This window comes from Ornithorhynchus anatinus, chromosome 2 (genome assembly GCF_004115215.2).
Source record: "Ornithorhynchus anatinus isolate Pmale09 chromosome 2, mOrnAna1.pri.v4, whole genome shotgun sequence".
Classification (NCBI taxonomy): domain Eukaryota; kingdom Metazoa; phylum Chordata; class Mammalia; order Monotremata; family Ornithorhynchidae; genus Ornithorhynchus; species Ornithorhynchus anatinus.
The window spans coordinates 69,964,283-70,025,230 of record NC_041729.1 but is presented as its reverse complement, the minus strand read 5'-3'; the positions used below and the strand labels follow the sequence as shown (position 1 = coordinate 70,025,230).

Below are 60,948 nucleotides of genomic sequence, written 5' to 3'. Positions count from 1 at the left end.
CCAAATGATACCTTTTTTCTAACTGTGAGAGGAAAACCCCCCAAAACATGTTGAAATGCACTTGTTATTAAGATAAATTGCTTTTTTGTACAGAACATTATAAAGCCACAAAGATCCAGAAATTATTCTTAGAGTCTGTATGGACTACATTTTTTTTTTAAATCTCCAAATCCCCAAACACCAATTATGATTTTGTCCCTTCCCTGAAGAAGGTGCTTAATATCTCAGAGGTAGCTTAGTTTTATGGGTTACTGTGGTGAGTAATAACTGATGATTTATTTTCACTGAGGTGTTCACAAATACTCTTTTGAAAACTACTTACTGTCTGTTATAGGTTGGTACAGAAATTAAAGTCACCCTAAGAGATGGCCTTAACTCATGTACTCAGACTTTAGGGCCTCTTTTGGGCCTAAGTGGTATATTCTTCAGGAATAGAATATATTCTATTACATAATTGCAAGGCCTACCACTCCCATCTACTGCTTGCCTTAGCATAAATGTCCCTCAAATATGCAATAGAGAGTTGCCATAGAGGAAAATCATTTTGATGGCTCAGAAAAACAGGCACTTTCCTTGGAAACAATGGTCTCCTACACAATCTCACAGCAAACTGCCCAGAAATTTGTGGTGCTTGTTTCTCACTGCTCTAGGGCTCTACAGCAGTAGACCCTATCACGGTAGTGGTGCAGTTTCAGCTTCCAGATGTTCTAGCTGAAAGGAAAGAAATTGTAAATACCATGAGCAGTTCACTGGTTTGTCTTGCCACCCCACTACACTTTATAGAACAAAGGATAGGCAGTGAAAAGCTAGGACTCGGTTTGAAAATCAAGATGTAGAAAGAAATTGATTTTTTGTACAGAACATTATAAAGTCACAAAGATCCAGAAATTGTTCTTAGAGTTTATATGGACTACATTTTTTTTAAACAATACCAATTATGATTGATCAAGTTTTCAAAACTGAAACCTGCTTCATTTGTTCTTTCCACGTCCAGAATGTGTCATTTCTCATTATATTCCCCCTATATCTAAAGCTTATTAGAATCCAGGATTTAGTCCTAGGCATTTCAATTCTGAATCAGAAAAGTTGGCTGCTATGTCTCTGGCTCTTGTCTCAGTTAATAGCATTCATTGTGCATTTTTGTGCAGAGAACTGTACTAAGCACATGGAAGAGTACTGTAGAGTTTTAGACATGATTCCTGCTTCTACAAGCTCCTGGGGATTTGTAAGGATTTGCAAAGGATTTGCCCAGTGTTTACAGCAGTGTTTGGCACATAATAAGTGCTTTACAAATACTATAATTATTATTATTATGTACATGGCCTAGTGAATAGAGCACAGGCCTGGGAGTCAGAAGGACCTGGGTTCTAATCCCAGATTTGTCATTTGTCTGCTGAGTGACCTTGAACAAGGCACTTCACTTCTCTGGGCCTCAGTTACCTCATTTGTAAAATGAGGATTAAGGCTGTAAACCCCATTTGTGAAGGCCTATGTCCAACTTGATTACCTTGTACCTATCCCAGTGTTAATATAGTGACTGGAACACCGTAAGCACTTAACAAATACTACAGTTATTATTATACAGTGTGGTCTAGTGGAAAGAGCACAGGTCTGGAAGTCAGAGGACCTAGGTTCCAATTCCACTGCTGCCATATGCTTGCTTTGGGAAAGTCATTTAATTGCTCTGTGCCTCAGTTTCCTCATTTGCAAAATGGAGATTCAATACCTGTTCTCTCCCCCTACTTAATCTGTGAGCTATATGTGGGATCTGATTATATTGTATATGTCCCAGGACTTAGCGTGGTGCTTGACACCCCCTCCCTCAAGCACTTAACAAATACCACAATTATTATACAATCTAAACCTACTTTTTCTGGGTTAATTTGCAGCAGAAAGTACTAGCTGCCCATTAAGGACTAATCTAACTTTAGGTCCAGAAAGAAATGTGAATTCTAAAATGTTTTTCTAACTGAGCTTGTTTTGATTCACATAGACTCAACCACTTTGTCCTTGGGTGCAAGTACGCAACTGCCTCTGGAGCATATTTTGGTCAAAAAACCCCCCCAACATCATATTAGAACAGTGATGGGAATTTCAGTTAAACCTATTGGAAGTGCAGGATTTATCTGCTTGAGGGCTCAGTTCCAAAGATTCAGTACCAAACCTGGGCATTTGGCTAACAGCAGATAGAGGAGGGAATTTTCTTTTTTTAATGGTATTTATTAAGTGCTTACTATGTGCCAAGCAGTGTTCTCTTACTCTTTTACAACATGCCTGCTAGCTGAAGATGGACGACCCAGAAGAAGCTAAAAAGAAAAGTGTGTTGCTTGTAAAGGGAAAGAGAGAGGTGAAGAGGCTGAAGAAAGGGTCATTTCTGTGGTGTCTTCGAACTAGGACCATCTAATTTCTGTTAATTTTGAGTGTATTTTTTCTTCCAACCTCTCAAGTTGGTGATTATATTTTTCATTTCTTGTTGATGGTACCTGTGAGATCCTGAACACTGGAAATAAACAGATTTTTTTTTTCAGCTAGCACCATTCAAGTTTCATTCTTCTTGAAATGAGGTTTTTTCCCCACTTGCTCATCAACTTTTTAAGTGCTATTTGAGAATAAGAGTATTTTAAAAGCCTCACTTGTACAGTGAGCACTGAACAAATTCAGACACTGATGAATCCAACCCTAGTAATTTAATGTTGATGGTGGTTTTAAAAATTGAATTATCAACAGCCAGTTGATGATATATCTCCATTTAAATGGAAATATATTGCATTGGATAAACTTAGCTAATGGCTGGCAGCATTTCTGAAGCACCAAAGAGATGGCTTAATCACTTTTAGTAGCATATGCTACTAACAGAAAATTTGCATCAGTGTGGCTATAAATATCATGGACAAAAATGGCAAGTTTCCAGCCTCACTTCTCTCCCATCCCCTATTCAAAATCCCAATAGTACCTGGGAAACCTAAAATTCAATCATACAGTGAGGTTGCTGACCATAATGATAATGCAAAGAGCCAAGTAACCAGTAGATAAGGAAGAGGAAGAGTGATGTAATCTTGTTAAGTGTGTAATTGAATGACAGGAAAATAGTTTATGCCACTTAAACATGTACAGTTATGACACACGATACAAAATCCACTGTTTTCATTTGACATCATGGTTGTGTTCTTCACTAAGTTCCATTCCTTCCTGAATTTGGTCTTCAATATCCTCTTCTTCAACCTCAAGTGGCTTCAAACAGCTTTCCTAAGTATTTCAAAATAATTTACCAAATGTTTGATTAAGTCCCATTATCAATGTCTTAGTAAAAACTTCTGAAGTAATAAAGATACTACATAGATGCCATTCTTTTGGTGGATTTAAAATACCTCTTCTTTTTTCTTATCATTTCTTTCCTATTAAAACAACACATGATTCCCAAACTTCTTACACAGGCTACTGCATAATTGGTTATCTTATAAATTGCCTACCACATGATATAGCAGAAAAAAAAAGGAACTAAGGTATTCAAAGATAAAACTGTTCAAAATGAAAATACCTATTGTAAAAGTGTAAATTAATTCCAGAACATTAATATAAAAACATAAGGAAAGCCTATCCATAAGCCTGGAAATAAATGTTTACCTTAAATAAAAAATAAATATTAATTCGTGTGTCATAGAATCTACAAAATTTGCATTCTTCTTATTTTTCAAGCTTGTTAAAGTCCTGGTTGTTAGAATGAGCCCAACTGGAAAATATTTTGAGATAAGGCTTTTGAACTTTGGTTGAGGATGATTTTGGCCTAATGGATAGAGCACAGACCTGGAAGTCAGAAGGACCTGGATTCTAATCCCGACTCTGCCACTTGTCTGCTCTATCTTGGGCAAGTCACTTCACTTTTCTGTGCCTCAGTTACTTCATCTGTAAAATGTGGATTAAGACTGTACACCCCACATGGGACAGAAATTTTGTCCAGTCTGATTAGTTTTTATCTACCCCAGCTCTTACAACAGTGCTTGACACATAATAATCACTTAAAGTATTGTTATTGTTATTATTATTATTAGCTATTTGTTTTTACATAGGAAAACTTATAAACTAATCTTTTTATACTGCAAATGGTGAATTTCTTAAATACTCTAGCCTGTGTTCAGACCTTTTCTTTTTTTTTTCCAGTCTTTTGGAAATGAAGTAAGATAATTGTATTGAACTGTGGACAGTGGAAGTCAATTAGCATTATCCTCATTTATCTTTTCAAAGGGAAAAGCTCCCCCTGATGTTGCAGTCAGTGGAAAGATTACAGATGAAAGGAATACCAGAAGGTGAAGTGGGAGTGAGCCTCATGAGGGACAGAGATGGTGTTTAATTCCCATTTGCACAGCACTTGAGACATTATTCTGCACATAGTAAGTGCTTAATACATACTATTACCACTAACTGAGCTTTGGGGGTGCAGGCAGAAGAAGAGTTCCAGAGGACACTCTTCACACATTTCCAGGTGAAGGGGAGAATGCTTTCAAATCAAGCTGGGTGTGCTACCTCTCTTGATGAAAGGACCAGTGTGCTAAGGGTATAGCTAAGAAATGTGACCTAGTGGATAGACTACAGGCCTGGGAGTCAGAAGAACCTGGATTATAATTATGTGTCTGCTGTGTGACCTTCAGCCAATCACTTCACTTCTCTGGGCCTCTATTATCTCAGCTGTAAAATGGGGAATAAGATGGTGCATCCCATGTGGGACAGGGACTGTGTCCAACCTGACAAACTTCTATCCATCCTAGCACTCAGTACAAGGTCTGGCATGTAGTACCTGCTTAACAAATATCGTTTACCAAAAAAAAAACACCCAAAACAAACGAAACAAAGCAAAAAAAACAAAAAACCAAAACTGTGTAGACATGGCCTTGCACAGGGGAAGCTGGGAAAGGGGCAAAGGTGGTTGTTTTTCCCTCAAGAATTTCTAAGGCTACATTGAAGAGCCCTTATGTCCCATAATGGAGAATAGGGCTCCAAATTAATCAAACTACTGCAGACTGGGAAGCCTGTGAATACAGGGAAGATTTGGGGAAAAAAAGTTGAAACTTTACTTCTTCCTGGAGGAAATGCCTTTCAATCATTACCTGAGTAACCAGACTAAAAATGAAGGCTAATCCTATTTATAATCTATAATTGGCTTCAGAGCCGGCAATACAATAATAGAACTGACAAGTTCTTAGCAGTGAGAAAGCTGGTGAGGAGCGAATACAAATGTAAAATGTAGTATTTCATATTAATTTGCATTTTATTTGAAAAGACAAAACAATTTATTAAAATAGCCAGCTGCCTTAAAAATTCCATCTGTGATACTGTTCTCAACAGGGATAGCATGAAACTTCCATTTGTGCTTAAAGTTTCTAATCTCTGAAAACATCAGAATTGTATGAAGCCTGCCAGTACTGGAATGTTCATTTAAATGTTAATTTTTCACAAATGATAAAATTAATTTTATTTTAAATTAGTTCCCCAAGAAGTGAGTCATTTATATTTTTATGACTGTATTTTCCAGAACTATAAAGTGAGAGCAAGAGCAACTCCTAATTCTAAAGTAGCATATATTATGCAATCCTAACCATATATTCTGATTGCAGCTCATTGAAAGAAACATCAATTAAAAGATAATATAGTGTCTAATGTGAAGCAGTAATGTGGAGTGAAAAGTTCCCTACTAGTGTGCACTAAACAATGCTACTGTCCAAAACTAAGACCATCACTATGGACAATTTATCCTGAATGCATAAACTCTCAACATAAAATCAACTCAAAATCCACATTTATCCAGATTCTAAATAAAATTAATTTAAAATTTTATCAGGTTTATCATGTTTTAATTAACTCAGTTCAAGAGAGAGACCACATATTTGGCACTCAATGAAGAAATTCTATTTAGTACCAAGTATTACAGTCATGAAAGAGTCCAAGAAAGCGTATGGTTATATGTTCATTGTTGAACTTCTAGGTATCGAATTATAAAAAGTTTGTTCTTGTTCACCAAATAGGCATAATTTCATTCTTCTGAAATGAGGGAGTCCTGATTTTATCACAGAATCTAAATACCTGTGTTCCCCACTTAGCCCTTGGCCAATTTCTGGAATAGCCCCAGATCCATTTTAGGTGAACACTGAAAATCTGGAATTCAGCAACCTTTTTTCTCCCAACTGCAAGTGAATGTTAAAGCAAAATATCAAAAGAGTTGCATTTTCAAAAAGGTAAGAGTTTAGAGTTTACTTTAACTTCAAGGGTCTTGCTATTCGGATGGAAATCACAGGACAGTCCATTTTCCTAAAAAATTTGTATTTTATAGAATGTTGGACTTGATAAAACCCATAAAATCTTTTTTTGCTTTTACAAAACTTTGTTCCCTCCCCCAAAAGTTGATAAAGTCAAGATAATATTCATAATTTCATATTGCCTTTTAATTTTCCAAAATGCTTTCAGATCAACTGCTAGAAAATGCAAATGACAGGAGAATGACATTCTCATAATTCTTATCATTGATTCACTGACAACCTAACAAATGCCTCTCTGTTGCCTGGTGTTTAACATTTTCATCAGTGACATATGTGGTGGAATGCAAAGCATTTAGTCTGCAAAGAACACATCTTTTCTGGGGAGGGGAATAGCTGGTCTTTTAGAGAATCGGATAAGAATTCCAGTGGTCCATTGGAGGTATGTTCAGAAACCAAAGAATAAATCAAAAAAGGGCAAAGGGATTAAAAGATAAATTAAGTGCAAAAGTATAAAATGCTGAAAATATAAAAATAAGACTGAAAAAATACATAAGAGGCTTCATGGACAAATAGGGGAATGTGAGTTAGCAATGAAACATTACTATTAAAAAGCAAGGATAATCCTAGGTTGCAGGATTAGAGATGGAAGAGATGAGATTCTTGAGATGATCATCGCAATGCTTGTAAAACAGCCCATATTGGAGCATAGGGTCCAGTTTCTGGTTCTTTCTGAGACATTAAGAACTTGAAGAGAGGGTCAGAGGAGATCAGCAAAGATAATTCAAAAGGTAAGCATACAAAACCCATAAGGAAAGGCTAAGAAATCAGAATGCTTTACCCCAAGGTTTGCCAATAAAGATCTCATGTATACGAAGGTACTAACCTAAAAAAAAAGTCCTGGATGCCTCCCTTCTATGCCTCCTTGCACTTGGATTTGAATTCTTTATTCACCCCTTCCTCAGCCCCACAGCAGTTATGTACATATTGATAATTTATTCATATTAATGTCCATCTCACCCTCTAGACTGTAAATTTGTTGTGGGCAGGGAACATGTCTACCAACTCTGCCACACTGTATTCTCCCAAGTGCTTAGTACAGTGCTCTTCACACAGTAAGCGCTTAATAGATACCATTGATTTATTAAATATGATTCATCGCCTCCTCTCAAGGTTACAATCATGAGGGGAGCACAACCTACCACTTGCTGCACAGTGCTCCACTTTTGTTACCACAATGGTAAAAGCCTAAGGAAGCATTTTCAGTTTGATGAGGATTCAAGAGCCTTCCCTAAACCTCAGAAAAGTCACGTTGGTTGTTTCAGGTATGGGAAACAAAGTTATTTGCCTGTATACCTCAAGTTTTTTCTCTTCCACAATTAATTATAAAATTATCTCGATTATAGATAATCAGTTACACACTAGAGAATTCATACACTTCAGGAGTGTGAAGTCTAATTAATGATGTAAAAAATTGATATTTTTAAAGTTCAAAGGCAATTGAGATGCATTTCTTTGAAAATCTATTCTTTGAAATTAAGCATTCTTTTGACATTGCTCAAATTAACATTAACCCTGGAAACAACTGTTACAGGTGCCTGTGATTTTCCTACTTGAGACTTTGTATTAATGATATGTCCATGGAAGTTGTTAAAGAAAACTTTTATTTATTTAAATTATCTCTCCCTCTAACCCCTCTTCCCCATGACTCTCCATTTCCTGCGTGGTTTTTTCCAGCTAGGCAGTTTGGGAAAGCAGTCAAATTTTGGGGAATATATTTTTATTGCCATCTAACAGTGACACAGCTCCACAGAGGCAGTAGTGAAGATAAGCTCCAATTGGTTAGTTTTTAAAGCAAACCTTTAGAACAGAACTTCTCCAATCAAGCTTATTTTCCCTCTCCTATCTGTTCAGTGCATAAGCCTAACAGGATTAAATTGCTTGATTTAGAGAAGAGCCAGAGGCAGCATCAGTGCAGCTGAAAGACATTAACACTGGAATCCTAGATAATTAGACTTTTGCAGGAAGGCTTCTTGCTCCAAAGTATAAATTGAGGCTAGTGAGTGTGTGAGTGGAAGAAGATGCTGGGAGGATCAGAGGTATGACTACCTTGAAAAGAGACCTTAATAATTAATCCATGTAACAAAGTCCTACTTGGTAGGGGCAACTGGTGTTGGGAGAAGTAGGGATAGGAAAAATTACTAAAGGATAAAATGATTATTTAACAAAGTTATTTCTTGAAAATAGTTTATAAGAAGTAGCATTGTCTAGTGAAAAGAGAATGGGCCTGGGTTCTAATTCTTATTCAGTCTCTGGCCTGCTGTGTGACCTAGGGCAAGTCATTTAACTTTCTGCACCTCAGTTTCTTGATCTGTAAAATGGGAATTTAAAAACCTCTACTAGTTAGGCTTTGAGCCCTCTGTGGAACAGAGCCTGTGTCCAATCTGATTATTCTGCATCTACCCCAGAGCATATAACTACCATAACTATTATTATTATTGTCATCATCAGCATCACTATTGTGGCCTAAATTACATTCTTTCCTTTTCTGACAGCACTTAGCCACTCTAAAGACGTGAAGCTGAAAGAGAAGAGTATGCAGGCTAAGGTTCAGAGGTGAGAAGGCAGGGGTTAAAATGACTGAAAAGGGACTGGTTGTAAAGTATTTTTTCTGGCAATTAGTTCTGAAATTCGAAGAAATAAATAGCAAGAAAAATCAAGCCTTTTTCTCTTCAATCAATCAATTATATTGAGCACAGAGCACTGTACTAACCACTTGGAGAGTACAATATAACAGAGTTGTTTGTTGAAACTTCTGTTTTATCTGTTGTCAATCAATAGTATTTTGCCTATTTCAGGATATTCCAGAATATTACATTAGGTAGAGAGGAATGAAGAAAGTTCTGGCAGTCTTTCCTTTGGCTAGGTTAATGTGAAAGGGAACTTCCAATCTTTTATTAGACAAGCAATACTAGTTGAATGTATGGTGTAGAATTGAAACTTTGGCTGGGAATTTATCAGGGCTCTCTGTTCGTCTCACATAGAAATGTTTCTATGAAACTATGATAATCAAACTTGCTTATCCAGGCAACCAGCTATCCAAGCTAGAGATAATTGGAAAACTGAAAGAAATAACTAATCAAGACCGGCTATCTCAGATACCTATTTTGGCTGTTTTGTTTTTTTAATCAGAAATTTCTATTTCCCAGAATATTTGAGAAAATTGGGCTTTGCTACTTCCTTCGTCTCAGCCTCTAAAAACTTAAGTTTGAGGATGAGATTTTTATGGTAAGTATGGTTAAAAAACCTGTTCTCCAGCAGGTTTCTGTCTTGTCTGAGGATCATCCCTGGGCTCAGGGCAGCACTGCCTCTCCTGCTCCAAGTCCAGGTCAGCCCAGGTCTCTGTTTTGGCCCAGATCCAGTTTCCCCCACTGCTGACTGGTTCACCCAGAGCAGTGTTGCCAGTCTGCAGTGACTTCCAGAGGGCAGGATCACTGGCCCTATTTGAGGTCACACTACCCTGCATCCCAGTCCCACGGTTCTGTTGGGACTCGAACAGTCTCTTTCTCCTCATAACATGGGACTTTGACTTCTTCCCCATAGAGCCATATTATTAAATTATATGAATATGGATGTGTTCTTGCCCCATTTGACGCTCACATTTCTCCATGTGGAGTTCATAAAGAAAGAAAAAGAGACAAACAGAACATTTAATCTCCAGGGAGTGATCTGACTTTCTATTGCCAAGCAGTGGTTGCAAGGGACACCACCACTGTGAATGAAATAGGGCTTTTAACTTCAATTTTTTTTTAGATTTGTTGAATGCTCTTATTCTTACATGAGTAGACGCAGGTTTGGATCTGGAATGACACTTTGGGAGCCTCTGGCTTGGTCTGGAGGAGTGCCAGCTGGACACTTTCTGCCTGAGGTTGGGAACATCAAGGGGGCAGCAGCAAAACAGCAAGCTCCTCCTAGAACACACTAGACCCACAAACAGCACTTTGGTGAGAGTGTTCGGTTTGCCTCCTGATGATGAAAGGCAGTATATGTCTTTTAGCAGAATCCTCTGAAAGAATTCACCTAGCCAATGTAGGCTTGGCCAATATTGGTGAAACCTCACAGTGAGGGTAAAAAGAGTAAAAATTATCTCTATTTTTTTAAAGGGCTCATTATTTTGGACTGAGAGTCGACTTCCTTGCTATAGTTCATCGAACATTGAAATTTCCCAAATTGAAAGTGTATTTTTTGGCAGGGGAAATTTAGAACAAATCAGGACTCAGTTGAAATCCCAAAATAAGACCAGTTAAAAGCCCTGGGAGAATCTGCTACAAGATGCTTTGTGGCAATCGAATATTGAAGACGGTATTTGACCAATACTTCCTGGGAATAAATTAACCTATGTCTGCAAGGCTGGGAGAATATCACAATTTATTGAACTGGTAATTTTCTCCTCCTCTCCTCTCCCATCTCCTAAACCCCCACTCCTTACTGCTAAAGTTTCTGGAGTGGTAGATCTTGGTTTCATTCTCAGGAGTTGATTTCATTTGGCCTGAGCAATATAGTTTGGAGATGAGATGAACGCTTGAAACTACCTTGGCTTGAAAAATCAGTGTTGAGTCAGGTGATCCTGTTGTGGTAAAACTAGTCAGAAGTTTCCCTTCAAAAATTTACATATCAAAAACACAAACCTAGGAAATATTTGAAATTTTAATTTATTCATTAGAAGGTATTTGAGCCAGAGATGTATACTTTATTTTGATTTTGTCTTTAGAGTTAAATACTACTACCCCATTTTATCAAATAGTTTAATAAAATTTAAAGAAAATCCTTGAAGTCCAGAGTAATCCCTGATGGATAGCAAAAATTTTATCTATAGCTAATGTAAGACGAATCCTTTTTTATTGCATTTTTTAGCCTGTTTTCTTTGGGGACTTTTTATCTTTTTAAAAGCAATATCAACCATGCTGATTATTTCAAGCAGTTAGAATTAATTCATTTTATGATAAGCCATTTTTATTACATTTAAATAACTTACGTTACAATATCTTCTGAAGATAGGCACATTAAGGGATTTAAGATTTAATCCAAGTTCAAATGCTAGTTTTAAACATCTGGAAGATGTTGCTATTAATCATAACCCAAAGATGTAAGCAGTAGTTATCAAATATATATGGTCCCTAAGTAATTTCACATCTACGTTTTGTCAATATTCTTATAAACATGAATACTCATGTCAAGAGACGACAGGCATTTTACTATTGATTAAACTGATGCTATTACAACTATTAGTCAAAAAATGTTTTGTTTAAACTGCACTAATAGAGACATGGCTAAAAATATTTGCTCTATTGAACTGCTTCAACTGGTACTGCAGGAAGTTAATCTTTAGGATCCACGAGAATTAGGCGAGACAGTGTTGGTGCCGGCTGCAGTGCTGGATGGAACACCAGTAATAGCGTGGATTGGGTTCTTGCCTTTGTGTTGGATCAAGGCTAAACAGTTAATGCTATCTAGGCTGTGTTTCAGACTGGATAAAACACTACCTAAAAGCCAAGCCCCAGAGTTCATGTTTTGATGAGTGTAAATGGATCAATGATACAGAATGGAAGTCAAGTAACTTCATCACTCTTCTTTCCTCCCTTCTCTTTTTTCCCATTTCTGTTTTGCTGACATCACCCTTAAACTGGTAAAAGAGGATTCTACGATCCCAGAGAAGGTTTCTGTGCAAGGCAGGTTTCTTCTCTTTGAATCGAGGAGACACTGCCAGGCCCCAACCGGGCCAAGAAGAGTCAGGCTTTTGATCAAATTAATCATGAGCAAAGAGATGTTGGAAACGGTTATTCATGGAAAAAATCCTGACACTGAAATCAGAGATGAGGACTTTTAGAGTAGCCTGAAACCCACTTTTTCAATACCTTAGGGGCATCGGGAATGTACTTATTTTTCTTAGAAGTCCCAGCATTTGCTAGACACTCTTTCTTTCACTGGGACATATATGCTCATATGCAGATGCATGTGGACACATATATTGTGTGAGGAATAGAAATATAAATGAAGAGATTAAAACTATCCCAAACCTTATGACACCTAGAGATCAGAGCCCCATAGTAAAGAGTGTAACTTCCGAATTCATGTCATCTCCAGGGGAAACACCTGAATCCAGAGATGACATCTCCACTGCTAGTCATACCTGATGATTAGTCCGATCCACAGTGTTGGCAGTGGAGGCGTGGTCACGTGTGTTTTGGCGGATTCGGGTGGAGTTTTGCTGCTCGATGGTTGAGGAAGTGGGGATGCAGAACTCTCTGAAGCATCTTTTGAAGTTTTCATCCAGAAACGCGTAAAGAACTGGATTAAGGCAGCTATTCGTGTACCCTAAAGCGATGCAGAAGTGCCAGGAAACTGTCTGGAAAGTGGTCTCGGGGATATTGATCAAGGCTTTAATGATGACATAAATGTGAATGGGAGTCCAGCAAACTATGAACACGGCCACCACTACAAGGACCATTCTGGTGATTCTTCTCAGGTTTCTGTCCTTCTCTTTGGAGCCGGACAGCATGCGGACACTCTTGAGGCGTAAGATCATCAGGCCGTAACACACCGTAATGATGAGGACTGGCATGATGAAGGCAAATATGAAAACACAAATTTTCAGCAGGTTTTCCCAGTACCAAGATGGATGGGAAAATGTGAGCGTGCAGTCAATGGAACCTAGAACACAAGAGTATGGAGAAGAATGAGCAATGAACAGCATTTAATTTGGATCTATGCAATTCTCAGTCTATTTCATCATTTATTTTTTGCTACATTTGTTTGAGGAGAACTTTAAATGTGAAATCTTTTTAAGTGAGTTCAGTTGCTATTAGATAAATAGAAATCCCGTAGAAATAATTAGCTCTTTATTCACAAACATGTTAGTTGTTAGGTGTCACCTCAAAATGAGTTTTGCTACAGTGAAAGAAACATTTCAGAATGCCAACAAGTTAAAATTGGGTCTTTAAAAATTAAGATTGTTTGTAGCATAATTCACTGTTCATGAATATTTTAAGGTGCAGTCTGGGAACTGACGTGATGATCTGGTAAGTTCTTATGAATCTTGCCATCTGACAAGTTCTGTTTCCACTTAAAAAATTTTAGAGTGGAAGGAACAGTTGTTTCTAAGGTAATATGGAAAAAGTTTCTCAAGTATCATTGATACTGTTTTGTTTTTTTTAAATGTGTAGTGTTACTGAAAAGGTGCTTTACTTCTCCATTTTTCTGTCAAATAACATCATAATTATGGATTGGGAAAAACCAATTCAAAAATATTTTTTATTCAAGAGTAGTGTCTCTCGAATATTCCAGTGAAATACTCCGTTCATAACCTCAAGTCTTTCTGCTAATGGTCAAAACCAACTATCCAGTTAAAGAAAAGATGATTTTCATAAAATTGTTCATTTCACTTAGCATGGGCCTGGAAGTCAAAGGATCTGGGTTCTAATGCCAGTTCTGCCCCAAGTCTGCTGTGTGACCTTGGGCAAGTCACTTCATTTCCCTGGGCCTCAGTTATCTCATCTCTAAAATGTAGGTTAAGACTGTGAGCTCCATGAGGGACATGGTCTGTGTTCAACCTGATAGCTCATATCTACCCCAGTGCTTAGTACAGTGCTAAGTGCTTAAAAAATACCAATTTAAAAACCCCAACAACTCAAAGTAAATTCAGTTCTGCTAGAACACAGGTTTTTCACTATGTGTTTTAGTTAGCACATGATGGCAGAATTAGGGAACATTTATCTGACAGTGAAAGCTTGTTTGGATACAGCTCTCAATACAGTGGTAGAACAGAAATGAGCATGTGGGCCTCTGGGATCGGACACAGTCAGTGTCCCAAAGTGAGCTTTTCCAAATGTGGAATACTCTAAGAATGGAAACCCCCATGTTATAAGAAAATGAGGTGTACAGTCAAACCGATTTTGCCAATGCAATTATCTCTTGAAATTGTAATAAGCCAACCTCAAGTCTTTCTGTTAAAAACAGTCAAAACCAACTATCTAGTTAAAAGATGATTTTCATAAATTGTTCTATCCATTCCTAAGCAATATTTTGACGAGGTAGGGATAGATAACTCAGAAGCAAATTGAAATTTACAAATGACGGTGAAACATAATACCACATAGATATCAGGGATTTCCCTAAAACAAAAAAAGTAAAATCATCTCAGCTATATTATTGAGTTGAAAACCCTATTTGACTCTTGACCCTATTACCAGCCTGTACTCACCATTCCTGTATTTAGTTGTTCCCATGAACATAACGGGAAGTCCAATGGTTGAAGAGAGGATCCAGTTGCAGACATTGACAATTTTGGCGTTCCTGGGAGTACGGAAATCAAGGGCCTTGACAGGATGACAAACAGCAATGTAGCGATCTATGCTCATGGTGGCAAAGAGTAAAGATGCTCGTGAACATGTTATAATAGTCGATGGAGATAGCGATCTTACAAAGGATGGTACCAAACGGCCATGTTCCCATCAAATAGTTGACACTTTGGAATGGCAGAGTACTTGTTGCCAGGGCATCTGCCAGGGCAAGGTTAAAAATATAGAATATTGGTGGCAGTCTTCATTTTGGTGTACCTAAAAGACAAAGAAAGACTCCAATTGTAGAATTAGCAGAATGATCATATCAGACAGGAAAATTGCTAATTCCTTGTAAAATTGAATGAAGCCCGTTAAGACTGCTTTTTCAATTCTTCCTTCCCAACTATTTTAATCCTGGTCTATCAATTGGTTTTCTCTTAGGGTCTGTGAAATCATTTAACTTCTGTACACTAATTTCTAGCACCCATTCTTTTTTTTCTCACCTCTTAGGGAGTCATTCTGCTTGAATGATTTCTTTTCCCTTAATTTTCATTTGAAAAGTTAGTTTCCCTTTCCATTCAGTTTTTTTTTCCTTTTTTGAGTTCCAGAACAATCCGTATAACTCAGCAATAGAGTGATGGGGTGTTTTTGCTTGTAGGTCTGTTAGGGACATTTAGGAGCCTGGGCTTTGGAGTCAGAGGTCATGGGTTCGACTCCAGGCTCTGCCACTTGTCAGCTGTGTGACTGTGGGCAAGTCACAACTTCTCTGTGCCTCAGTTACCTCATCTGTAAAATGGGGATTAACTTTGAGCCTCACGTGGGACAACCTGAATGCCCTGTATATACCCCAGTTCTTAGAACAGTGTTCTGCACATAGTAAGCACTTAACAAGCAAATACCAACATTATTATTAGAGTAGTAGCTATTTGACTGACTGCACTTAAACTCAAACAGTGTTGGCAACTATATGGTTCCCTGTGTTTTGGGATGCCATTATGGATCCCACCTCTGCCCCTCCTGTTTGCTGGAGGAGCAAAATAGACTTGAAACCTGAGGACATGAATGGATATCTTAGTTTCTTTTCTTTCTTTTTTTTAATGGTGTTTAAGTTACTATTTGCCAGGCACTGCTCTAAGTACTAGTATTAGAGAAGCAGCGTGGCTTAGTGGAAAGAGCACCGTCTTGGGAGTTCGAGGCCGTGGGTTCTAATCCCAGCTCCGCCACTTGTCTGCTGTGTGACCATGGGCAAGTCTCTTAACTTCTCTGTGCCTCAGTTACCTCATTTGTAAAAATGGGGATTTAAAAATGTGTGCCCCACGTGGGACAATCTGATTACCCTGTATCTACCCCAGCGCTTAGAACAGTGCTCTGCACATAGTAAGTGCTTAACAAATACCATAATTATTAATTATAAGTACTGGTAGTCAGGTTGGACACAGTTCATTTCCCACATGGGGCTCATAGTCTTAATCCCCATTTATCAAATGAGGTAACTGAGGGACAGAGAATGAAATAACAATTGTTGTATTTGTTAAGCATTTATTATGTGCCGATCACTGTACTAAGTGCTGCGGTGATCTCCCTTTTTCCTCCCTCGCCCCGCTCCTGTCTATTCTTCACTCCGCTGCCCAGCTCATCTTCCTGCAGAAACGCTCTGGGCATGTCACTCCCCTTTCTTAAACACCTCCAGTAGTTGCCTATCAACCTCCGCTCCAAACAAAAACTCCTCACTCTAGGCTTCAAGGCTCTCCATCACCTTGCCCTTTCCTACCTCTCCTCCCTTCTCTCTTTCTACCGACCCCCGCACGCTCCGCTCCTCTGCGCCCACTCCTCACGTCTCTCGTCTCGCCTATCCGCGCCGCCTGGGTCACATCTTCCCGGCGGTCCTGGAATGCCCTCCCTCCTCACCTCCGCCAGGCTAATTCTCTTCCCCTCTTCAAACCCTACTTAAAACTCACCCTCCTGCAAGAGGCCTTCCAGACTGAGCTCCCCTTCTCCCCCTACTCTCTCTACCGCCCCCCTTCACCTCTTCACAGCTTAACCCTCTTCTCCCCCCATCTCCTCTGCTCCTTCCCTCTCCCATCCCATCCCTCAGCACTGTACTCATCTGCTCAGCTGTATATATTTTCATTACCCTATTTATTTTGTTAATGAAATGTACATCGCCTTGATTCTATTTAAGTTGCCATTGTTTTTACGAGATGTTCTTCCCCTTGACTCTATTTATTGCCATTGTTCTTGTCTGTCTGTCTCCCCTGATTAGACTGTAAGCCCGTCAAAACGGCAGGATGTCTCTATCTGTTGCGGCTTGTTCATCTCCAAGCGCTTAGTACAGTGCTCTGCAAATAGTAAGCGCTCAATAAATACTATTGAATGAATGAATGAATAAGCAAATAAGGTTGGTCACAGTCACGGTCCCACATGGGGCTCACAATCAATCCCCATTTTTACAGATGAGGTACTGAGACACAGAGAAGTGAAGTGACTTGCACAGGTCACACAGCAGACAAGTGGCAGACCATGACTGGAACCCAGGCCTTGCTGACTCTCAGTCCATGCTCTATCCCCACTAGACTACACTCCTTCATCTTACTGACCTGAGTATTCCAATTAAAGTAAGCTGGTGACTCAGCAAGACATTACCCTTGAGGCTGAGAAACCAGTTTCTGAGATTTAAAAGACTATCTTACCTATTTGGCCTCTTTCTTTTTATTTTTAATGGTATTTGTTAAGCATTTACCCTGTGCCAGGTACTGTACTAAGTAATAGTAAACACTAGCTACATCAGGTTTGACACAGTCCATGTCCCACATGGGGCTCACAAGTCTTTAATCCCATTTTAACCGATTAGGTAACTGAAACACAGAGAAGTTAAGTGACTTGTACAAGATCACACAGGAAATGTGGTGGAGCCGGGCTTAGAACCTAGATCCTCTGACATTCCACTGGTGCCTGTGCGCTTCCTGCTAGGCATGCTGCTTCCCATTTGACTTGCTGCTTCCTTTCAAACTAAAGAGAAGCAGTATGGCAGAGTGGATAGAGCAATTGGCCTAGGAGTCAGATGGTCATTGGTTCTGACCTTGGCTCTGCCATTTGTCTGCGGTATGACCTTGAGCAAAGTCACTTCATTTCCCTGTGTCTCAGTTATCTCATCTGTAAAATGGGGATTGAGGCTGTGGGCAACATGGGATAAGGGAATGTGTCTACCTGATTTGTTTGTATCCACCACCAGTGTTTAGTACAGTGCCTGGCACATAGTAAGTGCTTAACGAATACCATCATTATTATTAACAATAATAAAAAAAGATCTCTGTAAGTTCTTTCGTCAACATCCTCGGTGCACTATAATGGGGATTTTATTAAATATCCATGAGGCCCAAGAAACCAAACTTGTCCAACTAATCCTAACTCCAGCCCTTGTCTGTTGTGTGACCTTGTGCAAATCATTTAATTTCTCTGTGCTTCAGTTACCTCATCTGTAAAATAGGGATTAAGACTGTGAGCCCCATTTGGGACATAGACTATGTCTGACCTGATTAGCTTGTATCCAACCCAGCTCTTAGTACAGTGCCTGCAAAATAGTAAGAATTTAACAAATACCATAAAAAAAATCATCAATCTATCAGTGGTATTTATTGAGGCATTTCTGAAGTGGCAGTTCCTGTGCAGTAGAGATAGAAGACACAAACCCTGCATTCAAGTAGTTTACAACCTAGTTGGGGGAGACTGACACTGAAATGAAATACAAATAGGGGAAGAGCAGTAGAGAATAAGGGTATACTCCTAGGTATTTCAGGGGTGGGGTTGGAGTTAGTATCAAAGTGTTTAGGGGTACAGACATGGCCTAGCAGATTAGAGTACGGGCCTGGAAATCAGAAAGTTCTAATCCTGGCTCTGCTAGTTGTTTGCTCTGTGATTTTGGGCAAATCACTGTACTTCTCTCTGTCTCTGTTGCTTCAGCAGTAAAATGGGAATTAAGACTGTGAGTCCTGTGTGGGACAGGGACTAGGATCAACTCAGTTATCTTCTATCTACCCCAGCGTTTAGTTCAGTGCCTGGCATATAGTAAGTGCTTAACAAATACCATTATTATTGTTATTATTATTACCTAAGCGTCTAGGTGACAGAGGAAGAGAAAATAAGGTAGGAAGAGGAGGGATATTAGTTAGGGAAGACTTCTTGGAGGAAATAAGAATTTAGTATGAATTTGAAGATTGGGCTAATGATGGTTGTCGGATAGAAATGGGGAAGGTGAACAGGAAGGGGTCTCTAGATTGTAAAGGTTGTTGTGGGCAGGGAATGTGTCTGTTTATTGTTATATTGAACTCTCCCAAGCACTTAGTACATTTCTTTGCGCACAGTAAGTACTTAATAAATACGATTGAATAAATGGTGAGAGAGTAAAGATTGAGGCAAAGTAAATAGGTTGGGTTAGTGCTAGAGGAGTGGCTGGGTTGTAATGTGAAAATAGGTAGGAGGGAGAGAGCTGATTGCCTTAGAGCAGGTGCAAAGCGTTTCTTTTAGGTGTGGAGATGAATGGGCAACCATTGGATGTTTACTGAGGAGTGAAAAGATTTGCACTGAACAAAAGTGAGGTAACTGAGGTACAGAGAAGTTAAATGACTTGCTCCAGGTCTCACAGCATACAAATGTCAGGGCCACTTTATCATTCTTCTTCTCTGCCACCTTGGAAAATTGTCCCCTCCCCATGCAAGAGACCTGAGAGTCCAACTGAAGCACAACTCCTCCCAACAACTCATCACCAAGCCTTGGGGATATGCGGACAGGGATACCTTATTGATTGATTGATTGATTGATTGATCATGGGGGATGGTCCTGCTTGCAGTACTTGAGGAATCTGAAGCCCATTTCCCCAAACGGTAAATGAACTTCCATTTTTTATCCCTGCTCTTTTGCATTGTTCAATCTAGGCTATCATTAGTTTCACTGATTTTTCCTTTATCTTCCCTCCTTAAATTTTGACCCCTTTGATAGACAGATCCCCATCTTAACCTAATTCTCTCCTGAGCAGTGTGGTCTAGTAGAAGAGCATAGACCTGGGAGTTAGATTGAGTTCTAATCTGCTCTGTCAATTGTTTGGTGTGTGATTTGGGCAAGTCACTTAATTTATCTGTGCCTCAGTTTCCTCAAAATTGTAAAATAGGGATTCAGTGCTCCTCTTTCCTACTTAGACTGTGATCTCCATGTGGGACAGGGACAGTGTCTGACCTGATAAACTTGTATCTACTCCAGGTCTTAGAACAGTGCTTGACATAAACTAAGTTGCTTAGCAGTTACCATAAAAAGAGCTTACTAGTTCCTTCATCTAAGACTGTGTTTAACAAATGTGTGCAATGGGTATCTTATTATGGCAAAAGTTAGAGTCTTACATAATAACAACAGGGACCAAATTCTCATGCCAAATTATGAATCATTTCAAGACTCCTAAGTAGTTTCTTATCCAAAACTCAATAGGATGGACCACATTGTACTCAACAGAAAAATACTTTATTACAGGAATTATTTGGTTATTAATCTGAATCACATGAATATATCCCACCTTCTTATAATTTTCTTTCTTCCTTTTCAGCCTTCATTTTTCCTATTTCCCTTGCTGACCTTTTTATACCCTTATGTAAAACTGTCACAGGAATAATAAACATTCTGAAAATAAATAGACATAGAAACAAAGGAAACCTTTCACTTATTCTTAATCCTAAACCCCTTTTTCTTATGCTTTCTTAATATATATCACATTTTCAGACTAGAAGCAAATTATAGTTATCAGTCATAAAATCTGTCCATATTTGCACCAATATTTCAAGCACAGCAGATATATTAAAGAGCAATGAATACTTTAAGTGAGGATATTTGACAGTTCTTTCAGATGGTTTGTAATTTGATAGATTTCAGAGGATGTATAAAAATTAAATGAAAGTGGCTAATCTCCCAATCTAAAAGTTATTGATGTCTTGATATCACCTGTTACCCCAAGTAGGTTTAATTGATAGAGTGGCATTATGAAACTTCATGAGTTTCCATGGGTTTTAAGACAGAAAGATATTTATATTAAAATTTTTTAAGGTATTTGTTAAGTACTTACTATGTGCCAGACACTGTTCTAAGCACTGGGGTAGATACAAGGTAATCAGGTTAGCAATTCCTGTCCCATTTGAGGCTCACAGTCAATCTCCATTTTATAGATTAGATAACTGAGGCAAAGATAAGTGAAGTGACTTGCCCAAGATCACCCAGGCCATGCTCTATTCATTAGGTCATGCTGCTTCTTCTTCCCTATTTAATAATTGTGGTATTTGTTAAGCACTTACTATGTTCCAGGCACCGTACTAAGCACTGGAGTGGATACAACCAAATTGGGTTGGAGGCAACATGATCCAATGGAGCAGGAACAGGACTAAGAGACAGGAGACCTGGGTTCTAATCTTGCCCCTGCCACTGGTCTGCTGTGTAACCTTAGCTTCTCTGACCTATTTCCTCACCTGGAAAATGGGCTCATAACACCTGCCTCTCCTTGTCTCATTGGAATGTTATGAGAATAAAATGAAATAATTGGGACAAAGGTGTTTTGGAAATATTTTCAAAGTGCTGTACAAAAATGAATAAGATGGGCATTCTTGAATATAGAATATTTATATGGGAAATGGAATTCTACAGAATTATAGAATAAGGTGAAAGGAACAAGGGATAGTCAAATGGAATCTGTTGCAAATGCACAGGAGAGTCTGATTAGTTTCATTAACTCTGGCGCTCAAACACTTCCCTTAGGGAATGCAGCATGGTTGTTTGAGTTGGTATTTTAATCTTCCGAGTTCAGAAAAGTTGGGTTATTTGCTGTAGCTTTGTAGGATAGTCGAAACTTTAGATAACTACCTAGGAGGGTGTTTTGGCTTGTTTTTCTAGTTCAACTTCAAGTGCTAGAAAGGAAAAAAAACCCTTAAAAGTACTTTTGTTTTGAACCCATAATTCCTTTTGATTTTACTGACCCTTCATCCCTGTATCCCATTTTTCTTTTAAAGAGATTCCAGGTAAAAGTTGCTATGATTCTTCATACTGGTAAACTTATGGCAATTCCAACCTTGATGGTAAGAATCTTCTGGTAGAGTTTCTAAACAATTACTAGCTCTCCCGTAAAGCAATGCCAATGTTAGAAAAACCACAAAGAAAAGAACCTGAGCCTATTCTTTAAATGTATTCTCTACTGAGTCACCCCTCTCCCAAGCCTACTTTACACTTCACTTCTCATCTTCATCGTTAACACAGTGTGTTTTAAAAATCTGTTTTATTTCCATCTTGGTGACTCATCCTGGGAATTGTCCTTTAGTCTGTCTCACCTAAACATGTAGTTTTTCATTTTCATTAATTCCTTCTCCATGACTGATTTGTACATTAACAAAATTAAGCTTTCTGAGGCATCATCAGTCCCCCCCAAACCCTGTTAATGATATGAGAAAACTTCCTTTTGAATTCTGACTTGGAATATACAATGAACTTTTGAGAAGTAGCATGGTCCAGTGGATAGAGCAAAGGCCTGGGTTCTTAACCCAGCTCTGCCAATTGTCTGCTGGGTGACCTTGGGCAAGTCACTTCACTTTTCTGGGCCACAATTACCTCACTTGTAAAATGGGGATTGAGACTATGAGCCTCATGTGGAACAGGGATTGAGTTCAACCTGGTGTATCTTGTATCTAGCCTAGCACTTAGTATAGTGCCTGGCATACAATAAGGACTTAACAAATAGCATTTTAAAAAAATCCAGAACTAAAAAATGCCTTATGAGCAAGAAAAGGAGCTGATTCAGGAAATGAGGAGGCAGGGCAGACAGCAGTGATCTTCAAACCCAGCTGGGCAGTCAAATAGAAGACATGCTCTCATGAGCTAAATTACCTTTGTTAAAAGTTCTTTGTCAAATTGCCTCCACTGCAAAGAAGTAATTGAGAAAAGTACTGGATTTCCTTCTCTCCTAAAGCAGTAGCTTGCAATCCAAGGCTATTTTTAGTGTAGTTTGTATCTAGCACTGTTTCCCTAAAATACATTTTTGCTTTCTTTCAATCTTGTGGGAGGGGGAAAAAGCCACTGCAGATCTCTAGGTTTCTCATGAATGAGTAGTAAATGAAACCAATTCCACAAATGAAGGATAACGTTAAAAAACAAAGCTTTCTAGAGAGTCACTTGAGTAGCCATCTGATTGCTTGGGTGATTCCAATTGGTAAAAGTGGAGGCACTTCCTCCTCCTCAATTCTAGAAAATTGTAGAGAAGAAAATAGCCAATTGTGTAGTTTGGAGGTGAATCTTCCTATGGTTAGCAAGTCTGATCATGGAGGAGGAGGGAGAAGAAGTTTGCAGATCTGTTGAGAATGGTGTTTGTCACAAACAGCCAACATCTGTGACTTCTGGAACAGTATGGGTGAGTGTTATCTGATATTTTGGTTCAGATGAAAATTCCCTATCAGCAAAGACTGTATCTAAAAATAATTGGATCATTTTTGAAATCAGGTGAATGCATCCTTAATATTTGAAAATCTAACATTTTAAGTTATGCTGTGAGAAAAAACATGAGATAAATGGTGCAAAACGCTTTGGAAATTTTTTTAGAAGCTCTAAACAAAAAAATTAAAATAAGATGGGTATTCTAGATTATAGAATACTTGTAGTGGAAATACTAAATCAAAACTGAATTCTTTGCATGGATAAAAAAAAATCAGCACCTACCCTTGATTACTGTCCCTAAGTATCACATTTGGTGTTCAGATAAGTTCTACTGTATTACAGAAAAAGAACACATTATGATACTAAGAACATTGATAAATATAGTCAATTCTCCAATGACTTGGATCATTTGTTCTTGAGCTTTATGTTTTTAGACAATAAATGGATTACTCATATAATTAGTTTAAATGACTTTTTAAATCCATGTAAAATACCAATTTCTGAAGATATAGATGTTAAAGCCTTTGATCACAGATAATATGCTTGCCATTACTATGATGATCTGTTCATCAGAGTATCCAGTTGTCTGCTCTACCATTTGCATCTAGGTGTATATATGGGAAGCAAAAAAAACTCAATTAGATATGTGCACATGGCAAAATAAGCCCTGAATCTTTCAGTTCAGGGCTAGAAAGGAAGATTTATATTTAAATGAAATTCAACAGGTTCTTAGGTAGGAGAGTAGATATTTCCAAAATCTTAAGAATGGTAGTAACTGCCACTGTAAATCAATTAATGGTATTTATTGAGTGCTGGGTGCATAGCACTGTACTAAGCACTTGGAAAGTACAATACAATGGGGTTGGTAGGCATGAACCCTGCCCACAAGGATCTTAGAATTTACAGGGTACAGCTGAATTCCTGTTTCTTTATATTGATTACATTTACAAACCCAAATTCATCCCAGTACAATGGGTGTGGCAGGAAAAAGGAAGGGTGAGAGGAAGGTAGGAGGACATGACATCAGAAGAAGCAAGAAGGAAGGAGCTAGGAAGAGAAAGAAGACGAGAAGGGGAAAGAAAAGAATGAATAAGGTTAATAGGGGGAAAATGCCTCCAAAATTTACACTTCCCAAAAGCTTTCCATTCTGAATTTCTGTGTTCCTAGAATGATTTGAGCTCGTTGTGGGCAGGAATGTGTCTGTTATATTGCACTCTCCCAAGTGCTTAGTACAGTGCTTTGCAGACAGTAAGTCCTCAATAAATATGATTGAATGAATGAGTTATTTCACTGTAATTAACAGAATACATTAGTCATGTAAAAATCAGCATTTGCTTTGTACAAGTAAACCCTCTTATGAAATTCTGGCTTTAAAAGCTTCCCATTAAGATACATTTTTTTTTTAACCTTTTTTTTGTTTTTGTTTTCCATTTCCACAATCCCTTGAGAAACATCTGAAGTGATTTTAATTATGTTTTCCTATCTCTACAATGAGCTGTAGCTAGATAAGCAAAGATGAGAACAATCATTAACATTTTCTTGAAAAAGAAGCATCTGTTTTCATTTTTAAATTGTCAATGTAGTGTAAGAATATCAGGCTCTTCATACAAATAAGTTTCTGACATTTCCTTTGATTTTCTATGGTATTTTCATGAGGTATATTGTAGTTCAGGCCAAAATTCATGAGAATTATATTCTCAAGTAAATGAACTTTGAAACTAAAAATTAAACATCAAAACCAAATTAATAATAATAATAATGTTGGTATTTGTTAAGCGCTTACTATGTGCCAAGCACTGTTCTAAGCGCTGGGGTAGATACAGGGTAATCAGTTTTGTCCCACATCAGGCTCACAGTTAATCCCCATTTTACAGATGGGTGAACTGAGGCACAGAGAAGTTAAGTGACTTGCCCACAGTCACACAGCTGACAAGTGGCAGAGCTGGGATTAGAACCCATGACCTCTGACTCTAAAGACCAGGCTCTTTCCACTGAGCCACGCTGCTTCCCCAATTCTACTTTCTCAGGAGGAGAGAAGGTTTGACAGATGACCTCCCTGTTTCCATCAAGGAATAACTCTAGATTATGGATGACAAGATGAGGACACTGAGCAGTTGGGATAAATGGGGACTGCTCCTCCTCAAAGAGGATGTTACACCCTTAATTTCACAAATTCCAGATTTATTTGCAGACAAAAAGGAAGTATTTCCCTTCTTTCAGTTTGGGTCATTTGGGTCACAGTAAGTTTGAATAATAATTTTCAATTTAGAGTACTGCTCTACCCAAACTCAATATCTGTTTACTGTTAAGGTGAGTCAGTGCCTTCTGGAAAACTGTCTGGCCTTTAAAGGAAGCTTCTATTGCAGTGGCTGTTGCTCACTCTTAGAGCGGCTGGATACAAAATGAAGGGAAGGATTGTGAATTAGTAGAGAGGTAAGTTCACTTGGACTCTTTGGATACTCAAATTTAATCATTTAAGGAAAAAATCTTTTCATCACAATCACTCTTGGATCTGCCCAGATCAAGTGTAGAAAATGATGTAGTAATTGCTGTTTGAATTGCTCCACAGTGACAGATGTGGATCTAGGCTAATAAACATCAATTTATGGACATAAATGTTTTTATTGGACCATTTGTATGGATTAGTTCTGCTGGATAAATGTTCAATCTTCCACTTCACTTGATCTCTGCAGACATACCAGCATTATGATATTTTCTATCTGTCAACAGTTGCTTTGTTTCTTCTGCTGCAGTTTTCCCATATTAGTGGATGTTCTAAGATGTTGGCAGACTCTGCTTAGGCCAAATAATGTACTTTTGTGGGAAAAAATCCGAAGCTACATGCTTTTAATGGTGGAAACATTTTCAGTCTCATTAAAAAACAGGGAATGGGCAATTTACTGTGATAATTTTATCAGAGCTCTATAGGGTCTCTAATGTCTAGTTTTATGTTCATATACTGCTTTTCCATTTTGAAAGTAAGTTCCTTGGCATCAAGAGCAAAGACCAGTAGAGTGCTAATCACCATAGCCACCATCTGAGAAGAAGTGTGGCCTAGTGGAAGGAGCATGGACCTGGGAGTCAGAGGAACTGGATTCTAATCCATTCTCTGCCACTTGCTTGCTGTGTGACTTTAGGCAAGTCACTTAATTTCTCTGGGCCTCAGTTTTCTCTACTATAAAAGGGGGATTAAATCCTACTTCCTCCTACTTAGCCTGTGAGCCCCATGTGGGATAGGCACTGTGTCTAACCTGATAAACTTGTATCTATTGCAGCTATCTATTGCAGTTGGAACAGTACCATAAATATCATAAAAAATTAAATAAATATTTCGATAATAATTTTGTTTTTGTTATACCTATTCAGTCTAATTCAGTTCTGAAATGCTAACATTGCATTTCTTAAAACTGCTTTCAAGTCACTTGAAATTCTCATCATAATATACTTACTGTTCCAGGATCTTAGTTGCTTTTTTAAAAAAAGTCACCTTCCCTTATTTAATAAGTAGGAAGAGTTAATTAAGATCCATAAGAACTTAAAGGATGTCAGACTTGTTGATAAGTATAAGGTAAAAAATAATAATGGTAACAATAATAATAATGGTACTTGTGTCCAACCTGATTATCTCTCTGGCATCTATCCAAGTGTTTAGTACAGTACGTGACACATTACTTAGCACTTACTATTATTACTCCTCTAGACAGTAACATAGTTGTGGGCAGGGAATGTTTCCACCAACTCTCTTGCATTGTACTCTCCCAAGCACTTAGTACAATGATCTGCACACAGAAAGCACTCCATAAATACTGACGAATTTGTTAAGCATTTACTAGATGCCAAGCACTTTACTATGCCTGGGATAGATACTAGCTAATCTATTTTTATATAGCAGTCCCTGTCCCAGTGGAGGCTCAGAGACTAAGAATTAGGGGGAACAGGTACTTAATCCCCATTTTACAGATGAGGAAAATGAAGAAACAGAGTAGTTATATGATTTGCCCAAGATCATTCAGCAGGCACGTGGTGGACCTGGATTAGAACCCAGATCCCCTGACTAGAAGACCTGTGCTCTTTCCATTAGGCATATCCTTTGGTGATCAGAAGCTGCTCATATCCATTTATTTTACTGTTTAATTTATTCATGATCATTCCTGTCCAAAATTTTTGACAGCAACTTGAAGTAAAAATGAAAGGCAGATTTTGGCTCCCCTGCAGCCTAACATTTGTAAATATGATTTTTCATCCACAAATTAGGCTCTTCTTTACATTCTGCCATACTGGTATAATAATAATAATGTTGTATTTGTTAAGTGCTTACTATGTGCCGAGCACTGTTCTAAGCGCAGGGGTAGATACAGGGTAATCAGGTTGTCCCACGTGAGGCTCACAGTCTTAATCCCCATTTTACAGAAGAGGAAACTGAGACACTGAGAAGTGAAGTGACTTGCCCAAAGTCACAGAGCTGACAGGTGGCAGGGCTGGGATTAGAACCCATGACCTCTGACTCCTAGGCCTGTGCTCTTTCCACTGAGCCATGCTGTGTGAGAAGGGGGTTTCTAGGAAATGAAAAGTAATTATTTAGTTTCTTCTCAGAATTTCCAGAAAGTTATTTTAGGAGAAAGGTATTTTCCTTCCCCTGTGGAGAACTCAATAGCACTTATAGGGAGAAAACATGTCATATAAATAAACCAGTCATTTTGTGGAGGAAATAACCTTCATTAATCTTTAAAGCCCATATTTTCAATTATATGATGAAAGAACTTACATTAAAGAAATACAAATAATGCCTTCTGATCTTGGGACAGGCTAATCTAATCTAGAAAAATATGTTTTCATTCAAAGAATGATTTATGACTATTATCTTCTGCAATTACTAGTGAAAATAACCAGACTCCTAAATTTACCACCACAGATATTTGGAAGTAGTGCTTACATAATATTTTGGTCTCAAGAAATAACTAATTTTCCTGAAATGATTTAAAATGATTCTGGCTCCTTAATCCAAATTTCACCTAAAATTTGTCCTTGGTCTAGGTATTGCATTTCTTCTCTCCATGACAGTATCCTTCCTTCACATTTTCCCACAGGATACGCATGACTAGGAAACACAATACGTTTGCACCCATATTTAACTTTCCAGAGAAATCAATGTTTTCATTGACCATTTTGATGATTATTGCTGTCAGGTTGTCCTTTGCTTCAGAGCTGAGGTTGTTGACTATGATACTTTTTCCATGAATGTGGGTGACATTAAGAGACAATCTCCTATATGCTTACTTGGTCATTTATGCCCATGGAAGTATAGTAGTGCACCTTTTCTTGTCATTGCTCATGTTCCAGTGGTTGAGCGAAGGAATATGGTTCACCAACAGCCAGACTTGAGTTTCAATTGTTTGTACTATAGTGATGTTGGTTTACACTTGGGCCATCCACACTCTCTTGCTTAGCTCTCCTGTGCTCAGTGGTAAACATTATGAGTGTGATGTCTGGGAGGGAGAATTGGTGCAGTCATTGCTCCTATAAATAGTAAACTCATCCTTTAGACAATAAGTTCATTGTGGTTGGGAAACATAATAATGGTATTAAGTGCTTATTTGTTCTAATCACTGGGGTAGATACAAGGTAATCACGTTGTCCCACGTGATGCTCACAGCCTTAATCCCTGTTTTCCAGATGAGGTAACTGAGGCACAGAGAAGTTAAATGACTTGCACAAGGTCACACAGCAGACAAGTGGCAGAGCCAGAACTAGAACCCACATCTTCTGACTCCCAAGCCCGTGCTCTTTCCACTAAGCCATGCTGCTTCTCATGTCTACCAACTCTGTTGTACTGTACTCTCCCAACCTCTTAATACAGTGCTCTGCACACAGTAAGCACTCAATAAATTTGATTGATATCTCAGGATTTTGGAGCCAGGCACCATTGCACACTTGTCCATCTTGTGAGCTCTCTTTGAGTAGGAGGCTTTGACAGGGTCTGGAGAGTCTTTTTCGCAGTGTGGAAAAGGGAAACAGAACAGAAACAAGAGCAAAATGAGTGCTTATATAGATGACGTAGTCCTTTATATAACTAGACAGAACAGAGCCAGAAATATGAGAAACACCAGAACAGGGTACAAGAGCAGTAGTTCTGAAAGTAACTTGTCTTATTAGACCTTCACTTGTACCTCTAGGCAGATTTCCCAAGAATCCCAAGTTCAGGGAGGAAAGATGACTCCCAAACAAGGTGCATCCAGCACACACCTCTGTGAGCCACCCTTTGTCATTCAGGACAGTCTCAACCTATGATGCTGTGATATTGACTCCCCATTTGGCCAGGCAATGGGCTACAAGTGACATCATCCTTTTGGGAGAGCAACATTTTTCTCATCATCACTCAGTATCCTGAACAGGAATGTGATATGGAAGTGGCACTTGTGGATTGTGCAGGAGTGAGAAAGAAATAGTTAAAACTCTCTGCACCACATCAGGTAGGAAGCTCAAGAGAAGGGAAACTCTGCTTCCACAGAAACCCCCTTTTTTGGCTCAGGAGAGTACAAGAACATATAAAAGAGAAATGTCTTTCCTCCTTAAAGTATCCTGTTGTCTGGAAGCATGTACACTAGATGAGAGACTATGTGATTTCCAGTATGCAATTAGCAGTTCAGTAATGGTAATGCTTAGTTGTATACAGTGAACAAGTGGTAAGGAACAGAATTGTATTACTCCATTATCCATGAAGCTTGGGGTAGGTAAACCATAGTTTCTCAACAGTCCCCTTTCCTGCATCAAGCCAGTGGAAAAACATGGAAGCCAGTGGGAAGCAAAATGAACTAGTAGAAACAGCATGAGCCTGGGAATCAGAGGACTTGGGTTCTAATCCCTTCTCTGATACTTACCTGCTTTATCATCTTGGCCAAGTCATTTAACTTGTCTGTGCTTCAATTTTCTCATTTGTGAAATGAGGCCTCAATATCTGTTCCCCTTCCTACTTTAGGCTATTCCTGTCCATGTGGGACAGAGACTCTGTCTGATCTGATTAATTGATGCTTACCCCAGCACTTAACACAATGCTTAGCACATAGTAAATGCTTAATAAATATCTCCACTCCCTCCCCATTTATATCTACTAGATGATCCCTATTCCCACTTTCAAAGCCTTATTAAAATCACATCTCCTCACATCTTAGAGGACAACTAAGACCTCATTTCCTCTTCTTCCCCCTCCTTCTGTGTCACCTTGCACTTGGATTTGCATTCTTTATTCACCCCACCCTGAGCCCTGCAGTACTGAAGTACATATCTGTAATTTATCTAAATGTCTATCTCCCCCTCTAGACTGTAAGTTCCTTGTAGGCAGGGAACATGTCTACCAACTCTATTATATTGTACTCTCCCAAACATTTGAAAAGCAGCAAGGCCTAGTGGAAAGAGCATGGGCCTGGAAGTCAGAGAACCTGGGTTCTAATCCAGCTCTGCCACGTACCTGCTGTGGGAACTTTGACAATTCACTTCTCTGTGCTTTAGTTAACTCATCCATATTATGGGGATTCATTCAATCATATTTATTGAGCGTTTACTGTGTACACAGCACTGTACTAAGTGCTTATTGTGAGCCTCATATGAGTCATGCACTGTGTCCAAACTGATTAACTTGTATCTATCCCAGTGCCGTACCTGGCACGTAGTAAGTGCTTAACAAAAGTCATAAGAAAGTGCTCAGTACAGTGCTCTGCACACAGTAAGCACTTGATAAATGTGACTGACTGAGGGCATTCCAAATCAGAGGCAGGATATGGGTAAGCCAACGGTGGCAAAAGAGGCAATATCGAGGTACAGTTGTCATTTGAGGAGTAAAGTATGTGTGTTGTAGTGGAAAATCAGCGAGATAAGAGGGGCCAAGGTGGTTGAGTGCTTTAAAGCCAATAGTGAGGAGTTTCTGTTTGAAGTGAAGGTGGATGGACAACCACTGGAGGTTCTTGAGGAGTGGGGAAACATGACTGAATGGTTTAAGAGAAAAATTAACCAGGCAGCACAGTGAGGTATAGACTGAAGGGAGAGACAGGAGGCGGGGAGTTCAGCAAGTGGCCGATTAGGTAGTCAAGGTGGGGCAGGACTTCAGTGTTTGGATTAGCATGGTAGCAGTTTGGAGAAGAAAGGGCAGACTTTAGCAATGTTATGAAGGGAGAACTGACAGGATTTGGTGGCAGAGTGTCTATGTGGGGTGAAAGAGAAAGATAAAATTGAGGATAATCAAGGATACAGCCTTGTGAGATAGGAAGGTGGTGTTGCTGTTTACTTGGAAAAGTCAGAGGGAGGACAGGGTTTATGTGGAATATGAGTTCTGTTTTGGACATGTTAATCAATCATATTTATTGGGTGCTTACTTTGAGCAGAGCACTGTATGAAGCATTTGGAAGGGTACAATTTAACAAAGTTAATATAGACATTCCCTGCCCATGGTGAGCTTACAGTCTAGAGGGGAAGGCCGACAATATAAATTAATTATGGATATGTACATAAGTGCTGTTGGGCTGAGGGAAGGAGTTAATAAGGGGGACAAATGCAAGGGAAGGACAACATAGAGAGTGGGAGAAGAGGAAATATGGGATTAGTTGGGGAAGACCTCTTAGAGGAGAGGTGCTTTTAGTAAGGCCTTGAAGCTGGGAAGAGCAGTCATCTGTTGGATTTGAAGAGGAAGGGTGTTTCAGGCCAGAGGCAGGATGTGGGTGAGATGTCAGTGGCAAATAGAGATGTTCTGAAGTCAGGAGGAAATAAAAGACTGCAGAGAAGGAGAAAGATCAGGGCTGGAGATGTAGATTTGGGAATCATCTGCATAGAAATGATATTGAAGCCATGGAAGCAAATGGGTTCTCCTAGGGAGTGGATGTAGATGGAGACTAGAAGGGGATCCAGAACAGAGCCTTGAGAGATGTCCACAGTTAGGAATTAAAGTCAATCAATATATATGTAAGTGGTAAATTGCTAGGGGTGGTAGATATGTGTTGGGACAGTGCCTCTTGGTTGAAATAATACAATGAAACAATGCATTACAACGTTCAGTGGGTAGTGGAAGATATCAGCAAAGATATTTAAGATTCTTCTTGGGCAAGTGGAAATAAATAGCATTCATGAAATAGAATGAACTGAATCTATATGAACCTTCTTGCATGAACCTCTTTGGTTACTAAAGCATTAGGCTGAATTGCTGTGTGCCCATGAGAAATAACTTTACCCTTCTGTGCTCTGCTAAATTCCATATTCTTTGGAATCATTACTTCATTTATCCTCATAACTGCTCTCATTTTAAGAAGGAAGTACCATTATTCATACTTTCTAAGCAGACCATAAAATACAAATCTGCTTGTCCATTTATGATGATTCTATTTTAAAAATTATTTCTTTGATTAAATCCAAGGAAAAGGCAATTCGGTTTTCTTATTCCCAGATCAATGCTCACTCTTCCAATGGTTTGTTATTAAAAAAATCCACTGAACCATTTCAACACCCTTAGGTACCTGCAATCCCTCATGGCACCTAGGTACACATCTGTAATTATATTAAATTCACCCAAGTGTCTAGTATAGTGCTCTGCACCTAGTAGATGCTCAATAAATACTATAGATAATTGATTAACAACATAGAGGTTTGGGAGATTAGTTTGTTTCTTTAGAATTTTGTTTATGCCTGATATCCTACTGCTGGGGGCAATTGAGAATTAATTGTTTTAATAATGATGGTATTTCTTAAGCGTTTCCAACGTGATAAGCACTGAGGTAGATAAAATCAGATCCGATCCAGTTCCTACCAGTAAATCAGTCAGTGATGTTTATTATGTGCAGAGCACTGTAGTAAGTGCTTGGGAGAATAGAGTACAATAGAGTTGATAGGTACATATGTTGCCCACAAGAAGCATATGGCTATGTACATAAGTTCTGAGAAATTGCAGGTGGGGTGCACATCAGATGTTTAAAGTTCCAGATACAAGTGCGCAGGTGACTCAGAAGGAGAGGGAGTCAGGGAAATTAGGGTTTAGTTGGGGAAAATTAGAAATGTGATTTTAATAATGCTTTAACAACGGGGAGAGTGGTGGTCTGACAGATATGAAGTGGGAGTTCCAGGTCAGAGGAAGGATGAGGTAAAGGGTTCAGCGGCAGGATAGTTGAGATCCAGTTATAGTGAGTAGGTTGAATATTAGTAGCTGGGCCTAGAACCTGAGTAGTTTGACTCCCAAACTGAAGTTCTTTCCATCAGGCCATTGATTTTCTAGCAAAAGCTCATGTGTTTACCATGTACACATAGCAGAAGCTATGTGAAAGACCTTGAAGAATAATGCCTGAATTTCACTTGCTCACATCAAGGATTTTAGAATGTCCAAAACAATTAACGTTTATTCATTTTACTTAGTGGCTTTGAGGGGGCTTCCATAAGGGAATATTTTTTAAGCACTTACTATGTGCCAAGCATTGGGTTCAATACAGTATAAACATTCCCTGACCACATGGAACTCAGTCTACAGGAGAGGGACAACAAGTACTTTATCCCCTTATGACAGATAAGGAAACTGAGACATAGAGAAGTTATGTGACTTGCCCAAGGTCACACCATAGGCACGTGGCTTGAATTAGGATTGGAATCCAGGTCTTCTGACTCCCAAGCCTGTGTTCTCTTCTCTAGCCCATGCTGCTTCTCAAGCTCCATGCTCTGTGGAGGTTTAATAAATATATAAATTGTTATGTTGGTTACAGTTTTCTTATTCGAAGAAGGGGCTGGCAATATGGTTTCTCCATATTTGACTGTCTCCACAATTTTAAAATTAACATTGAATTCTCCCTCTACAAATGCATGACCTCTCAATGGCACTGAACCCAATATTTCAGGATAAACAAACTGAAAAAAAAATGACTTCTTTAAATTCATCTCCCTATTCATCAGAGTTCTCCTTCTTGGAACAAAATTGAAATTTAAAATTGCTACAGCACCTGCAGGCATATATTACCACCACAGGATATCTCTTTTCACTCACTGTGGAGCTCTGTGTTGGTCTATGTTAGGAAGTTGACACATATTGTTTTGTAAATGGACTAGAAAATCATTAGGGAAGATAAAAGGAAAGTAAGATTCACTCTACATAGATTCTGCATCTTATTAATGAGTTTTATGCTAGAATGACACCTTTTTGTAGGCTGTCCTGTGATAAGTAAATTGGAGGAACAATCAGACTCACCCAAGGACTCTTGACACTGAAGAAGCCTCATGATTTCAAGATTTACTTTTCACTGGGGGGGGCGGTCTTTCTACTTTTGCCAATTAATCATTCAAATAGGTAAAAAGGTATGCCTACTAGGCACACAGTAATGGAAACCTTAGAAGACCTCTTAACCAAGAGCAAAATCAAGTGGAATGAGCTGTCAATGAGGTATACTCAGTTCTGTCTGTGCATTACCAAAGGACTTACCAAAATGGTTTTTGATTGGCACTTATTCCAAGGCTAGGAGAGAGCTGGAGGTGATCGTGAACATTTATGTGGATAGTCAAGTCTCTGAGGATCAGTGGAAGGGAGCAGAAGGAGAGAAAGGCATTCAAATACCACTCATGAAAGCATAACTGGGAACTCGTTGTGGGAAGGGAATATATCTGTTATATTGTTATATTGTACTCTCCCAAGTGCTTAGTACAGTACTCTGCATATAATAAATGCTCAATAAATATGATTAACTGACTGACAGAGAGTTGTGCATGACATAATCATTATGGATGACAGAGGTAGATGAAGTGAGCTACAAAGGAAAAGAAAGGTAGGGTTGGCACTGTTTATAAAGTTTGGTACAGTGATTAGTATACAATTAGCACTCAATAAATGTTATTGATTGATTAGGAGGTGAGAAGCAGGCTGAAGCTTAACAAATACCCCAATTATTATTCTTACTACTAGTTTTCCCGGTCAGTTGCCCCTTTGCTCAATCTTTATAGCAGTGTGCCAACTCTCTGTTAGAATCAAATGCACAAAGAAGAACAGGAGACAGAAGAGGGTCAAGCTAGAAGCAACGGAGGCCAAAGTGAAGGGGCTATAAGTGAAGGGACTCCATTGTAAATGTATGTTATATTGTACTCTCCCAAGTGCTGAGTACAGTGCTTTACACACAGTAAGCACTCAATAAATACCATTGAATGATTGACTGATTGAGGGACCCTTAGATTGAATTTTCTATGCAAAAATTCCCACCACCCAGGGGCTAGAGAAATAAACATCAGGATATTTTGGATTACCACCATGTTCATCTGTATTCCTGAAAAATTAAAATGCCAGAAAGAATATCCTTTAAAGCAATCAGAGAGAGTTGCATAATGGCTTTCAAAGCTGCCAAAGACACATTTTGAGGCTAGTAAATCTCAGAGTAGGAGGTGGCCAGAAGTTAACTATTTGAAAAATGGAGGGGGGCGGAGGGAGGGGTTGTGCCAGAGGATTGGGGAGCTGATAAAGGAAGCACAAATGTCTCTGAAGAAAAAGGTTTGCACTTGCTAGAAAACTAAGATGGATTTACAGGTGACAGTTTGTCCTGAATGTCTCCAAATGATTGATGATGAAAGGACAGGGGGGAATGTCTAGAAAATTGCATTGATTTGAGATAACTGCCCAGCACATTCAGTACAGAAAAAAGTTTCTTCAGAAATGTTCTATTCTGATCTTTGGACAGTTCCATTTTAACTACTGGTTAGGTAGAAAAGGCACACCAGTCACCTGCAAAAAATGAAAATACATGGGATGATTTGAGATTGGTAAACTTAATGGGGGAATGGGCAAGACAGATGATGAGAAGCATGCTTTTGTTTCTTGATTTAATGCTCCAATTTTTCATATAACCCAATAATTTATTCTACTCTAAAGCCAGATTCGCTTGAAGAAGATAGAAAAAGTATTCAGTTCTCTTTTTTTATAGGTAATATTCCACTGAACCTCTGAAATGATATTTGTGCTGTAAATGCCAAATGATAACTATATAGTGCTTTGCCTCAAGACAAGTGTTTAATTTCACTTAGCAGACCTAGAACCGCTAGCCAAAAATCAAATTTCTAACAGGGCCATATGAAGAAATTGGAAAGTAAAAGTAAAACCCAATAAAGAGAAATGAGATGGAAAGCTAGAAAAATAATAATAATAATGATGATGGCCTTGTTACAGCAGAGAGTAATAGTCAGCATTTAATACATAGCAAGTGTTTAATAATGCCATTAAAAAAATACATAACCAAGTAAAAAAAGATTTGAAAATTAGCTTGGGGGTGGAGGGGATACAAAGACAGTCTCCAAAGCTGAAAGGTGGGTTGACTGTTGAAAGGCATTCAGTCAGTCAGTCAATCAGTCATATAATTATTGAGTGCTTACTGTGTGCAGAGCACTGTACTAAGCATCTGGGAGAGTACAAGAGAATTGGTAAACACTTTCCCTGCCCACAATCCTCGACAAGAATTCTAATAGCTCACCATTAGTATGCACTTTTGAAGGGGGAAATGAATAGAGAAATGAAAACACTTTTTTCTATCCATTCTTACAGATTAATTTGTCTAGAAACTGGGTTTTTGTGCTGAGACTCCTAGATTTTGCTAATTATTGGTATTAGCTTGAGCTGCTTCATTTTTTTCATTACATATGAATATCCTGTGGACAGAATTAATCAAATAATAGAGTTTATTCAGTACCTATTGTGGACAGAATCTTATACCAAGCACTTTGAAGAGTGCAATATAATAAATAAACAATAACCAATACAGCAAATAGTTAAGTGAAACCCCCTCACGGAGCTTGCAACTGTGTGGAACAATAATGTAAATGCTTCATGATCTGTGCTAATCCCTGCCATAAATAGAAGATAATTGAATCAGACCATGTCCTTTTTGCACTTGGGGTCCATGGATTAAAAGCTGGTGTTTTATACCCATTTTACTCATAGTCCCCAACAAGAGTAAGTGGACTGGCTCAAGGTCACACAACAGACCAGAGACAGATCTGGGATCACCAGATTCAGGCACTTTATAGTAGGCCACACCGACAATCTAAAACGCTATATAACAACTGTGTTTTCTAGTGCAAAATAATTTCCTTAATATTAGGAAGCTTGGGGTAAGCATGTTTTGGGAAATATTTTTTTAGTAGAAAATTTTAGTATTGCTCTGATTCCTGCATAAGGTAAGAGACACACTTCAGCATGTTTATTAGAAAGTTTGCACTAAGAGGTTCAGAATAGTATCAAAAAAACAAGGATTGGAATTGATCCATGGATGATTTAGATATGCCTGACTGTCTTAAGATGAATGATACATAGAAACTGATTTTCCTGGAATGAAAACATAAGAAAATTCATTATCATTTATTCATTTACAGCATTTTGAGAATTAAAAAGAAAGGATCTAATAGATGATTTCTAGGAAAGAGAGGACACTGTTAGAGATCAACGAGGTTAAGAGTGCAAAATATTTTAAGGATCATGTGTTGTAACTCTACTGTAGTCTCCCAAGCTCTCAGTCAATACTACTGTTTGATTTAGAGCATAAACCATGGCAAACAATGGGCCAAGAGTCATGATGCCTGAGTTGTAGTTTCAGCTTTACCCTTGATGCACCTTGTAAACTTCTGACTGTAAACTCACTGTGGGCAGGAAACAAGTCGAACAACTCCATTGCATTATACTCTTCTGAGCTCTTAGTACAGTGCTCAGCACACTAAGACCTCAGTAAATACCACTGATTGATACTAAGCAAATACCTTTAGCATTTCTGTGTGCCTCAGTTTTGCCTCTTGAAAACAAACTTGTCCCTACACAACTATCAAGAATTTTGTGAAGATGAAATGAAATAATTTTCTGTATGTCAAAGTTCTCTGAGCTTTTTCAAAGAAAGATGCTCTGTAAATCCAAGGTATCATTTGACTTTTATAAAAAAAAAATTAGGAAAGAGGAAGGAAGGAATTAGCATAGGTAGCTGATGAATCTCCCACTCCCTTCTGCATTGTCCTGACTTGCTCCTTTTGCTCTTTCCCCCTCCCAGTCCCACAGTACTTATGTACATATCTACAACTTTATTTGTATTGATGTCTATTTCCCCCGCTTTAGCTGTAACATTGTTGTGACTAGGGAATGTCAGTGTTTATTGTTATATTGTATTTTCCAAGCTCTTAGTACAGTACTTTGCACACAGCAAATGCTCAGTAAATATGATTGAATGAATGAATGTTAACAAAAGTTTCCATGTTCTGGGTTTGGGAAATGGTCTGTGAGTGACTATCCCTGGAAATCCTCCCTTGTGAGATGCCATTCTGACTGCCTAGATTCCCTACCCAGCTTCTCTCTCTTTCCTCATGCCCAGAACACTGGCCCAAAACTTTCCTGCCCGGCCCCCCTCAGCAGGAAACACAGTCAAAATGAAAATACCATAAAGGGTTGAAAATTGGGATACCAAGAGGCAGCTCTGAAAAGGAAGAATGGCCTTATAACTGTCCAAGAAAGGGTGAAGGAAAGGAACTATCTGGACTGTAAGTTCACTGTGGGCTGGGAATGTGTCTACCAACTGTTCTATTCTCCCAAGTGCTCAGCATAGTGTTCTGCAAACAGTAAGCACTCAATAAATATGACTGATTGATAGGCATACACCTCGTGGATTGGAAAGTAGATTAGGCATTGATCTTTTCAGTCACAACCATGTACATTGGTTGGATTCCCACTCTTTCTAGTGTCATATTTGAAAATCAAAACCAATGCTCTCTCTATCTCTCTCTCCCTAAGGATAAAAATTTATAAATCCATGTCCATGTGCAACAAAATATTTCAGATTGCCAGGGTCGAGGCTTGATTTTTGGTTACGCTACTGTTTAAAAGGAAATATGAAACATATGTCTTTAGTTACACAAATTGAGGGCATTTCATTATTGAAGGTATACTAACAATTTATTCTGATATTAGTTATATAAATGACATATTCTTTTCCAGACAATCCCATTATACTTGGCCAAAGATATGTAATATTGATATTTTAAACTGTGCAAATTCTAGTTGCAGAAAGGAGTTGTAAGGTTATCAACTGCTTTTGTTTCTAGAATAGAATAATAGTTAAATATAGAAAAATGTAGTAATTCAGTTAATTTTATGAATCACCTTATTAGATCCCTCTAAGAAGATTCAGTTCATACAGTTCCTGTTCACCCAGGTGCAAATAATTAATCTTATAATAAAAGGCAACACATTCTTATTTCTTCATCAGAGATATAGTAAACATTTTAAGTTAGAATATTCTCAGGGAATTATTTTCCATTAAGGTCTGTGAGTCCCTAGATGAAGTAAGATATAGAAATTAAAGGCCAAAGCTAAACATTTGTGTTTATCACTAAATTTTAAAACAGATTACCACAATATAATTTATGCTACAGAGTCAATTATTAGTGGATTTGCATGGTGAGCGGTGGGCAACCTTTCATACAATAATGATTACCATGAAGGAACAAAGTTGTTTGCCAGACTTCATAGTTTGTGATTGCAAAGAACATGCAATACATAATTACTTTTTTATTATAAACTGGAGTACAGATTACATGGTACTATAATTACTTTGAGGCTTATTAAATGCAATTACCAAGTAATTTGGATGCATATGCAATTATGAAGTAGTTACATAGTGTTTACAGGTGAACACTTTGGGTGCACTCTAAATAAAGGAACATGTTTTCACTGTGTAATTTAAAACATCACTTAAGATGAAATTTGTACTATAAAAATGTGCACATCAGTGGTTACCCTAAACACTAAACTGCCATTTAAATCCAGACACTTGGAAAAGTGCTAAAAGAACACAAGAATATTTTCTTTCTTAAAAAGTTTATAAAATTGTGTTTTCCTTTGTGAATGAGTGACCTAGTGGACAGTGAATTATCTCTGAGTTTTGTGTATTTCAGAACTAAAAAAGGGCTTCTTTCTGATTACAGTAAATAAAGTTGATAAAACACAACATTTGCAGTTACAAAATACATTGGCTGCAGTCTAACATTTTTGAAAATACATTTTACTCGTTTTACTAAAAAGCACTCATTAATCTGTGGATGTATACTGATCTCTCTCCTTCCCAACAGTCTCACATCTCCTCCTGCCTTCAAGACATCTCTACTTGGATGTCCTCCTGTCACCTTAAATTTAACATGTCCAAAACAGAGTTCCTTATTTTCCCACCCAAACCTTGACCTCCTCCTGAATTTCCCATCATTGTATATGGCCCCACCATCCTTTCTGTCTCTCAAGCCCGTAACCTTGGCGTTATCCTTGACTCCTCTCATTCAACCCACATATTCAACCAGTCACCAAATCCTGTCGGTCCCACCTTCACAATATCGCTAAAATCCACCCTTTCCACTCCATCCATATTGCTACCACATTAATACAGTCACTCATCTTGGATTACTGCATCAGCCTCCTTGCCAACCTCCCAACCTCCTGCCTCTCCCCACCCCAGTCCATACTTCTTTCAACTGTCCAGATCACTTTTCCACAAAAACATTCTCAACACATCACCTCCCTCCTCAAAAAACGAAAATGGTTGCCCATCCACCTCTGAATCTAACAAAAACTCCCCTCCATTGGCTTTAAAACTCTCCATCACCCTGCCCCCTCCTACCTCACCTCGCTTCTCTTCTACAATCCAGCCCACACACTTCACTCCTCTAGTGCTAACCTTTTAACTGTGCCTCCATCTGGCCTGTCTCGCCACTGACCCCTAGCCCACATCCTGCTTGCTCCCTTTGCTCTTCCCCCCTGCCAGCCACAGATCACTTATGTACATATCTGTAATTTCATTTATCCCTTTGCTCTTCCCTACTCCCAGATCCAAAACACTTATGTACATATCTGTAATTTTATTCATTTGTATTTTATGGAAAGGGGTTGTAAGGTTATCAACTGCTTTTTTTTCTTGAATAGAATAATAGTTAAATATAGAAAAATGTAGCAATTCAGTTAATTTTATGAATCACCATATTAGATCCCTCTAAGAAGATTCAGTTCAGCCCCATAGACTGAACTCACTGTGGGCAGGGAAAGTCACCATTTACTGTTGTACTGTACTTTCTCAAGTGCTTAGTACAGTGCTCGACACACAGTAAGCACCCAATAAGTATGACTGAATGAATGAATATATATATTCATTGTTAGAAATGGATGATTATTTTGAATAGTTCAGAATTTGATATAATTATATAATGGGAGTTGCAGTCTAATTCACACTCAATGTTTCTGCCTGCCTGCTAGTGTTCCGTATAATAAGCTTATATATTCCAGTGGAGAATTCTCCTCCAATGCATATTTGATTTGCATAAGCTTCCTGTCATAAGTCACATAATAAACTATATCATTGTATATAGCTTTATACAAACCAGCAGTTTCATATGTCACATAATGACCTCCCACGTCTCATGTATGGGTATTACTGATAGATGATTCACACAGGAGGGAAGCAAGAAGAAACCCTTCAGTAATTATTGTAGAAATAAAATGAATTAATAGCACTTGGTATTGGTAAAGACCATTTCCTTCTAGTAGTTCTAAGTACTTCACATTATGCTGTCTTGACTCAAATAGCTGTAATGCATTTGTTTGGAAGATATTTCTATGAAGATGCTTATGGAGAAGGTGACATTTTCAATCATGCAGCAGGTTGGATTTCCACATAGATGTGTTTTACCATATAGTGGCCATATTTGAATTTGAGAAAGTCACTTGCAGTAGATTTCCATCATCAATAATTTTGCTATTCAGTTTATCCTCTTATTCTACTGAGGTTCTGGTCTTCAGAGCAGGGATCATCTACCAATTCAATTGTTTTATAATTCCCAAGTGCTCGGTATAGTGCTCTGCACACTGTAAGCACTCAGTAAATACCATTTATTGCTTGGTCCCAAAGGGCAGGTTAACAACAAACCCCTACACCTAAACTAAGGAAACAGCAAGGAAAATGTCTTTTATGAATTAGAGAAGATGAAAGTCCCAAAGTAAATAAGGGAAAGTAATCAATCAATCAATGATATTTATTGAGCATTTATTTTGAATTGTACTTGGGAGAATACAATACAGTAGAATTAGCAGATACATTCTCTGCTCATAAAACGTTTACAGTCTAGAGGGGAAGACAGATATTAATATGAATGAATAATTAATGTATAATATATAATTTAAAGATATGTACACAAGTGCTGTGAGGTTGGGAGTGCGGCAAATACCAAATGTCCAAAGGTCACAGATCCAAGTGCATAGACGATGCAGAGAGGAAGTCAGGGCTTAATCAAGAAGGCTTCTTGGAGAAGATGTGACCTTACCAAGACTTTGAAGGTGAAGAGAGTGGTGACCTGGTGTATGTGGAGGGGGAGGGAGTTCCAGGCTAGGGGGAGGATGTGGAAAGGGGTCAGCAGCGAGATAGATGAGATCAGGGCACAGTGAGTAAGTTGGCACTAGAGTGGAGTGTGAGGGCTGGGCTGTGTAGAAGAATAGTGAGGTGAGGTAGGAGGGGGCAAGGTGATTGAGGGCTTTGAAGCTAATGTTAAGGTGGTTTGGTTTGATGTGGAGGTGGATGGGCAGTCATGGGAGGTTCTTGAGAGATGGGGAGACATGAACTGAACATTTTTGTAGATAGATGATCTATCTACAGTAGATAGACTGCAGTATGGATGGGAGTGGGGAGAACAGGAGGCCAGGAGGTCAGCAGGGAGGCAGATGCAGTAGTCAAGGCAGGGTAGAATAAGTGCTTGGATCAGCATAGTAGCAGTTTGGACGGAAAGGATGGATTTTAGCAATGTTGTGAAGGTAGAACTGGCAGGATGTGGTGACAGATTGAATATGTGGATGGGATGAGAAAGATGAGTTGAGGGCAATGCCAAGGTTTCTGGCTTATTAGATAGGGAGGATAGTGATATTGTCTATAGTGATGGAAAGATAAGGGTTTGGGTGGAAAGATAAGGAGTTCACTTTTGGACATGTTTATTTTGAGGTATGACATCCATATAGATATGCCCTGGAGGCAGGAGGAAATGCAAGATTATAGGGAAGGAGAGAGGTCAGAGCTAGAGAGGTAGATTTGGGAATTATCTGTATAGAGGTGGTAATTAAAGCCATGGGAGCAAATGAAGGAAGTGGGTGTAGAAGGAGAATAGGAGACCTAGAACTGAACCTTGAGGGACCCCTAATGTTAGAGGGCGGGAGGTAGAGAAGGAGTCAGCTAAAGAGACCCAGTAGTGATCAGAGATAGAAGAGGAGAACCACGAATGGACAGTGTCAGTGAATCCAAGATTGGATAAATTTTCAAGGAGAAGGGAATGGTCTATGGTTTCAAAGGCCTAGGAGGATTAGGATGAGTAAAAGCCATTAGATTTGGTGAGATGAAGGTCATTGCATACCTTACCTTACATTGCTTATCTGTTTCTTTAGATTGAAGGGGACAGAAGCCAGATTGTAGGGGATCTAGGAAACAGTTGGAGGACAGGAAGTGGAAATGGTGGGTGTAAACAAATCTCTCAATGAGTTTAGTGAGAGATGGTAGTAGCGAGATGGGTCTATAACTGGAGGGAGCTGTGGACTCAAGGGAGGGTTTTTTAGGATAAAGGATAAACAAAGATGTTTGAAAACAAGGGGAAAGACACCATTGGAAAGTGAACAGTTGAAGATGGCAGTCGAGAAGGGAAGAAGGGAGAGTGCCAGTGTTTAAAAAAGTTATGAATGGATGGGGTCAGATACACAAGTGGAGGGAGTAGATTTAGAGAGGGGGCGAGATATTTCATCTGGAGTTACTGCAGGGAATATAGGGAGAGTTGAAAAGGGTGGAGCAGGATAGGGGATTGGAGGAGAACAGAGGAGGTTATAGGAAGATCATGTCTGATGGCTTCAATTTTGTTGATGAAGTATGTGGCCAGGTCACATAGAGGAAAGAGATAGAGAAGCAGCGTGGCTCAGTGGAAAGAGCACGGGCTTTGGAGTCAGAGGTCATGAGTTCGAATCCCAGCTCTGCCACTTGTCTGCTGTGTGACCTTGGGCAAGTCACTTCACTTCTCTGTGCCTCAGTTACCTCATCTGTAAAATGGGGATGAAGACTGTGAGCCCTACCTGGGACAACCTGATTCCCCTGTGTCTACCCCAGCAATTAGAACAGTGCTCAGCACATAGTAAGCGCTTAACAAATACCAACATTATTATTATTATTATTATTAAAGAGATAGTGGGGGCAGGGAGACAGGAGATTTGAGGAGGGAGTTAAATGCCTGGAAGAGCTGGCGGGGGCAATGGGAATGGAAGTGAATTAGGAAGGAGAAGTACTGTTGCCAGGCAGTGGAGAGGGCCGAATTGAAGCAGATAAGAATGAATTTAAAGTGGACAAGGTCAGAGAGATATCTGGATTTCCTCCAACAGGGCTCTGAAGCTTGGTCTCAGGAGCAGAGAAAGCAGACTGTGGAGGTGATCCAGGGTGGAGGGTTAGTGGTATGAGACTAGAGGAGGGACAGGGGAGCAAGTAAATCATTGTAACTAGGTTTTGCGATAACCTTCAACTGAGACTCCTATTTACAGATGAAGAAACTGAGGCAAAGCGTAAGACCTCACAGGTAGCTAGTTGCTGACATTAATCAATCATCTGGGGCAAGGCTTAGTTTATGCATTTGAGAAAGTACATCAAAAGCAGAAGACCCATTTTCTGCCCTCAAGGGGTTTTCAGTCAAACAGGGGAGGCAGGCCAGCACAAATAATTTACCAATAGTGGGACTAGTTGGGCAGGAGAAAGAACCAGGATATATGAGATCTAGCAGATGTCAAGAATGACGTAGCTGAATAATGAGTGTTCAATCACATATACATACATACGTGGGCCGAGTCCTCTCTACCTTTCAACCCTAGTCTTCAGGCTGCCACTAAATCTTTCCTTCACAACCTTCTCAAGAAGTAACTCTTCCTCTGCATCCAAACTACCATCACACTGTTTCAGGGATTGGTCTTATTTCTAGTCAACTTCTACACCAACCTCCTTGCTGACCTCTTGGCCTCCTTTCTCTCCCCTTTCCTATCTATATTTCACTCTGCTGTCTGCAACATTTTTTTTTTAAACATTTTCCCACTCCTCAAAAATCCCCAGTCATCCATTCTTCTTCATATCAAGGAAAAACTCCTGACCACTGGATTTAAGGCACTCATTCAGCTCTTTGCCCACTACTTAGTCTCACCCTTCTCTCATCACACTTCAGGTTGCATGCTTTACTCCTTTCAGAGTCAATACCTGTGCCTTGTTTTCATCTCTCTTGCATCTGACCTTCTCTCCCTTTTACCTGAAACTCCCTCCCTCTTCACATCCAGCTGACCACTACTCTCTCCATTTTCTGAACCCTATTGAATTATTCTTCCTCCAGGAGGTCTTCCCTGACTAATCTCCCATCTCCCCAACCTTATTTCCCTTCTACTGTGACTTCAGAATTTCTGCATTGCCTAAACACTTGGATAACCACACTGTTGCACTTGTGTACATTTATCTTTATGGTCTGTTTCCTTCTTCTTATAATTTTTTTTTGGTGTCTGTTTCCCTTGATAGATTGTAAATTTCTTGAATGCAGGAATCATATCTACTAACTCTTGAGCTCTAGCAGCATTTAGTGCAATGGTCTTAACAGACAGAGTTGAATTAATACTGTTGATGAGTTGAAAATAAATAGCTAAATTTTGAGACTTGATTAAGATGAAATTGTCTGACTACCTGAATAGCAAAGATTCTTTTTCCTTTAAAACACTACATTTGAAATTATTGAAAAGGGTTGAATGCATAGAGAAACAGCGTGGCTTAGGAGAAAAAGAACAGGCTTGGGAGTCAGAGGTTGTGGGTTCTAATCCTGCCTCTACCACTTATCTGCTGAACGACAGTTTCTTCATCCTTAAAATGGGTATTAAGACTGTAAGCCCCACGTGGGACAACCTGATTACCTTATATCTACCCCAGCACCTAGAACAGTGCTTGGCACATAGTAAGCGCTTAACAAATACCAGCATTATTTATTATTATACAAGATCTCAAGTATTTTTTTTTTACCTCCCAGAACTTAGACTTTCCTACTTCTAGTCATTTTCTTCTCAACTTGACTGAATCTTAGAATTTACTCTCCTCACCTCTCATTTCTTGGTTAATACCATACTCTCCCTAAATCAAGCTTGATGTGTATTAGAAAGGTAGTATTTTTAATTCTATTTTTCAATAAATTGCTTATCCAATGTCTATATCAAGAGAGTATCAATAGCAATGATAAAAATTAGGAGAGGCTAACATCTGAATATGATCTATTTTTATTTGTGTTGATGTTTTATATCAGAATTAACAAAGAAAACTGAGACCCGATCTCTTAGGTATTTCTTCCAAAAATGTAAGAGGAAATTAGATCAGGTTCAGTCCTTGTACTACATGGAGTTCAACATCAAGATGGAGAGAGTAGATATTTTATCCCTGTTTTACAGATGAGGAAACTGAGGCACAGACATATTAAGTGGCTCATCCAAAGTCACCCAGCAAGCAATCGGCAGAACTGGAGATTGGAGCCCAGATCTCTTAACTCCTACTATTATGCTTTTCACTAGGCCATGCTGACTGGAAATCTTTAATCTTACTCTGCAATGAGTTTCAGTGTTAACTATAGGTATATTTGAGATTTAGCTATAAAGGCATGGGTTTCCAAATGCATTGTATTATTTGTCCCCAGATATTTTTGCCTGCTCCATTTTGCTTGACTTCATGGGAGGCAATGAAGAAGAAGAGTGCGATACCCAACATATATGTGAGTGGATGGGCTTGTCTTACTACCCAAGAAGCTGAATGAATCAGCCTCTTATGCACTCATTAATCCTGCCTTAGCTTTGGCCCCAGGATTTGTGACATCAACAAAATCCCCTCACCTGGAAAATCCATTCTGGAAAACACTATCCACAAAGTACTTTTCTCCAAATGGCCAAGAGCCATGAGTTTTTAGATTTTTCAACAAAAAAGTAAGGAGGTAGAAATTTGGAAAAATCTAGGGTTTTTCCATGAAACTCTGTTGAGTTGTATGACTTACTGGTGATTGACAGCAGTCAATGAGGCAAGAATCACTTGGACTGTTCAGTTTTGGCCAAACCACTTTGTGGACATTTTCAAGGCCTTATTGGAGGCAATCCAGCAATTTAAGGGAGCTGACCAATGGGAGAGTAGGAAACTAATTCTGCAGGTCTTTCCTCCTGAGAGCCTTGCTGAAAGAGCACTGCTATAGGTGTTAGGAGACCTGGGTTCTAGTGCCAGTTCTTCCTGGAACTGCCTAAAGGGGAAAAATACTACCCTGGTGCTTTAGAATGTGCTGTACTTGTTAAGCATTTCTAAAAAACCCTCTCTCGACCCCACTTCTCCATCCAGTTATCGTCCTTTCTCCCTCCTACCCTTCCTTTCCAAGCTCCTAGAATGAGTCGTCTACACTCGCTGCCTATAATTCCTTAACTCCAACTCTCTCCTGGACCCCCTCCAATCTGGCTTCCGTCCCCTCCACTCTACCAAGACTGCTCTCTCAAAGGTCACCCATGACCTCCTTCTTGCCAAATCCAATGGCTCCTACTCTATCCTAATCCTCCTCAACCTCTCAGTTGCCTTTGACACTGTCGACCATCCCCTTCTCCTCCACACCTTATCTCACCTTGGCTTCACGGACTCCGTCTTCTCCTTGTTCTCCTCTTATCTTTCTGGCCTATCATTCTCGGTCTCCTTCGTGGGCTCCTCCTCCCCCCTCCCATCCACTAACTGTAGGGGATCCTGAAGGGTCCGTTCTTGGCCCCTGTTCTCCATCTACACTCACTCCCTTGGTGAACTCATTTGCTCCCACGGCTTCAACTATCATCTCTATGCAGATGACACACTGATCTACATCTCCTCCCCTGCTCTCTCCCCCTCCCTTCAGGCTCGTATCTCCTCCTGCCTCCAGGACGTCTCCACCTGGATGTCTGCCCGCCACCTAAAACTCATCATGACTAAAACTGAGCTCGTTATCTTCCCTCCTAAATCCTGTCCTCTCCCTGACTTCCCTGTCACTGTGGATGGCATGATCATCCTTCCCGTCTCACAGGCCCGCAACCTTGGTGTCCTCCTTGACTCAGCTCTCTCATTCACCCCACACATCCATTCTGTCACCAACACCTGATGGTCTCACCTTTACAATATCGCCAAGATCCACCCTTTCCTCTCCATTCAAATGGCTATCGTGCTGGTTCAAGCTCTCATAATATCCCGACTGGATTATTGTGTCAGCCTCCTCTTGGATCTCCTGTCCTCCTGTCTCTCCCAACTCCAGTCTATTTTTCATTCCGCTGTCCGGATCATCTTCTTACAGAAATGCTCTGGCATGTCACTCCCCTCTTCAAAAACCTCCAGTGGTTGCCTATCAACCTTTGCATGAAACAAAACTGCTCACTCTTGGCTTCAAAGCTCTCCGTCACCTTGCCCCCTCCTACCTCACCCTCCTTCTCTCTTTCTACTGCCCACCCCGTATACTCCGCTCCTCTGCCGCTCATCTCCTCAAGGTCCCCCGTTCACTCCTGTCCTGCCGTCGACCCCATCTCATGTCCTACTGCTGTCCTGGAATGCCCTCCCTTCTCACGTCCGCCAAACTAACTCTCTTCCCCTTTTCAAAGCCCTACTGAGAGCTCACCTCCTCCAAGAGGCCTTCCCAGACTGAGCCCCCTTTTCCTCTGCTCCCCCTTCCCTCCCCTCCCCCCACTCTCTGCTCCTCCCCCTTCCCCTCAGCACTGTGCTCATTTGTATATATTATTTATTATCTTATTTATTTTGTTAATGAGGTGTACATTCCCTTGATTCTACTTATCTTGATGATGTTGTCTTGTTTTTGTTTTGTTCTGTTTTGCTTTGCTGTCTCCCCCGTTTAGACTGTGAGCCCGTCATTGGGCAGGGATTGTCTCTGTTGCTAAATTGTACACTCCAAGGGCTTAGTACAGTGCTCTGCACATAGTAAGCGCTCAATAAATACTATTGATTGAATGAATGAATGTGCCAAGCAATGTTCTAAGCATTGGGGTAGTTACAAGGTAATCAGGTTGGACACAGTCCATGTAACCACCTGGTGCTCACGGTCTAAATCCATTTTATAGATGAGATAAATGAGGCCTTAGAGAAGTGAAGTGACTTGCCCAAGGTCACACAGCAGACAAATGGTGGAGACAGGTTTAGAACCCAGGTCCTTCTGACTCTCAGGTCTGGGGTCTACCTACTGGACCACACAGCTTATCCATTCATTGCACTCGGTGCCCAGCGGGGTCATCACTGCAGGGATGAGAGAGTGCCAGTGGTATTAACCAAACCATTAGCCCTCTAACCAATTCCTCCTCACAAGTTCTGTTGATATTGATGGGAAACTCCATCCTTGCCCATGTAGGAACTGTACTTCCCAGGACCCAGAAGAACTACATTTTCCAGGAGCCTGTGGGTGAAACTGCATAATCAGCAAACTGAGCAGAGCATTTAAATTTGGGAGAGGAAGAGATTCTCTCACTCTCTGCTTCTCCCTTGAAACATCCAGAACCTCCCCTTCCCTCCAGGTGATGAAGTATGAACATGTGGTAATGTGATCAGGTTCCCCCAAAAGTTTGTGTTTATGAGTTTGTTGGTTGACTATCTTATGGAGATGTGTTTGAATGATTATGGAGATCTGTATATTATTTGAAGCTTGATGACTTAGGAAAGTGTAAGCTCTGGAAGCTAATCTCCTTTCCTTTTTTTTTTTTGTGGTGGTTGTGAAGCACTTACTATGTGCCAGTCACTGTATTAAACTCTGGACTGGATAGAAGATTGTCAGGTTGGACATAATCTGTATCTCACATGGGGCTCACAGTGTTATTCCCCATTTTACAGATGAGGTAACTGAGGCCCAAAGAAGTTATTGACTTGCCCAACTCTGTTCTAAAGTTATACTGTACTCTCCCAAGCACTTAATATATTGCTCAATACATAATAATGTTGGTATTTATTAAGCGCTTACTATGTGCCGAGCACTGTTCTAAGCGCTGGGGTAGACACAGGGGAATCAGGTTGTCCCACGTGGGGCTCACAGTCTTCATCCCCATTTTACAGATGAGGGAACTGAGGCACAGAGAAGTTAAGTGACTTGCCCACAGTCACACAGCTGACAAGTGGCAGAGCTGGGATTCGAACTCATGAGCCCTGACTCCAAAGCCCGTGCTCTTTCCACTGAGCCACGCTGCTTCTCCAGATTAATCAACGATGGTTGATGTGGGACATGGACTGTGTTTAACCTAATTAGCTTGTATCTACCCCAGCACTTAGTACAGTGCCTGGCACATGTATGTGCTTAATGAATATCATAAAAAAATAATTAGAGTAACAGTGTCAAGACTGCACTCAATGCCATCCATTCTCTTTTTCCTCTAATAACTTAATTTGTGCCTATTGTCCATGTATTGACTTAACTTTTCTTGTGCCTTCTATCACTCTTATATTTTTCCTGAGTAAACCATTAATAAACATTACTTCATGAATGTATCCAAAGTCTACTGCCCAGCATCCAGTGGTAATGAATTCCATATGCTTACAATCCACTTTGTAAAGCTGTTTTTCCTTTCATTTTGCTTTCAGCATATCGCTTTCCAGCTTCAGTGAGTGTCCTCTCTTCCTGATGATATATCCTGATCCCTGATCCCAAAGCAGGCATAAAAACCCTGGGAAGAGTTCTTATCCACAGGCCATATTGGCTGTGCTAATTGGATGAAAATTAGATATTTTAGCTGAAACACTTCCCTTGTTAGAGTAAAGCAGATTTCTTTCAAGAAAATATTTTACTGGGACATTTTCTTGAACAGCCTGTTTCCAACAGAGATAAATTACGCTTCATATTTATTTATTCCTTACTGGAATATTTATTTGCAATTCTGTAAAGACTAGCAGTACTAGAAATATATATATACATATATGTAATATATTCCTTGTTTACCCTGTAGTATCAATTCAATGCCCTGGGCAATTTACATATAGAGCCTACATTGTCTTATTTTAATGTTAAAAATGGTGAAGTAATTATAAATGGTTTTGTAGTGTTAATTCATGTATTATTTAAATATGAAGTGCAGTATTTGAACCTTACAGTCTGCAGACTGTAAGCTCCTTATGGGCAAGGATCAGCTCTTGTACTGTACTTTCCCAAGGGCTTAGTACAGTGCTCTCCACACACTAAATACTTAATAAAATAAATTCCATTCCTTGGTGAGATGATATATCAATCAATCAGTGGTATTTGTTCAGTACTTACTGAATGCAGAGCACTATACTAAGCACTTCAGAGATCACAGTACACTAGAGTTAGAATACATGATGCCTGCATAGAAGGAGCAAAGAGTCTAGAGGGAGAGGCAGATATTGAAATGTAATACAGACAGGGGAAATGGAAGAGCATAAGGATATGTACATAAGTGCTGTGGGAATGACAGTGGGGTGCCTATCAAGTGCTTAAAGGATATGGATCTAAATGCATAAGCAATTCAAAAGGGAGTGTGAGTAGGGGAAATCAAGGCTTAGCTGGGAACGGCCCCTTGGAGCAGATGTGATTTTAATAAGGCTTTGAAAGTGGGGAGAATTATAGTCTGTTGTATATGAAGGGGGAGTGAGTTCTAGGCCAGAGGGAGGACTGGGGTGAGTGGTCAGTGACAAGATAGATGAAAATAAGGCACAATGAGTACGTTGGCATTAGAGGAGCAAAGTGTGTGGGCTGGGTTATAGTAGGAAATCAAAGAGGTAAGGAAGGAGGGGTCAAGATGAAAATGCCATGAGAAACATTTTTAACCTCTCATTTATTCATTAGTCTTTATTAGCACACCTACCGCATACACAGCACTGTATTAGACAATAGAAAATTTAAAAGGCAATGGTAAGGAGTTTCTGTTTGATGTGGAGAAGGACGGACAACAATGAGAAGTGGGGAGACTTTCAGCGGAACATTTTTTTACGACAATGATCTGGGCAGCAGAATGAAGTAAGGACCGGAGTGAGAAGAGACAGGAGGCAGGGGAGTCAGCAAGGAGGCTAATCCAGTAGACAAGGTGGGATACGATAAGTGCATGGATTAGCATGATAGAAGTCTGGATGGAGAGGAAAGGGCACGTTCTAGAGATGTTATGAAGGTAGAACCAAAAGGATTTGGTGATAGATTGAAAATGTGATTATTAACATAAGCTATATTAATGTTAATAGCTATGAAGCTGATTTTATTTAATGTTGCTTTGTAGTATTGGCCTAATGAGGAATGAATCACTCTGATATGATGATATGATGCCTAACTTTGAGGAATTTGTGCTCAGACGGAGGAGCTAACATTAATCAAACTTTCTAAAATGCTTTTCTCTGTTCATTGGTTACATTGACACATTTGTAACTTCTTGATAGGACTACCGAGGCAAAACAAAGCTGGTCAGTTATCTATTGCTAGCACATAGGAACTTCCTTAAGCCATCTTTACCTTGTGATGAATTTTAAAATGTTGATTGCTCTAATTGTAAATATTTTTGTGTGTGTCTCTCCCATTGAAGTGTAAGTTCCTTGTGGGCAGAGAACGTCACGATGATTTTGAACTTCCCAAATGCCTTGTAGAGTGCCCTGCATCAAGTGGGCACTCAACAAATGCTGCTCTTCTATTACCATTGCTGAATTCAGGCAAATAGACCATGTTAGGGTTTGAATTTTCTAGACAGACTTTTCACCATTTAAATTTACCTAAATACTTGTTCAACTCTCTTCTATGTAGCTGTTATTTCTATTCCAGGACATATTATTTCCAATGGAATTATCCACTAAAAACTTTCATTTCAGTCAGGATTTTTGTAGAATAAGCCAAATGTCCAGTACCAAACTGATGATGGCTATCTTTTGGCTGCATAGACACAATTCTGCTACAGGACACTAATTGCTAGCTGCACAACTGAGCATGACCTTGGAGCTCTCATGTCATCACACTGCCTAGCTGATCAGGCTTTTCCACTATAAATAATAATAATTTTGTTATTTGTTAATCACCTACTATGTGCCGGGCACTATACTAAGCACTGGGGTTGTTACAAGCAAATTGGGTAGGACACAGTCCCTGTCCCATGTGGGGCTCAGAGCCTCAATCCCCATTTTACAGATGAGGGAAATGAGGCACAGAGAAGTGAAGTGACTTGCCCAAGGTCCCACAGCAGACAGGTTTCAGAGCTGGGATTAAAACTCATGACCTTCTGATTCCCAGGCCATTGCTCTATACACTGTCACGCTACTTATAATTCACTGCCTCGCTAGGAGACCTCAGAGGAAGTCTCCAGAATCCAACATGGGCAGAAAGGGGAACAGGGAGAAGTGAGGGTGGCCAGCATTCCTGGACTAGAACTATATACATTATGTGGACCGCTGGCATCAAGGAACATGTCCGAGGGTAAACATTATAGACTTACTGCCTTTCTTCCAAAAGTCCAGTCCAAAATTGCCTGGTAAAATTTATTCAACTGAGACAAAAACAGACAAGCAAAACAAAAATCCTCCAGAAAGAGACTGGCTCCATCATGTCTGTTAAGCAGAAGGCAGCACTCTATCTGCATAGATTATTTTTTATCATTTTAAACAGTTCTGCTATTTATCCGGGTTACCCATGATAACAGATGCTATAGGGGAAAAAAAACAAACCTCTATGTTTTCTTGGGTGAGCCTTGGTATTACCAGGGAATATTTTTTGGCCAAAGGTTTCCTCTGCCATGAATATTTTAAGAAATGTATTAGTTTTGATAGTGGTTGTAGTTGGATCAAGTGTTTTATTAAGATAATTGGACAGCCACATATTTTCAAAATGCTTCTATCCATTACCGTCAATGATGAAGTACTCTCTAATGGAAACGTTTGGTTGAAAAGGATCTGTAGAAATGATGGCTGTTAAAATGAAGTTAGGGCAGTATTATAATATTTAGCAATATTTTCACTGCCCAGATTGTTATGGCCAGTGTTATGCCATGTCTGACATGGTGGATTTAACCTATAAAAAGCCTCATTAGTTAATAATAATACTAAAGGTATTTTTTTCTAAGTGCTTACTATATTTCAGACACTATGCTAAGCTCTGGGGTGGATACAAGCAATTTGGTTTGGGCACAGCCCCATCCCACCTGGGGCTCACGGTCTCAATCCCCATTTTACAGATGAGGTAACTGAGACACAAAGAAGTTAAGCAACTTTCCCAAGGTCACCCAGCAGACAAGAGGTGGAGATGGAATTAGAATCCAGGTCCTTCTGATACCAAGCCCCGTGCTCTATCCACTAGGCCATGCTGCTTCTTTATCATCATAACCCTCCTTTTCTACCTCCACCTTCCCATCTATTGTCATCACAATTGCATTTATGTGGGCAGGGAATGTGCCTACCAATTATGTTATATTGTATTCTCCCAAATGCTTACTAGAGTGTTCTGCAAGCAGCACCCAATAAATAACAGTTGATTGATTGATTCATAAAGCACCCAGTGCCTGAAAAAGCATTATATCAACAGATTAGGCAACATGTAATAAAAATCCAAGATATTGCCCATGCCCTGGAGAAGGTTGCAAATCAATGGGAAGACAAGCAGGTAAAAATAGCAAACTATTAAAGAAGTAAAATAAAATAGCCACAAATGATAAAAATTACAAGTCAATGGAGATAGGGACAGATATTTGGGTGACTGTTAAAGCAGATGCTGGAATGGGAATGACAAAGTGGAATGCTACTTGGAGGAGGTGGCTTTTTAGGAGTCTTGGAAAGACCGAGAGGATATGGACTGTTGGAGCTGAAGACCTCTATCTATATGGATAAAGGTTTAATCCTGTTTGGCATAAGACAGTGCAATAATTTCAAGGCTAGAAGAAAATTAGTCAAAAATGCAACTGATTCATTCATTTGTATTTAAATTGAGCACTAACTGTGTGCAGAGCACTGTACTTAGTGCTAAGCATGATGGATGATTGTCTTCTAGCCTTGAAATTCTATTGTATTTCCTGAACACTTATATGGGAGAGGAAGAGTACACTTCAACAGAGTCGGTAGGCACATTCCCTGTTCAATAGGTCATGATTACAACTTCTATACTGTAAAGTTCTAAAAAGCATGAGTTAAGTCTATCTTCCTTGCACAGTGTCAGTCTAGCAGGATTTGCAATAAATAATCAATTGATCAATCAGTGGTGTTTTTTGAATGCTTACTTTGTGCCGAGTTGTGCACTGAGTGCTTGGGAATAATGTTGGTTAGTGGTGAGAGGAGACCTCATATATACAACTGGAAGTGATGCAGCATATGACATTGAACTATGATTTTGCCCTCAGTTTAATTTTAGTTGCATTTAAATGCCCTTTCTCTTGTTTTTAAGAAGGAGCTACTTTATTATCAGAGATTGAATTTGTCCACCTTCCAAGCAATTTTAGCTATTCAGGTGTTCAGACGTGTTTATAGGACTAGGAATGTTTCCAGGAAATGAATGTCATCCAAAGGATGAAACCACCCAGCCATTTAATAGACTAGTCATTCTAGTCATCTGATGCCGACCTTTGACGCGTAATGATCTGAGCACATTATTTCACTCAGTAGTCCCCTGTTTAGTTGGCCAAACATTCTGAGCCAAATTGACTTATTACTTTCAGGCCACAGCCAGTATTCCCATTAATTCCTCTATCAATGGGCTTGTAAGAGCTCTGGGTCAAAATAACTTCCCCCGGGTGAGATTTGGTCTTTCTAACTGAACAGCATGTCTGTCACAGGCTGGAGATTGGGGCGACATTTCCAGTAGCCATGATCAGCATTGCCAATAATGGGAAGAAGTTTATTATAACTTGCTGGGTAAAGGGCCATGCCACCTCCTTCCCCCAGGTTAAAAGAGTCCCAGGCAGAGGGCAGGGGTGAAACAAACTTACTGAATCAGACACCCCCTTCCAACTAAGTATTGGAACTAAATCAAATTGGCTAGTGCAGAGTTAGGAGCTACCTTGTGGGTTTTATTTTTAGGATGTAAAGAAAGAACAGGTGGAAATTCGAGAAAGGGGAAGGACAAGAGAAGAGAAAAGTGAAGAAAGGAAATATTCATTATATTTCTGATGAGTGACTTTTTTCCCATGGGAAAAAATAGCTGGTTTAGGTTTTTCCTTCCCTCCCATATCCTCTCCTTATGGTGCTGTACCCAAACTTGGGATGATTTCTTTCTGAACCATCCTTGCTAATGGAGCCTCAGTTGGCCACTACACTATTTGAATGGGCTCGGGTCGTGACTTGAGAAGCTGCCCTCAACCACTGGAAAGCAGAAAATGATCTTAACGAGCACTGACGGTTGAGTACGACTATTTCCCTGGAAACGTGAGCTCATTTTGTAGACCTACAGAATGTCCATCCATCCTTTTGCCAGGAATCATGTTACTGACATTTCAAAGTAGTCTTTTCACCAGTATAATACATCCAAGAAAAATCCTCTAGAATTCTTTCAAAGTGGTATTTTACAGAATTCTTTTGGGTTTTTTTGTTTTTTGTTTTTTTTTTTCCTTACACCCAATCCACCTGTTGTGACCAATCCTTTCAATAGATGGTGCTCTCTCAGTTCTCAAAAAGCTATGGTAACGGAGCAGGGAACGAAGCTTTACTTTGATCAGTCATTTAATTAAAGAAATCTCAGGAGTGACTATAAATGGCCCGTTTTGAGAAACAATGTGAGAATGACACCCTCAACCAGGGTCTCTCTCTTTCTTTGTCTCTCTGTCTCTGTCTCCCTTTTTCTCGGTCTCTGTCTCTCTGTCTCTCTCTCTCTCTCTCTCTCTCTCTCTCTCTCTCTCTCTCACACACACACACACACACACACACACTCACACTAGGGAGATGCTCTTTTTGAGAACTGTTGTGGAATGATTAAACTCTCCTTTGAGACATGAAGATGTTCTTAGTGAAGACTGGTGCTAAATATGAGCCACATTATTCAATTTCAGTCTCAGTGCAGGGATCCCATAGGATCGAATATCCAAAACGGTAAATAGACGTTTTAAAACGTTCACACATCCTGGGCAAAGGATGCGGATTCCGTGTCTCATTCTCCTCGACCGGTAAGATTTTCCGGGCTCCATTAACCTCCTGATGTGTGGGGGGCCAGCTGGAAGTGCATCCAACTTACCCGCGTTTCTGGTTTTTAATTCACCAGGACCAACTCCGACCTATGCAGGAAGAGTCCAGAGGTCTTCCACTTACTTTTCAGTCGGCTTTCTAGGTGTTTCCCAGCTCACCGCTGACCACCGCCGGCCGCTCGGGGCCGTGGTTCATCTCAAAACCTCCACCCTTTTCCCCGCTTCCCCCGCACCCTCCTCTGATGTCTAGGAAACATCTCTCGCAGCCACCAGAACTCCAGGACAAAGCTGCATGGAACAGTGGAGAGAGCACGGGCCCAGGAGTCAAAAGGTCCTGGGTTCTGATTCCAACTCTGCCTCGTGTCTGCTGTGTGACCTTGCACAAGTCACTTGACTTCCCCGTGCCTGAGTTTCTCATTGGAGTTTCTCTGTGCCTCAATTCCCTCATCTGGAAAATGGGGATGGAGACACTTGAGCTCTCTGTGCCTCAGTCCACTCATCTGGAAAATGGGGATGGAGGCACTTTACTTCTCTGTCCCTCAGTTCCCTCATCTGGAAAATGGGGACGGGGTCACTTTACTTCTCTGTCCCTCAGTTCACTCATCTGGAAAATGGGGATGGAGACCCTTTACTTCCCCGTGCCTCAGTTCCCTCATCCGGAAAATGGGGATGGAGACTGCGAGCCCCCGGTGGGAGAGGGTCTCTGTCCCACCCGATTTGTTAGTATCGACCCCCAGCGCTTAGTAGGGTGCCCGGGCACAGTAGGCGCTTAACCAGGACCGTAAGTATGATGATGACCCTTATTTCGGCCGGGCCCTGGTGCAGAGAGCCAGGCCGCGGGGCGCCGAGGGACGGTGAGGCCCGGGTTCCCCCCGGTGCCCCCCAAACGCAGACCCCCTTGGCCCCCCACCTGCCCTCTGCTTGGGCAGGGCAGCGGAGGGAGAGGCCCGGGGGCCAGGAGATGCCCGCACCCCACCCCATCCCACCCCATCGTCCCGCGGCTGTGCCCCTTCCTCCCACCCCTGGCCTGTCCCTCACCTGACGATGACATACATGACCAGAAAGTTTCCGAAGAGCCCCACGACGCAGACGACGGAGTAGAGGGCCATGATGGTGATGGCGGTGACCATGGAGGGGCTGCCGCCGGCGGGCAGCACCTGGGTGCGGTTGGCACAGCCGCAGGGGTCGGACAGGTTGGCGTCCGGCCGGGACAGGTTGGCCCAGGCGCCGGGCACCGGCGGGGCGCAGCCCGAGGGAGGCACGGGGGCCCCCAAGCAGCCGGTGGCGTTGGCCGGGGGGGACACGAGGTCCATCGTGCGGGAGAGAGGGGTAGGGAGGGACGGGACCGGGCCAGGGGCCGGGATGACCAGGAGCAGGACCAGGACCCCAGGAGAAGCAGGAGCGGGACCAGAGCCCCAGGAGGAGCAGGACCAGGAGCAGGACCAGGACCCCAGAAGGAGCAGGAGGAGGACCCCAGGAGGGGCAAGACCAGGACCCCAGGAAGAGCAGGACCAGGACCCCAGGAGGAGCAGGACCAGGACCCCAGGAGGAGCAGGACCAGGATCAGGAGGAGCAAGATCAGGACCAGGAGGAGCAGGACCCCAGGAGGAGCAGGAGCAGGAAGACCAGGACAAGGAGCGGGACCAGGAGGAGCAGGAGCAGAAGAGGGAAGACCAGAACAAGAAGCAGGAGCAGGAGGAGCTGGACCAGGAGCAGGAGCAGGAAAACCAGGACCAGGACCAGGAGGAGCAGGAGCAGGAAGACCTGGACTCAGGATCAGGACAAGGAGCAGGACCAGGAGGAGCAGCAGGAGCAAGAGCAGGAAAAGCAGGATCAGGAGCAGGAGGATGCTTTCCGGAGGTAAGCTGCAGGCAGAGGCACCTTGCAGGCTCCCCGGTGGGCGGCCTCCTCCTCCTCCCCTTCCTCCTCTTCCTCCTCCTCCTCCGTCTCCCTCTGCTACGGTTCCCGCTCCCGCCGCTGTTCCTGCTGCTGCTTAGGGATGAGCCACCGGGATACCGCCAGGCTGGAGAGCAGGAGAACCGGGAGAGGGGCGGAGGGGCCGGGGAGGGCGCTAAGCGGCTGACATTGCCTTGGGCTGGGAGCTCCCTCCCTCCCTCCCACCCTCTGCGCACATGGAAGCTAGGGAGGGGCGGGAGGCGGGGAGGGGATGGGAGCAGAGGGGCGGATGGGGATGGGGATTAATTCATTCAGTCGTTTTTATTGAGCGCTTACTGTGTGCAGAGCACTGGACTAAGCGCTTGGAATGTACAATTGGGCCACAGAGACAACATCTGCCCAACAACGGGCTCATAGTCTAGAAGTGGGGGAGACAGACAGCAAAACCAAACCAGTAGACAGGCATCAATAGCATCAAATGGAGATGGGGATGGGGATTCATTCATTCAGTCGTATTTATCGAGTGCTTACTGTGTGCAGAGCACTAGACTAAGCGCTTGGAATGTATAGTTGGGCCACAGATAGAGACAACATGTGCCCAACAACGGGCTCACAGTCTAGAAGTAGGGGGAGACAGACAACAAAACCAAACGAGTAGACAGGCATCAGTTGCTGTCAGATGGAGACGGGGATGGGATAGGGATTTATTCATTCAGTCGTATTTATAGAGCGCTTACTGTGTGCAGAGCACTGGACTAAGCGCTTGGAATGTACAATTGGGCCACAGATAGAGGCAACATGTGCCCAACAAGGGGCTCACAGTCTAGAAGTGGGAGGAGACAGACACGAAACCAAACGAGTAGACAGGCATCAGTTGCCGTCAGATGGGGATGGGGATGGGGAGGGAGAGGAGGAAGGGGCGGATTTTGCGCAAAGCACTGGAGCGTCTCCCCCGTGCAGGCGGCCGAGCAGGCGAGGGATGAGAAGATGCTCTGGCTGCGGGAAGGCTTCAATGTGGGCGGAGGGGACGCTGGGGACCCTTTCCCTGGGCCGCTCTTTCCTCCCATTCCCCCGTGAATGTCCCTAAAGCAGCGAGGCTCCGTGGCAAGAGCCCTGGGTCAGAGGTCGCGGGTTCTCAAACCGGCTCTGCTGCTTGTCAGCTGTGTGACTTTGGGCAAGTCACTCACTTCTCTGGGCCTCAGTGACCTCATCTGGAATATAGGGATGAAGACTGTGAGCCCCACGTGGGTCAACCTGATGACTTTGTATCCACCCCAGCGCTTAGAACAGTGATCAGCACATAGTAAGCGCTTAACAAGTGCTGTTGTTATTATTATTAACTATGTGCCGGGCACTGTACTAAGCGCTGGGGTGGTTACAAGCAGACCAGGTTGGACACGGTCCCCTTCCTGTGTGGGGCTCACAGTCTCAATCCCCATTTTACAAATGAGGGAACTGAGGCCCTTAGAAAACGAGTGACTTGCCCAAGGTCACGCAGCAGACAAGCGGCAGTGTGGGATTAGAACCCATGACCTCCTGACTCCCAGGCCCTGGACACAGTGGGAGAGAGGAATAACCAGCGATAGGAATAAAGCAGAACAGGTTCATATTTCGCAGTGGGTTAGAGTGTACAGAAAAAGAGATTTGTGGCCCGTGGGGATGGTCACTCTGCTTTCGTTATGTGTTTATTCATGCCTTTATTGTTATGAGGCTGTTGCTAGGTAGGGATTGTCTCTATTTGTTGCTGAATTGTTCTTTCCAAGAGCTTAGTATTGTGCTCTGCACACAGTAAGTGCTCAATAAATACAATCGAATGAATGAACTTCTTTAAAGCAACTGAGTGAAGATGGCGGCATTTATCTCAATCTGC

At 40.6% G+C, this 60,948-nt stretch overlaps 1 protein-coding gene across 1 annotated transcript; it reads right to left on the bottom strand.

The window, feature by feature from the left end:
* Window positions 1-1,733: 1,733 nt before the first annotated feature.
* OPRM1 (opioid receptor mu 1) lies at window positions 1,734-58,558 on the bottom strand. The gene is given in 6 exon segments (XM_029048342.2): window positions 1,734-3,246; window positions 12,436-12,956; window positions 14,506-14,665; window positions 14,667-14,828; window positions 14,830-14,860; window positions 58,221-58,558. Coding segments are annotated over 6 exon segments (1,251 nt in total). The 5' UTR covers window positions 58,496-58,558; the 3' UTR covers window positions 1,734-3,144.
* Between the last annotated feature and the right edge of the window lie 2,390 nt (window positions 58,559-60,948).